The 60948-nt window shown below is 35.8% G+C and overlaps 1 protein-coding gene across 2 annotated transcripts; it reads left to right on the top strand.

The window, feature by feature from the left end:
- Positions 1–1292: 1292 nt before the first annotated feature.
- Positions 1293–46529, top strand: LOC129253924 (neural-cadherin-like). Of its 2 annotated transcripts, XM_064095231.1 has the most exons (33): positions 1293–2797; positions 3410–3650; positions 4410–4620; positions 5520–5631; positions 6670–7062; positions 7631–7833; positions 8521–8791; positions 9255–9433; positions 10379–10716; positions 11392–11611; positions 13255–13408; positions 14218–14358; positions 16055–16335; positions 17596–17896; positions 19181–19375; positions 19893–20146; positions 21239–21495; positions 22136–22269; positions 22956–23198; positions 24460–24672; positions 26869–26892; positions 32785–32888; positions 34168–34578; positions 35235–35500; positions 35875–36232; positions 37108–37223; positions 39668–39960; positions 40755–40930; positions 41426–41693; positions 42359–42539; positions 43419–43666; positions 44536–44784; positions 45217–46529. In XM_064095231.1, the coding sequence occupies exons 1-33, from the start codon at positions 2677–2679 to the stop codon at positions 45447–45449; spliced, it is 7389 nt and encodes a 2462-aa protein (XP_063951301.1). In that variant the 5' UTR covers positions 1293–2676; the 3' UTR covers positions 45450–46529. The 2 variants fall into 2 exon arrangements, with proteins under 2 accessions (XP_063951301.1, XP_054748333.2); XM_054892358.2 differs by lacking the exon at positions 26869–26892.
- The last annotated feature ends 14419 nt before the right edge of the window (positions 46530–60948 follow it).

Below are 60948 nucleotides of genomic sequence, written 5' to 3'. Positions count from 1 at the left end.
ACGTGTATTTCATATTATTGCTACACATATTTCCAACATGCATAATCTATCTTGAATTCTATACTCCTTTTTTATTTTTTATTAAAGAAAATCATACATGTACATTATTTATGATTTATAAAAAAAATGAAAAGGAGAGCAGCGTCAAGGAATATCACAAACTTAAAAATGAAAAATCTTCATTACTCTGTTTGATGGATTTCACCAAATCTGAAACATTTCTTTCATATTTTTACTTTATTTTAAAAACTTTTAAACAGCACGTCAACAAGTCAAGTCTCATAAACATGTCATGTGCACGTACACACACACTTATTTTTCCTTCATCAAATGTTTATCAATGTTTACCCACTATCTGTCTATTGATGAAGAAATTTTATATAGAGAAGGACAAGACATGACTGTATGGACTATAACACAGACAAATATATGTCGAGTACACAAAGGCATTCCATTACCATGACAAAGTTCTCCGTGACTCTTTAAAAATATCTTTTGATGTATAAATTCCTTCTCCCTTTCTATAAATTACCTTCTCCTTTATTCCTTTCACTGACAAGTTGTCCAAGTTGTACATGTATGTGAATGTCTGTCTGGCCATCTTTCACTTTTTTTATTAGTGTTTTTACTTTTTCTTGTTCAATCCCCTCTCCTTTTCTCTTTATTAAATTATGTGTTTTATTAGTTTTACAAAAATAATCATGATGATTTAAAACCTTTGGTTTAAAAACAAAGAAAAATCAAGGTAATAAAAGTAGCAATAATGGTGAAAAAATACAAACAAGGGAAGTGACAAGAAGATAACTCTGAAAAAAAGGAAGATATTTTTAATTACTTCCCCTCATTTTTGTAATGTTATTTACATCAATGTTACTCGTAAGTCGTATACACACTATCAGCGCCGTTTTTATTTCCCCATTTTTCCTACCTCAAATCAGGTGCATAACAAAGAAATCAATAGTCAAATTCTAAATTTATACAATCGTATACACTGTCATGTACAGTCACAGTAAGGACTCAGCAGTGGCTTTTTTCTTTTGTCAAGGATCTCTAATGTTTGAAAGGATTGTTTGTTTGTGTGCACCCAACTATGACTGTCGAAGAAAAAGAAGGTGCGGTGCCATTATGCACACACTCCGGTACAATGTACATGTACGCAATGCTTGTCTGCATTCCCCAAGACTGACTCACCTCTCAACCACACAATGCAGACTTTCACCACAGTGCAGTGCAGAACTGTTCTCTGCTGCTTTTTGTGAAAATAGGTGAACCTGTGGATTGAATGTGTATAGGGTCTTTGTGTGTGGATGTGGGCTTTGGAAGGGGGTGTGTGTGCACGTAGAGTATGCAGCGAACGCAAATGATGCATATTATGTGCAGCTGAGTTTGAATTGCATCCTGGAACCTCTGACTCTTGTGTTTAGTTATTGAAGCAGCAGGGGGTGTATTTGTATTTGAACTTGCCACCTGCTGATGTCTGTATATTAAATGTTCAGTACAGGGAATTTTTTAGAATTTAAGTTTATGAATCAATTTCCCCAATTGTTCGTTGTAATTACTACTGCAATACATGTAAGATAATATCAAATAAAATTGTAATGCGTTTCATGGACCATGGAGGAAAAGATTGCTGTATGAGACTGATATTCTAGAAACATAATTACATGTACCTTTTCCTCCTTTACAACACACACAAAAATAAAAAATTTCTCATTTTGCTATTTTCGCTGTTATGGACCCTTGTACATGTTCATACATTTTTGCCTACAGGCCAATATACGCTTTCATTGTATAAATCATAACAGCAAAATAGGCTATATACATGTATACAACTGAATAAATCAGATTTTGTCATCTTATCATGTATAAATGGACACCAAACACAGCACTGTTAAATATTTCACCTTTGTGATTGTTAGGGGGATAAATGGCCCATGCTTGCTTCCCCACGCCCCCCCTGTGATTCATAATCCCACACACATGTATTAAAGTCTCAGGTGACAATGCAACCTTTATGAGCCTAATCCAAAACCCTTTTGTATTGACAGTCAAAGGGAGTTGGTCATCTGTATACAAACAATTCCCATACACTTCAGGTTGTATTGTTTTACAAAATACAGCTTTGTATGTAGTTGGAAGATATGCTGGTAAAGGTCTTAATCCTAAATAAGTGTGCATGACCTTTATAAGTGTACATGTACTGTACATTGAAATCAAGCAGTAAATCAAAATCTAAATTATTATTAATATTATCTTCCATAAACTGAATAAAAAAAGAGATATCACTGAAGATAAATACCAAATAAAGAGATGCTTGTAGTATTGTGGTTCGGCTTTCAGCATTTCATATTTGCATTTTGAAAGACATTTTTACAACAGACTAATAAAAAAGAGCTTGAACATGTTTCCATGGTAACAACAATGATGATCGAACCATGGCTCGTCACCATATCTGTCTCACAAGGAAATCAGATTGTGCATTGGTTGTACAATAATACCAGTTTCAGCATGTAAGTGTTATTCTATGTGTATTTCAATTATCATTTCCCTAGATTGACCATTCCCTAAATTAATAGTAATTGAATTCTTTCTTTTTCTTCCAAATCTGCAGAAGTAAGTGACACTCTGGTAGTGACCTTCGACATCCAGGATGCCGATGACCTTCCAGTGTGGACCATGCCGGTCTATCCATACATCACTGTGGTGCCTACTGATGCCCCTAATCAGGCTTGTATCTACAGGCTTCAAGCCTCGGACGAAGACCCAGGAAGTGAAATTACATTCTCCTTGGTGGCAGGTAGATTACTACTACTACAATACTACTGTAGTAATAATAATGATAATAATAATGATAATGATGATGATGATGATGGTGATGGTGATGGTGATGGTGATGGTGATGGTGATGGTGATGATGATGATGATGATGATGATGATGATGATGGTGATGGTGATGGTGATGAGGAGGACGAGGAGGAGGAGGATGATGGTGATGATGTTGATGATGTATGTTTTTAGATCCTCAAAATTTACTCCCACCTCCAAACGAAATTCCTTAAAAACTGACAGTTTATATTTGAATTGTTTTGGGGTGTTTTCAATGTTCAGTGAAATAATAAAATCATTCAAGTCTTCATGAGTGTACTATTAAAAAACCAAAATTACTTGCTACTTGAGGCTGCCATCTTTATCGAGCAGAATTTGTTGACAAGCTATAAATCTAAAGCAATGTCGAAAGCTGGCACTATTTCTGTATAGGCATAACAACACTGTCAAAGTCAGGTACATGTATGCTGCATTCATTGTAGAGTGCTCTTTTTAGAGACTTGTGACAGAGAGGTGTTATTTAGCACTATGTCAGCAAGTATACATGTAACTATCATTATTCCGTTGCATACTCTATTCACAGGTGACAGTGGCGCTTTCTCAGTGGGTGAAACGGATGGTTGCATCAACACGGTCGTCAATGCACAGAATCCTAACTACGAGGATGGAAAAGAATACGTCCTCACTGTCAGGGCAACAGGCACAAGTGTTGTTTTCGTTGGAGGAGTTGACGGAACTGTCTTCGTTTTCGGTGGATCCCATCCACCCCAGTTCAGCCAAGAGGAATACTCTGCTTCTGTGCGGGAGGCTCAGAATAATCAGATGTAAGAATATAATTTGAAGTCCACCCAAACAAATAGTTGATATTGAAGAAAAGAGTAGGCCTGAAATTAACCCAGCTAAAAACTAGAAATTCCATCAAAATTGGATGTCAAATAAGAAAGTTATGGCATTTGCTATTTTTTGCTTGATTTTACAAGACTGGTTTTGGATTGTAAATAGGGAATTGATGACATCACCCACTCACTATTTTTTTCATATTTTTTATATGAAATATTTAAGTTTTTTTTCTCCTTATTGTAGGCCTAAAGTGAAGCAAACTTGTTCCTCATTGGAAATGTGTATTTACCATCGTTATAAACTTTTGAAGTTCAAACAAGAGGATCCATATTGTCAAATCTGTAAAAAAAATATAATAGCAAAAGAAATAACGAGCTAGTGACATCATTAACCCTCTCATTTGCATATTAATAGTTGTGCAAACAACTGTTTTGTGAAAAATAAGCAACATTTTAAGATGTCATAACTTATGTATTTTACGTCCGATTTTGATGAAAAATTGTGCTTGTTTGATTTTTCTCTGTTGATTCAAATCAACTTTTTTGGAGGGTGGATGTGACCTATAATTATGCAGAATTTATGACAATTCTATTTCTATTCCAATTAATTTTTTGTAAGGTGTTATCTTTATCAGAAAGTTGAAAATAACTTTAATTTGCTCTCAGTATATTGACAGACATACTTTTTCTATAATTATTTTTATCCAAGCCCTAAACCATCATGAATGTTTGTTTGGTTAATAGGGTTATCCAAGTAGAAGCTTCGTCTTTCTCGCGAAACGTTCCCGTAACCTACTCCATCGTTGGCCCTGAAAACAGGCCTAGCCATACGATCAACGCCGACAGTGGTGTTATCACTCTGACGGAGGCGGTACTGGTAGAGGATATGCAGTCCTACTTCCTGATTGTCAGAGCAACGGAACAGGGAGGCAACCAACTCTCATCAGATGTTCGAGTATGTATCCATCTTTTTCCATGGTAGTCAATGTTCGGTTACACTTGGCCTACTCGCAGATGGTTCATTTCACAGATTGTTTTAAAACCATCATGGCTAATAACCACTTGGTCTAGTATCAGTTTGGCCTAATTGCCTTTTGGTCCAACTAAAACCTGGTCTTTTTTTCACCTAATCAAAGTCTTAAATAACCAGATGATCTAGTTTCCACTCTTTGTACTTAATTTTCATTATTTTTGTATTATTTTGTATTTTGTCAATTAATATTTGGTTCATGAACCAAGTGGATATTAGACAAAATGATGGGCATAGCCTGACTGGAAACCAGTCTAAATGATTAATGGGCCAAATGGCAATTAGACCTAATGGTTAGTAGGAAACTGGTTGTAGTCAATCTAGGATTAGACCATTTGTGATGAGACCAAACAATGTTTCATCCCCCTACTTAATGGTATACATCTACACCCCTGCCAATACTAGACAGGATGGCAATTTACCGTAGTCACTGTTAAAAAAAAGTGAAAAAATGAAGAAGACTCACTAAACAAGCTTGGTTTTGTAGAGGATGCATCTGCAATCTCTACTAGGAAAGTAGATTGATTAGCACTGAGATTGCTTGCAACCTCTGCATGTTTTCATTTTTTCCCCCATGGTAGTCACTGTAAAAGATGAGTTCTCTGTAACAGCAAACATCTCACACTTTTGTTAAGTTGTTAATCAAGCACTTAAATACTTAATGAATATTGGAATGTGGCATCATCATGCATGTTTGTTGCTGACTTGTTTATTATCCTGTGGCGGAGAGCAAGAAATAATTGACCATCATTTTTGGTTTTAATGAAAAATGTTCATGACATGGTTTGGAAGCAATCACTTCGTGTTTTTCTTTTGAACCTCAGGTCAATGTAATGATTGAGGACATTAATAATTGTATCCCTACCTTTGGACAAGAGATTTTGAGTTTCAATGATGTTAGCGAAACAACAGCTATAGGAGATCCTGTTGGGGAAGGTGAGTTTATAATTTCATCATCTACATGTACCTCGATATTTGATGATAATTAATATGCAATATTTATGTTGTGCTCAATACAATGTTTGCAAGCGCTGCATACTATTTTCCTGGCTTTAGCATGACATCCTTGATCAAGTGTTCGAGTATTCAAGGAACTTCTTCATACTAGGTACACATTTACTATATCTGGGTGGAGAGTGGCAAACTTGCCATGGGTTGTGAGAGCTGCGATGGGATTTGAGCCACGGACCTTGTTTAAAGTCCGGAGACCCACAACACCTGTTGACCCAATTCTATTAATTACAGAATAAAAGGAGCTGTGATTTGGCAGAAATGAGAAAGAAATGTATTCAAAATGACGCTCACTTGGTAGAGCGTTCGCCTCACAACCAGGAGGTAGGGAGTTCAAACCCCGGCTGCGTCAGACCAAAAGACGTAAACGGATGGGAGTTGCTGCTACCCTGTTTGGCGTTCAACATTTTCAGGGAAAGAGCATCGTCGATCTGGCGTTGTACAGTGGCTGCCGGACCCATAATTTTCGGAGTATTTCTATTTCGAACAATAAAATATGGATTTTCATTTTTCTAATCATAGTATTTCAATATGCAAATAAAAACAAAAGTTGAAGAGCACAAGTTTTGCCTAAAAATAACCCCACAGATATGAACTGGCAAATTTGGATCTCAGGAATTTATGCCATAATTGATGCAAATTATAAAATATATTTTCCATGAGTAAATAAGTAACAAGCTCAGAGCTGTAATGGTAAATATCCTGATATGTTAAACCAAATTGGTATCATTATTTCTATAGTTAAGATTTGTTGTGGTTTTTGGATGTTGCATACTGCAGTGCCATACTGCCACTGTGCCTTATGCCACATTGATGGGGTGGTTAGATGCAGAATGAATTCAATTAAAACAAGTGTAAAAGCTGCTAATATTTTCACAAGATTTTTATCTCGCATCTGACTTGAATGTATGACATATATATCTGCCTGTACGATAAATCGTCATTGTAACGTTTCATCCTCAGTTACTGCTACTGACTGTGATGTAGGCGTGAATGCAGAATTGACCTACTCAATCACGACACCCAACAGCGGCTTCACCATCGGCCCCAATGACGGGGTCATCTCCCCAGCTGTCATCTTAGACTATGAGGAAGGAGAGCGTTACTACACCTTCGTGGTTGCAGCTTCCGATGGGGGGTCCCCTGCGAATTCTGGCACCGCCACCGTCGTCATCTCCATTGCCAACGCGGAAGAGGCTCCTTACTTCACACCTACCTCTTACTCATTCAGAGTGGATGAAACTGCACAGGTCGGCTATGAAGTGGGGACAGTATATGCGAGTGATGATGATGTGGGCGACAGTTTGACACTTGACATTCCCGATGGAGGTGGCCCCTTTGCCATTGACAATTCTGGTAAAATTTCTCTCCTTGTGTAACCAAGATACAGTGTAGATCTTACTTTAATAGGATTCATTTCATTTTACATCTTGTTTTTTCCTCCTGATTTGACAGAGAATACTCATGTAATGTTAACCTGTTGAGTACTGAAACCTTCAAGTTTTTGCTACTTGGTGGTTTTGGGGTGATTTTTTTTGCGATGAAATTGTTTTGTAATTTGTCACATTAGATAAGTCAAATCATCCGTGTCATTTTGTTATGAACTTGATAACACAAGATGGGCAGAATATGAAAGAAAAGAGGCGTCCAATTATAGTGGGTCTGAGTGGCAATCACTAATTTCGTACGGGAGGGGGGGGGGGTTAATTGCCCCCCGATCAGTTTACAGTTAATGTACCTGTACTAAAAAAAAGACATGTTTTATCATACTCATTTTTTTACTTGTATATTTTCTTGTGAGCAAAGCTAGGTGACATCTGTACTTATTACATGATATAGGCTCATTGAATATCTCCAATGCTAAGCATTTTGTATTAAAATCTCATTGGAATTTTTCTTACCATCTAATCCATTTCTTGTACAGGGGTTATATCCATGAATGCAGCTGCAACAGATTCAAGTTATACATTTGAGGTTGTGGCTACGGATCAGACAGGCAACTCGGCCATGGCTTCTGTTCAAGTTTCTTTCACCGATCTCAATGACAATATCCCAACATTTCCAAATTGTGGAAGTTATTCAGGTACAGTGTCTGAAGATGCTGGCATTGACACATCTATCACAACGGTGAGTATACATATACTATCTGTTTAGACTTATGGTGTCCACAATTGGGGGAAAAAAGAGAAAATTCTCTTCTGTGGAAAGTCATAGAAATTCAGACAGTTTTGGAAATATTACCTTCATTTCTGTATTTGCATTAGAGGCATCAGCACAAGAGATCTCTGGGTAATGCTCTGTAAGCTGTAGTTTGGTTTCCCCTTGCCTTTTTTAGGAATATGACATTGCACTTAACATTTTCATTTGCGAATATCTTCAGTGAGACCTAATTTCTTGCTATACTGAATCATACTATATTCACAGAGAAACAGATTTGAGGATTTCAGTAGCTTTCAACTGTTATTGTAATTTTGTTGTTGTAACAAGTTTTAGGAAGTGGGGCCAAGGTCCACTGCAAAGGGTCGGCCATCAGAAGCCCCTACATTCAACTTATGACGTGAAACAGTTATATGTGTTTGGGTTGAACATTTGACTGAAGGCCCATGTGACCTACTGCAAAGTACATTAAATTTCATGTCATTTCAATTATTCCAAACTCTCTGACCATTCACTAATTCTTTAGTGCATTATAATCAGCACTTACAAATCATTTTTGTGACGGTGTCTCTCCCAGCTCAAGCTCATGACAAGAACATTGGTGTGTTGGATACACCGATGTTGATAATGATATATACGCGCCTTTGTTTCTCACAGGTGTCGGCTTCTGACCTTGATCAAGGATCAAATGCTCAGATCACTTATCAACTTGCTTCTAACAGTGATGCAAACCAGGTTTTCAAAGTAGATCAGGGTGGGCTGATTACCACAAAGAAATTGTTAGATCGCGAGGATACTTCAGCGTTTGTCGTGACCGTTGAAGCGGAGGACGGCGGTAATCCATCTCTCACAGGGTTCTGTACATTCTCCGTGGTGGTGACAGACGTGGATGACAACTACCCCGAATTTCCTTTTACTGATTATAAAGGTACGTGAAATGATGTTATAGTATCGGTGAGTTTGCAGTTACGTTGGATTTATTTTGCATTATGTGATGTTGGTTACCTCTGTGATACCTATAGGTTTTACAGAATGTGAGAACAAAATCATTATGACATGAAATAAGACATGTGTCAGGATATCAAAATGAAATCATATCATTATCATAATGGAATCATTATTTCAACTTGTGGAATCATGATGTCATGAGTTTTGCCTCAAAATGTTGGATCACTTCTAAAGTTTAGCAGATTAGCAAATACAGATACCAGAGAGCATGGGATGGAGTAGAAAATATTAAAAAACAGCATGTGATCTTCAAGATCTATTTCAATTAAGTGTATTCTATGACTTTGCACCCCTGCTGATATCTCACTACATTCTTGCTAGTGTCTCACTACAATGTGTACTATCACCTTACATTTTTGTTAATTTGGATGTTACTAATATAGCTTCAGTATTAAGCGATGCTTCATTGCATTCTGAGGTGGTTTCAGTGCCAGCCGACGATCTTGATTCATCTTCAACCCTGCAATACGATCTTGATCAAAGTGGGGTTGAATGCAGGCGCTACTTCACCATGTCTCCTTCAGATCCAGTCATCATTACAAGAGATTTATTGACGGATATCGTAAGTGACACTTCTTTCATGATGAATAGATGTTTATATTTGCTTGAAAGGGCGATGTGCACATGGAGATGCTCGTGTTCAGTCAAACATCCACTCGGAAATTTTCTGTGATAAGATAGTTAGCTCACCTTAAAGTAATCCATGACCACCAAGGTCGATGTAGATGCCCTGTTGACTGGCATCAATGCCAGTATTATTTGCTTTGAAAATTTTGGAGCCCCTTGTTATTTTATTTTCTGTCCCAGATGTAATGAAGAAATTTGTCCTATGTTAAAGTGTCACACAACCTCCCCCCCCTTCCCCAAACGTGGTCACCGCTCCAGATTGATAGCGCTATCAAACGCCAGTCGTGATATATTGCACATCCGAATGCTTTTTTATTCATGAGCGGTGACGCCGCAACAGAGCTCAGTTCCTACGTAATACATAATGTACAGTGTACTATTATTTTGATTATGTCTGTTATATCACCATAGACAATATGCATTGAGGATCCATCATTGCATCACAACGTTGTCAATGAAGAGCATAAACTGTGCTAATTTGAACATTCTTTAAACGTTTGATATATATACATGCTTAGAAATTGTGAAATCATTTTAATTACCGTTGACTTATTGTTCTTTTAAAAGTTTTATTATGAATGATTTTATCAATCTATCATATGCATTCTCCTGTTATTCATTCATCTTTATCAATAACTTACTGTGCAAATGTATGTGAATAATTTTAATTGTCTCTGTGTTTTTTTACTATGAATTTTTAATTGATACCCTGTAAAGCATGTGTAATTCAGTTTTTACTGCGATACATGTCTATTGAATAAACCATTAAATGAAATGAGATATTGATATGTCTGACGTGTTACCGATCACTGAACACAACAAGAATTGATTAATGGCAGGTCAAACAATTGTATTGCTTCTAACTTATATCTCGTTCCAGTCTGGAAATGATGTCAGCTGCATAGTGACGGCAAGCGATGGTATCCGTGACTCCAGGGTTGATGTAGATATCTTTGTAAGAAGCCCAGATGACACCACCTACCAAGTGCCAACCTTCACCAGTACACCGTATCAAGTCACCATCAATGAAAACACAACGATAGGTGATGTCATCCTTCTTGTATCTGTAGACGGAGCACAGGAGGTTGGTTTTGACATCGTTCGTGGGTCACGTCCTTCTACCAACTCTGATGGAACATTTACCTTGACTACGCGCGATGATAACTTGCAGAGTGACTTGACCCTGGTAGAGAAGCTGGACTTTGAAGCTGTTCAGGAGTGAGTTCTCGGTTTCAGAGATCCTTCTTGTATAAATACAATTTTCTTTTATTCCCAGCTCAATTGACACCTATAGCTGTGTTGGTCTACTTTAGAGCTGATCTAATTTTCCAATTGTCACTTTTCCCTAATAGCATTTTGGAGCTTTCCCTATTAATCTACTGTAATTCCACCAAATTATTAACAATCTATTTCCAGCTTGTCTTACAACTGGTGACCCTCTCTTATGCTAAATGATATATCCCTATGCAACTAACTCAGCACCTATGTTCCAGTCATGAGTAACTTTATGAACCGCTCGATGAAACGCCCAACTGATATTAATTTACTTTCTGATATCAATAATTTGACAATAAGTTAATGTTAGGTGAAGTTTGTATTAGGAAGCATAGCCATTGTGTAGCTGCTAATGTGAACATTTTTTTTTTTGTCTTTCTTTATGGATATTATCTCACAGTTTGGTGTGGTATTACTGTCCCTGTTTTTGTGATACTTTACATTATATCTCAATCCAGGGAATAAAATGATAATGATAATAATAATAATGGTATTTTATTTCAAGATCGTTGTGCAGTATAAGCTGAATTCTACCAGTCTTTTACAGATAAAAGCCATATATCCTTAACCACCAGTTTTGATTTGAATCTTTCAAATTTTGTATTTACATATTTTCAGATATGAATTATTAGTAACGGCCCAGTATGTTGGAGTAGGTCAAGAATTCATAGCACAGACTCCTGTGACCGTCACGATTGAAGACTATAATGACGTGGCACCAAAGTTTCCTGCCGTCACATTTTATGGAAACATTGCCGAAAACCAGCCCGTATCGACTTCGGACCCTATCATCACGCTGCAAGCAACGGATGGAGATGTAACTCCAGAATTCAGCCAGGTTTGTCTTGTTATGCATCTGTTTTGATTAAAGGGCATGTTCACTCACAAATGGTTGATTCATATGAAAAGGGAAAATCAAACAGGCATAAAGCTTAAATTAGATGTGAAATAAAAAAGTTGTGAAATATTAAAATTTCTCTTATATTTTTTCCCACAAAACATTAGTATGCACAACACATTGCTGTGCATATGAGTGGGTCCATGATGTCACTCTCACTACTTCTTTTGTATTGTATTATTTAGATTATACAATATTTCAGATTTGATTATCAGGACTCTTTATTCAATTACAATAGGTTACAACAATGGTAATTCCACATGTAAAGGGAGAAATCAAACTTCATCATCTTTTATCAATTCCATAACTTGTATTATTTCTAGGAATTTCATATTCATTTTATTTGAGTAATTGATATGTGATTAAAAACAAAATAATTTTTATACACTCCTCTTTGAAATCATGGATTCTAAATTTTGCGAAATGATCAGGATAACACCTTTGAATATTGAGTGACAGTGCTTTATTAAATAAATATGATAAATATAATAGATATTTGAATATGGGCATGTAATAAATGGGCGAGAGGAAAGACGGTCCCTGCAAAGATCCTTGCATGCAATGACTTTCAGCAGAATTCCATGTTCATTCCCTGAGTAATCTCTCATTTTCTACCAAAATCATTTGTCACATGATATTTATACAGACAAAAAACTCTTGGGTGGTCATTGTACCCCCTCCAAACCAAGTTCAATTGGGGTATATAGGATTCAGTGTATGGTCGGGTGGTTGGGCAGTCCGTTGCAAATCTTCCTCAGTTTTTAACCAGTTCTCATGAAACTTGGCACACATGTTGGTGTTGGGTTAAAGAAGTGCAAGACAGATTTTTCGTTTGTGTCAGAAATTGTGTTGCCATGGCAATGATATATTATGACAAAATTAAGGTAAGATTTTTGCAGTTCGAATTATTCCTCAGTTTTTAACAAATTCTCATGAAATTTGGCACACACATTGGTCTTGAGGTATAGATGTGTAAGACATATTTTTTGTGTGTCAAAAATCATGTTGCCATGGTAACAACATATGGTGAAAATCTTGCTGTTTGAATTACTTCATTAATTTTCAACCAATTCTCATGAAATTTGGCTCACTCATTGGTTTCAAGGTAAAGATGTGCGAGACACACATTTTGTATGTGTCAGAAATTGAGTTGCAATGGTAACAACATATGTACCCCAAATTAGGTAAAAATTTGCAGTTCGTACTACTTCGTCAGTTTCCAATCAATTCCCATGAAATCTGACTCACACATTGGTCTTGAGTTAAAGATGTGCAGGACATATTTTTCCATGTGTTAGAAATCGTATTGCCATGGTAACAACATATATGTCAAAAATTTGGCAAAAATCTTGCGCTTGTACTACTTCATCTGTTCTTAACCAATTCTCATGGTATTTAGCTCGCACATTGGTCTTGGGGTAAAACTATACAGGACATATTTTTCCATGTTTTGGAAAGTGTTGCCATGGTAATGGCGTACGGGGGGGGGGTATTAATCACTATCAGTGATATTTCTAGTTTTATCGGATTCTGACGGAATACATTGTGTGATTAACAAGAGTGTATTCTGTTCATTATTGCAGATAACGTACAGTTTTGTTAACGCAGAGTCAGAGACAGACTTCCGCATTGATGAGAATACAGGGGAGATCTTTGCTTTAAAGGTTTTTGATCGGGAAGCCGTTGAAGATAGTAGTATTGCCCTCACAGTGCGTGCATCAGATGGTATTAATCAAGGTAAGTCTTCTATTCATCAATCAAAAGCTTCTTGTCAATTTTAATTGCATTAACATACAAATCACATAGGCTACCAGATATTGTTTCTCAACAGATACGATGTTTTTCCCTTCTTCAAATTTGTGGAAATAAAGATAGAATCAGGTAAGAAATCATATGGTGAAATAAATAAGGAAGATGTTGTATGTCAAAAATTTGAGTGAAAATCACTGATCTGATCTAGTCCACCAATTCACCATTGGAATAGATGACGGTTGGGTGAGACACAATCTGGCTATTGCCTAGTTCTTTTCTAATCCATCCTCCTTTCAAACCAAGGCCGGTCATAATACCTTGGGCTTTGTTGCAGAATACCCTGACATTTTGTGCCACATAAGTGGTTTATTCTGTCAGGACAAGTAAAGACTCATGCATACTTTGCTTATGACCACCCATCACCAGTCAGAAGGGCAACATAAATGCCAGGATCCCGTCATACAAAGAGTTGCGATTGATCCGATCAAGTGCAACTATGGAAAGCCAGCAACACCACCATGCTTGTTCAAAATGTTTTCTAGATATGATGTATTCTCATACATTCATCAATGTCTTGACCATTCGGTGAGCACCTATGTGTTTACAAAGGACATTGTGCAAATTTTCTGAAGGAAAAATTACTATACTGATGGATTTCAATAGAGTTGAGGTTGATTGGATCAATCAAAACTCTTTGTAAGACAGGGTCACCTGTGTATGCACCACCTGTCATATCATTATTATCCTCTTTGTAAATTGACCCGATTCTTGTTTTCATCCTTTGCCCCCTCCAGATCTTGCTACAGTCTTCATCACCATAGTAGATGAGAATGACAATGAACCAGAGTTTAACGGAACCTTTAGCTTTGACGTTCTTGAAGATGTAGGGATGGGTCACAATATTGGCACAGTAACAGCCACAGATGATGATATTTGTAAGTACCGGGCTCTATAGCAAAAGGTACAATTAATTGTAGCTGTCAGATTATGATTAAAGCAGATACAAACCAGCAGCCATCTCAAGTCCTTAACTATTAAAATCTGGCCAGGTTTCTGACCCATAATGCAACATTCTGAGTAGTGAAGTCTTGTAATTTAGGCCCATTGGAATGAAAACACACCAATTCACAACTCAGTACATCCATACTGCAGTAATTATGTTACCAAGTAGGTAAACAAGTAATTTTCCTCTCCAAACAATTTAGTTTCTCTATACAATTAAAATTGCAGGCTAATTTATTCTCCTTATTATTGATAGTTATCTCAAAAGGTACAATTTTAAGACTAGCTATGTATAACTCGTAGTGAATGAGAGACCATAAATAGTTCGGTCCACCTTTTAAGTCCCCAATTTTCTGGGATACGGGGAAACTGGGAAACTTTAAACAAATCTAGGAATTTCTGATGTATAATGAACTCAGAGAATTTCACAAAAAACATGATTGTAGTGGCTGGAAAGATACAATTGCCCCCAATATGCACATTGGACAAAAGCAAATACCAATAAAATGAAACTGTGCGTCACTAAAAACACACCGTTGTTGCAGTGTGGTTATGAAGTGATTAAGATGTTTTTGGCAAAAGAAAATTAGTAATTTCAATTAGATTTTTACAATTTGAAATTTCTCTGTCATATCGATTTGAATATGTCACTGAAGAAACAGAATTGAAACACAGAATTTAGATTTTTTTTTAAATGGAGATTACTCGAGCAAACCATGTACAAATAGGTATACATAATTATTGATGTTAATTACCATATATCTCTTAATGTTTCACACCTCTGTGCAGATGACCAATGTTCCAGTTGGGCTTTGGTCACTGACAATATCTTAAAGCCAATATTCCACAGCCTTTTGTAATAGCAGCATCTGAAGCCCTAATCTATAAAAATGACTCGTTGGTTCTTACCCAAAATGCAACAGTTTGATTATGTAGTCTGATGATAATAAGACTGCATTATATTCAAGTACCAAAATGATTGTTCGGGGGGGGGGGGGGTGAACCCTTGTGTCATCTTCCCTCTTGAATAGCATGATGTCATGTATTTACGCCCTTGGATAATAGTAACAGTAATATAGAGTATCTATCAGGCCTGATTACATAGTTGCTTATTCATTGGTACACTATGCATTACCCTGGCTTTCGCTCCAGCTGCCATAGGTGCCTGGTGCATTCAAGGAATCAATCGTGCCAGGTACCCATTCACCTCACCTGGGTTTAGTGCTGCACAATGTTCAGTTCAGTTCAATTTATTTATTTTCTCAGCATAAAAAAATGATATATATACAATATGTACAGGAAATGACAAATAGTATCAGAGAAAATTGGAAACTACAGAAAAGTTTATAAAAACTTGTGAGTAGTAGATGTGGGTACATTTCTTGCACCAAGAAAATATGTCATGGCTTGGGTTCGAACTCGCGACTTTCTGTTCAATAGTTCCGATTCAGAAACACCAGACCGGAATGCTCTGCTTGATATATGTCTACTCGAATCAGAAATAGTTATCCAATACTCTTTCCAACGCTAATACCACAGTACCTTGCTGAATCAAACCTTTTACTGGTACCAGCTAAGTGTGTCAGATTGTCATTAAACCCTGAGTTCATCACTTTTCTTTGCCTGCAGCCGAGGTATTGGAGTATTTTATCAGCGGAGGAAATGAGGGTGGTGCCTTTACAGTGGATGCAGAGGAAGGTACCATCCGCAAGGCGGGTGTTCTGGACTACGAGGCAAGGACATCTTACGAATTGCAGTACAGTGTCAACGATGGTAAAAACGTTGCTACCACTACTGTTACAATCAATGTCCTCAATGTCAATGACGTGGCTCCACAGTTTGATCAGTCTGCCTACTCTGCAAGTGTGATTGAGGAAGATAGCTCTAATCTACCAAGAATCTTGCTGTCGGTGAGTAAGAGGAGGGTTATTGATCATCTTAAAGGGTTTTTTATGGAAACCCCTGATTCCTTCAAAAATTGTTTTGAAAGATCTGTTTAGATATTTAGTCATTTTCTCTTGATCACCGAGCACCGCTGTGCACAATTACAAAGTCTTGTTTTCTGCTACAGCACACTGAAGATAGGTGGAAGAAGATTTCTTGGGGGGGGGGGTGGTCTAACCAAATCTCTCTTAAAAACAGCTTGACCCATAATGTATAAGAGAAATAGATCCAAGTGTATGTGATATTAATAGTAATAAAAATATCAATAGTGGCTACATATATAATGCACAGGTACACGTTAACCCTAACTAGGCTGGGCTTTTTGGGCTGTTCTGTGGCCAGGGGGGGGGACCCCTCCCCCCCCCCCCCCGCCGAGATCTCGGCCACCGATCAGGATGCACGTTGGTAGTGTGCGATGTAATCTACAAGGCTGTATGGTAAAATTGTCCAAAATAATGAGATTTTATTTTATATGAATTAATTATGCTAATTTATGCATAAATCATACTTTTTGCTCTAATTCACTAAATAAAGCTCCTAGAATGTTAATATTTGGTAAAAATATTCTTTGTAGCATTCTTAACAATCGCAATTGAAAATAACTTCCTTTTTTTAAAATCAATTTCTTATGCATTTTATTGTTTTTGAATTTCTTATGTATTTGTTTGTTTTTCAACCTTTTGTTTTTCTTTGTTTTTTTCATCAGATTTATTGCACAACCTTTGTGAAGCATAATTATGCTATAATCAATTTATTTCAGCCATTCAAAGTAAAAATAATCATATCTTTATGAATAACATGAGAAAACTCATTTGCATTGACTTTGTACACAAAATCACGTTTTGGAACAATTTTTGGTCTGACATGCACTTACAAAATGTTGCGTAATTTCAGAACCGCATACCCGGTTGTCGTAAATTTGGTCTCAAAAGATGCGCGAGACTTAAAAGTATAAACTCTGTTAGTGGCGCGGTCAAAAAATTTCGCGCGGCGGAATGATTGCAGAAAATGTTGAGGGGGGGGGGTTGATTCAACCCCCCCCCCCCGGCCATTTTAGGGTTAATATCCTGATTGAAATGATATGCTATCTGGTCAAAGTTCACAGAGCTCATTTATAAAAGAATAGTTTGTCTCGCCTGCATGGTGACTTGAAAGATATGTGTCCCTCCTTGAGAATAGATCGGTAAGTAACCTGGATTGAAATGCTTTTGATAACTTATTTGCAGGTTGCTGCTACCGATGGAGATGCTGATGCAGTAGACGATGCAGTAGTTTATGGTTTGGTAGGGACTGGAGCAGGAACCATATTTACCATCGACAGTCAGACTGGCAATATTACCCTAACTCAAGCACTCGACCGTGAGGAGATTCCCACATACAACCTGGCTGCAGTGGCTACCAATGACAATGGAAACGGACTTACCAGCTACGTCGACGTCACCATCGAAGTCGAAGACATCAATGACAATGCCCCAGTCTTCCCCGATCAGGAATACGTGGGCAGTGTAGAAGAAAACCGCCCGCCAAGTAAGTTGACTTATTTACAATCCAGAATTCTGTTCATTTTTCAGGTTCTAAACAATAGGACATGTCCACACTTGAAGTTAGCCTTACAGCCATGATATAGGCCTAATAAATAATGGTTTAAATGTTACTATGTGAGTTTGACAACATTGAACTCTTCAAATCTTCCCTCAAAACTCACTTATTTCAGCAGATGTGTAGTAATTAGCTGTAATCGGATGAGCCTGCGCCTATGAATGTTTTTAGCAGAAATCTGGCGCAATATAAATGCTTTGGATCATCTAATAAGCTTAAAATTCTAGACAATCGTACAACTGCTCTGACATCACAACATTTCAGGACCGATTCTGCCTTTTAGGGTTTTCTCAATAAGGGAGATAGTAATGTAATGGTTTAAATGTTACTATGTGAGTTTGACTATTCAGGGGGTGTTTCACAAAGATAAAAGGCATCACCACATCGGTCATATCATGCTGAGAGGAAGATTGCGTGTTACATGTCATGTGTGTGACAGCATTTAAGCATGACTCCAGTCACACTAAACTCTTTGTGAAAGACTCTAGTCACACTAAACTCTTTGTAAAACATCCCCCAGGATATCAACAAAATTGTCTAAGACATATAATCATGGCAGTGGGGGTATCCTGGCACAGCATGTCCATTGTCTGTTTGCATGCCATCTGCGAGGGTGTTTCACAAAGATTTAAGTGTGACTTAGAGTCATGCTGACGCGCATATGATATGTAAAATGCAATCTTATAGATTAATACACAGTAGTCCGCGTCTTCTTAGCATACTTGACCAATGCTGTAATGCCTTTTATACCGCACGCAACTTGGAATTTAAGTGTGACTCTAAGTCACACATAACTCTCTCTGAAAAACTACCCTGGAATAGGTACTACAGTAGTATCATGGCTGCTGCATCTCTTGACACGTGTGGGCGTCATGGTCTAGTGGTTATGACTTCTCGTCTTTCAATTTGAGGGACGTGGGTTCGATTCCAAGTCATGGCTCGTTTTCCTTCAGCAAGAAATTTACCCACAGTGTGCTGCACTCAACCCGGATGAGGTGAATGGGAACTCGGTAGGAAGAAATTCCTTGAATACTTGAGCTCCTATTGGTAGCCGAGCTAAATCCTGGGTAATAAAGGTAGCAGGGCCCGCTCGGAGAACAGTTTTCAGAACTGAAGTGGCTACCCTGGGTAAGTTATCATTATTATTATTATTGCTGTTGTTGTTGTTGTCATGACAATGTACTTATTATCACTTTACATTGTATTGAACAGATACCCCTGTAGTTGCTGTGGTTGCGGAGGATCCTGACACAGCAGATGACCTGATATACTCTTTTCCCACTTCGAGTTCCGACTTCAACATCGACAGCCAAACTGGAGAAATCACCACCGCAAGACAGTTTGACAGGGAGACTCCTCCTTCCGAGTATGAAATAGTGGTCCAAGCAACTGATGGCGTTAACACAGGTCAGTATATGATGTTAATACAGACATGAGTTCTATTGTTATGAATGGATTACATCTGAAATGTAGCATGTGACAATAATTTATTATTTGTTTTTTATGGTTAAACTTACGATCAAATTAATGTGGGTTAGTTGTTCATTGTATTGTGAGAAATCCTGAAATACTAGTTTCAATTGCTTTGTCAGGATTTGGTTTCATTTTCTGTTGAACATGTAAACACAAGTACCCGATGATAAGGAAATATTCAAAACAAAATCTGAGTGACTTGACTCAATTATTCATACACGATTTTATCGCAGAGACATGCAAGCATAAGCTTATTTACCACCAGTCTTCTCCAGGGATTAGTTAGTTGTATGAGGGGTTGTTTATACCATTTTTGTTATTGTGAATAAGTAATGTGGCTGTGTCTTTGATTATGGCTGATTGAAATATGAAATATGGTACGAAAATAAATAGTAATAATCAATATTTAGAAGCGTAAATAAGGATATGTAAATGTTTTGCCTGAACACAGCTAGTACAACCGTCACCATCAGCATCGACGATGTGGACGATAACAAGCCATCTTTCTCTGAGGATGTATACCCTGATGCCTCTGTCTTAGAGACGGAACCCATTGGGACAACCATCACAACCGTCCAAGCTATTGATCCTGACATCGACTTCAGAGACGCAGTTGAGTTTTCAATCAACAGTGGAGACACCGGTAACCTATTCAGGATCGTTGCAGATGCTGCCACGCTTCAAGGTCTCATTCAAGTCAATAACGTATGTTGTTCAACGGTTGCTTCATATTCAAGGCATTGGTTATCATTGATCTGACTTTGAAATTGCACTACCAAGTCAATTATTGGGGCTTCTATGAAGTTAGAAATTAAGAGACCGGACATACCAATTTTATTTAAGTTCATATATTACATGTGTTACAATTTGAATCCCTATGAGATAAATTAAATGATGATTTTTGCAGTTGCGGATATCATGAAAGTGTCTGCAAGAATTACATTTTTTGTTTTCTCTTTGGATGTTTTTTTTTTTTCAATCTATATGACAGGGTTCCCAGCCCTTCAGGGAAATCAGGGAAAATTATTTTACTTTTTCCAATCAGGGAAAATGCCTTAAATGAGGGAAAAATCAGGGAATTTTGATCAGCCCAAAAGTCAAAAGCACAGTAGTAAGTCAGACTCTGATATATTGTGTTGCATATCAAAACAACATCAATTGAATGACTGGTTAGGTTGGTACTAATTAGTTTTACATTATTGTGTTTATACTGAAAATACATGTAATTTACTGCAACAACTTAGAAAACATGTGAGACTGGGAATGCGTTTAAATAATTATCAGGGAATTTTTCAACTTCATCAGGGAAAAATCAGGGGATTTTGTTTTCTTGAAAATCCGGGAACCCTGATATAAACAATTTGAAAATACAACACACATCAGATGTCATGATTTGGTAAAATAAGACTTTGAAATGTTAAACTATGTCTTTGAGGAAGGATACGTTTTTACTTAATCCAAAGCTATTATGTGGCATGCTCCAGCATTGTATGGATGTAGGTCCTGTTGCATTAAAGTCACTACTGCAGTAACTTTACCTTCCAGTGGTAACTACCATGGTAACAATGCTCATTGGCCAATCAGAATCAAGGATTTCAGGGAGGTTACCATAGGATGGCACAGTTCTCTTCTTCCCTTACTTTAACCTCACCCTACGTCAAGACTTCAAACATAAACTGCCTCGTGTAAGCAAAAAAAAAAAAATTAAATTCCAGCACTGTCTTTTGATTTCCAAATGGTGTTAGATATTGTTAGAATTATGCCATGCATTTGTTTTTTCTTGATTTTCAACAACAGAAACTAGATTTCGAAACATTGGCTACCAACGAATTCACGTTGACCGTTGCTGTTACGGATTCCCAGGGACCCACGGACTCTGGCCGCCCTGAGACCGCAATCGTCAAGATCATTGTCGAAAATGCCAATGACAATGCTCCAGTATTTGATCCGAATGAATACGATGGAGTCGTGTCAGAAGATGCTGCCGTCAACTCACAAGTAGGAACCTTCACTTTCTCTGCTACCGATGACGATGAACCAGGTGCAACGCTGAAGTAAGAAAAACACGATTTTGATGAGTAACGGCAAATTTGGGCCAAGCATGCATAGATAAGTGATAATGATCTGATTAGTTGTGAGGTCACAGGTCATTATTTACCCGGAGGTATCTCATTCTCGAGTAAGCATATGGGAGCAGCAGTGATCTGATAAGGTGTTGGGGTCATGAGGTCAAAAGTCACAGAGGTCATTATCGACCCAACAATATCTTTTACTCACAATGATTAGAAACCATTTGAGCATTCAACTTTAAACTGGACTCTTGCATGCATTTTCAAATTTTGGCGTGTGACAAAGATCTGATTAGCTTTGGAGGTCATGAGGTCAAAGCTCATACATGAAATGATCTATTTTTCACATTTATTGAAGATCTTTGTGATGAGGGATCAACGTCATCCTCGCTTCATGTATGCATGTGAGTTCCGATGATCTGTGTGGGTCAAAGGTCACATAGTTCATTACTGTATTTGAAATTTTTTTAGTGTTGTTAAAAGTTAGATGTGTAGTAAATTCTTTGTCTGGCAATGGCAGAAGCATAAATATTGATTGCTTGCAGTTGAGAATTCATCAAGTGTTCTTCCCTTGTTACCTACCTTCGTTGTAATATTCTTTCCTGTTTGTTATTTTTTAATCCAGTTATATGATTGACCCCACCACTGATCCAGACGACCAGTTTGCCATCAATGAAAATCAACAGCTCATTGTTGCTTCTCCCCTCGATAGAGAGACGGTAGCCAATTATGAGCTCAAAGTATATGCTGTTGATAATGGTAAGTTCCTGAGGCTCAGCGTGGCATCCTGAAAATGTGCAAATGAGAGATGACATTTTTCTTTTTTAAAAATGCATCTCACCTTAGAAGATCACCTCATTCTGACATGTTAGGAATTTGTTCTCTATAAGGGCAGTCTAGTTACGTAATGTCCGCTTGCCTCTGTAAAAACTTGGTGTGATTTCCAGATGTAGTAAAAACCGTAAAATGAATTTGAAATGAAAAAATTATTGTTCACCTTTTGGTCAGCCCTGGAAAGGTCTGTTGAGTTGGGAAAAAACATTGCAAGAAAAAAAGGAAAGGGAAGAGGAGGAAAAACGATAGCATTCAAAGACGTAAAGACCCCTTATGGAAAGCTGGTAAAGAGAAGGATTATGGGAGAGAAAGAGAGAGAGAGAGGCAGACAGACAGAGGAAGGTGTATTTTTCTTGATATATAGTTAATTCTGGCTCATTGCAGGAATATTTGTGCTCAAACACAACTCAAATGATTGACTTGAAGTCCAAAATGCATACTTCTAGTCGGTTGAAAATCAAATTGCATTTCTAGCTTTGCGGCAGTCCCCTGATGAGGTAAAAATGATGGCAAAATTAAGTGACGAGATGATGAGAGACAACCCAGTATCCCATCTCGGAAAAATCATACTAAGAGATCATTTTCACTCTTTCTGTCCTTTGCTATCCCAGGTGAGCCTCCGATGTCGGGTGCTGCGACCGTTACCGTCACCGTTACGGACGTGAATGACACGCCCCCTCGTTTCGCGCAAGACTACAACCCATCAGTTAAGGAGGGCAAAATTGATCCTAATGTGGAAGTGGTGAGGGTAGAAGCTGTAGATGATGATGACCCACCATCTGGACCACCTTTCCTCTACAACGTGGCAACGCAACCCAATGACTGGAATACCTTCTTTGCTATAGAGGGACTGGGTAAGCACAGCGGCCAACTTATATATATATATTTGCATCATTAGATAAATACGACAGGAGTACGAAAGCATACCCAAAAAGTATGAATTTGGGGCTGTAAAGAGTTCACGTAGCTGTCAATTGGGTCTTTATGCTTCATTTATTAGACTCCTGCGTATGTTTTCACATCGTGCTTCTTCCTCAGTCCTATCTTCAACTGATACGGCCAACAGTTCACTGTATACAACACATGCAATTTGATTTTTTCTTGCAGAAAAATCATAAAGCACCCATATTTGACAGTCCTGTGAACTTTATACAGCTTCAACTGTTGCTTTGCATCGTATCGTGTTCCGAAATAACCATCAGTTCCAACAGAGAACTTAAAAATAAGAAGTAGTAATAAGAAGGTTGAAAAAATCATACATGCCTTCTTCAGGCCCTGTTTAGATCCCAATGCTTATCGTCCAACCCACAACTTTTACAATTTTTTTAGTTATTTCACCTGCACTCATTTGTATACCAAGAGGCATTGCTATTTTCCAGCTATTATTTGTGATCGCTCACACCCCTGAACATTCATGAATCCCTGTAAAGATATGTAACATTATTCCATCTTAAGATTCTTAAGGGATCAGGTTGAAACAAACATGCACATAATGTGCTGATAATAAATTCAATTGTTTTTCATAGGATAATGTTTGTTTGCTACTGAAATGTACAAACTGTTTTAGGGCTTGCCTGGCATGGCGTCACATTTTAGTTGGTTATAATTTATGGTAATTTCAGGCAATGATTTTGAATTTGAAGTTTTGAGAGCACGCTACTCTGACAGCAAAAATGATTTTGCTTGAATAAATTTCTTATTAAAGCAAGACCTAAACGTAATATTAAAGCTAAGAAATTTGTAAACTTTGATGCTACTAATGTGGTAGAGAAACAAGTAACAAATAACTCCAAGTGTTTCTCAATAAGACATTGTAACACAGAGCAGTTAAGAAATTCTTTTTTTTGTGAATACAACGTTGGCCTGGAATCAACTCCCTAACGAAGTTGTCAGCCATACATCACCAGAGGTGTTTAAAACCAAGATCGAAGAAAGCCACCTATGTTTCAACTAAACTCATTTGTGCCCTCTCCTAACCCGGTGCATTATACCTGACGGTCCTGCACTGTATTACATCCAGATCCAGATCGTTTTCGGCTTGAAAGCTTTCGTTTGATGTATTGAACTTGTGTGTTGGAATTTAATTTGTTTTGCAACTTTGACCCACCTATCCAGGAACCCCTACCAGCGGGAGCATCAGAGTAAGCACAACGGGGGTAGAGATCGATCGTGAAACGCATCCATATTTTGATATCGTATTCCTGATCGGAGAAGTGGGCACGCAAGAAGCATTGACCGGTACCCAGACGTTGACCATAATGATCTCTGACGTCAATGACAATCCACATGGAGCGATCACCAAGGATATCCTGGTGTATAGTTATGAAGGTAAGGTACTGCGTTGGATTGCTACTGAGAAAGATACAATAGTATTATTTAGTTTGCTTGATCTATTGTTGTGAAGCGTGATGTTACAATGATGGTGTTGATGGTGGTCTTCATGTAGGAGATTTTGATGATGTTTGTTGTGATGAGGAAGCCATTGATGAAGATGATTCATAACGTATGAGTGGCAAAATAAATTATGAAAATATTTCAATGGGGATTTTCCTCAAAAAAATTTGTAGTTGTCTACATGACATATAAGTTGCAAAGTAAAGTATGAAAATATTTCAATGCGGATCTCCACCAAAACACTTTGCAATTGTCTTGTGGTGAATCTAAGACTTGATCAAAGTTTTGAAATGATCCAGACTGTGAATTTGAGATGATGGAAGGAATTTTGATTGGTGGGAAGCAATAGATGATAATGATTTGTCATTATATCTAATCTCCTTGGTGTTACATAGATGATGATGGTGATGATGATGATGATAATAATGATAACGATGAGTATGATGATGATGATGATGATGATAATGACGATGAAGATGTTGATCATGATACTGACACTGCTGAGAGCAACAACGTTGATGATAAGGATGATGATGATGATGAAAACAGTGATGATGGAGATGATGATTATGATCAAGATTACAGCTGGTATATGATCTTGTAGAAAGTATGACTGACAAGTATACATGGTTGAAAAGAGACTTAGGATCCATTATTACAAATTAATCATTTGTTTCAACTGATTTGATTTGCCAAAACTAAACTGCTGAAATAACCAAATGAAATGAAAAGAGCAATAAAATTTCAGCTTGTTTGTATTGCTATGTGCATGTAAAACAAAAATATATATAAAATATGCAGTCATTATTTTTTAAACCTTTGTTCTAATTTTGTATTTTCTTGATAGACCATTCTCCTCTTCTCCTTATTTTATTCCCTTTCTAAGACTGCTGAAAAGAGAAACTAGACAAAATACCTTTTTATAGACTATATACATATTTTAATGCCCATTATGACTTTAAAAGTAATGATAATGCCCTTTTAGGAATAAGTCTTGTATTTGGGGCATTTTTATTATTTATCAATATCAATAATGTGATTCATGAAACCATCCCATTTCCATTCATTAAGCTTTGCATCAACAGTTGATTACTTTAATTAGAACTGAAGAAAGTATAATCTAAGCTTATTTTTTTTCTATTATTCCATCTAAACCCCATACTACATGAATTACAATGAAAGGCCAAGTCCGCCTCAACAAAAAATGAACCAAATAAATGAGGAAAAATAAAAAAAATAAAATGTAAAATAAGAAATTTATGACATTTTAGTGTTTTGCTTAAATTCACTTGCTTTTCCTTGATATGAAAAAGGAAATTGATGATTTTAACCAATCATTATTTCTTTTCTAATTTATTATATGAAATATTTGTATTTCTTTCTCATTTTTAAATGTGAAACAAGGTTTAGTTCCTCCCTGAACATGGGAATTGCTATTCTATTAAAAAACCTATTGCGATTCAATGCTGGGCTTCTTTAATGTGATAAATTCGGAATGTTCTGATGAATAGGATGTAGGGATTTCATTTGACAACACTGGCTTTCTCATTTCTCACCTGCGTTGTGCATGTGATACTGTTTTGTAAAAATAATATCCAAACGTATTCCGCATGTTTGTTTGATTAATCTATTAAAATCACTTTTTTGTTGGGGTGGACATGACTTTGAGCAGTATCATACTGTGTAACTACTAGTCACTTAATGGATTAATTTTCATTTGTCCAGTGGAAAGTACTTTGTTATTTATTTTGACATCATCTCTTTGTTGCAGAGATAATTTTTTTTAGTCTAACTCTTAAGAGAAAATGTTGCTCATGATATATTGTTTCCCCTTAAAATTGTAAATTTTTCATCGCAGTTTGCTTTTTAAATTTGTCAGTAACTTTTGTATTCCCTGTTAAAAAAAAAACCTCTTAAAACTGCTTCATTCCTTTGCATAGTCATTGTAAACACATCATCATTGGTTATTATTCATTTCAAACTACTGGTACTAAATTCTATTTTAAAGTCCGGTTAATCCACATTCTTGGTGTTTATAATTACCATTTGTTTGTCAGGAGTATCAAACATATTAATAATTACATTTGTTTTTATTGTAATTATCTTGCTATTTAAACGCGCCATTTATAGGTGAAACCCCTGAGGTATCCCTTGGTATGTATTATATCCATTCTATAATCGTCTGTTAATAGTAATTTTGTGAACCCAGCTATCGTGTGAACATGAACCCTACCTTAACATATATTTGGCCAAGCAATAATCCAGCATTACACAAATCATGCCCGAGCCTTTTCTGTAGCCTTTCCTGAGCCTTCGCATAGCAGTAACCCATTCTTAACCTGGCCATAACCCAGCCTTACTCTAGCCTTAACCCATCCTTTAACGTTAACCCAGCCTTACCCTAGCATTAACACATCCCTACCCTTGCCTTTACCCATCCTTACCCTAGCCTGAACTCATTTTTAATCAAACCTTACCCTAGCCGTGACTCAACTCAAACCCAAGCATGCTGGTTGAGGCATGGTTAGTCCATCATAACAATTCTTGACTATTTATATTGACTTATTGGCCCGTGTTCTGAAGTCAGGTTTAACTTAGACCATGGTCTAACTCTGTGCTAAAATTATGGGAAGCCAAAAGTTTCAAAATTTTTATTAAGTTGTATTATTCTTATGTTTGCTGTGCTCTTTCCTGATTCATGGATGGTGAAGACAATTATCTTTTTTATATTTCCTAGACAATTATTAATGATTTGAGAGCCAAATGAGCTGAAATATGATATCTCTACTGTTAGTGATTTATGTAACAATTGGCTATCCATACTTAAACCACAACTTTAAACCTGAGTTTAAGATAAACCCCGACTTCAGAATACGGGCCATTAAGTCTAAACAGTTTGACTCACAGTCTGAAAGAAATCAAAAGAGACATAAAAGAAGGAAATAAAAAATCCTACCCTTTAAATTGTGTGCACCATAAACCAATGGGAGTGTATTATAAAGCTGTTTGTAAATGTAAGTTACGCATGATTTTACATAGCTAATAACCGGTTCTTGAGTGCCAACTGCTAAATCATGTCAAGTCCCATCAGATAAACTTGAAATCTGGGCCATCTTAAAATGAGTTGCGATTGATCCGATCAACCACAACTATGGAAAGCCAGCAATGTCACCATCTAATTTGCATGTTTACAAGTACAAAATATTTTCTAGATATATTCATACATCCATTATCTTAAAAATTTGGTGTGCTTCTCTTTGTTTACAAAGACACTGTGCAAACTTTCTCTTGAAAAAAAAAAAGAACTATGACATTAATAGATTTAATTCAATGGAGGTTGATCAGATCAATCGTAACTGTTTTAAGATGGGGTTCTGAAATAAGTAGATAATAATTCTTGTCATTAAAAATGAAATCTTAATGTATCAAAGATTCTATGAATTTGATAAATACTATTGGGAAGTTAGTCATGAGGGTAACTCTGAAAATTACATTCACAAGTACAGGTTACTAGTTACATGTAAAGTCTTGCATAACTTACCAATAGCTTTATGAAACAATACTTGGTGTTCTTTTTAAAGTAAGGTCATCCGTAAAATGACTGTATAAGAAATGGTGATGAAATAAATGTGATAATCTAGACTTTGGATTGTTTGTATAAACATAATTTTTATTGTAAAATGAGTCTTTTCATTTGGAAGAAGGATGATCAATCATAATATATAAATAATCTTTTAAAGTAGCAAAACCATAATTTTTCCCCTATATCTGACCCTCAACTGTATAGTATCTTCTTTGCTTCATAGTATGTTTTGCATGCAGCACCACAGGTCCGTGTTTTTTTTAAGTCTTTCACAAGTCTGAGTTTGTAGACATGATATTCAAGTGCACTGCTTGTTTGGTGAGAATATCTAAGAAAAGTTGCGATGGGAAAGATTCTGTATATGAAGGAAAAGTCAGACTTATGAAGACTTATCCCTGAATTCTGCTCCTAACCCTACTCATCTGAAGCATATGTTACATTAGTCTTTATGTTTGTGTATAAATCAGCATGCATGAGTGTTGGTGTGTTGTGTTGTGTTGTGTTGTACATGTACATGTTGTCGTAATCTCTTCTTGTGTAATTTGTTGATGTACAATATCTTTTTCATGTGTAGTTTGTTCATATTATAAACCCTGTACATGTACAAACCTAAAGGCTTAATCCATTAATATTCAATTAAACAAATCTGTTTAAGTCTATAGCATACTGTACTATTTAATAAAAGTTAAAATCAATGAAAAATACAAATTATTTGCATTTATGTTACATGGTTTGTAATAGAGTATGCTTCTACATTTTTAATATTTTTTTCTTTCTTTCAGATTAATTGTAATTATTTATTTTTCTAGGTTTCATTTGAGTGCATTATATTTTCAGAAGAATTACTCCTAAATACAATAAGATTTTGATGAAAAGTCTCAAATGTAAAGTTCATAAGTTATTTTCACAATTGTGAAAGAAGATGTCATTGATGCCACCAATCTTATGGCATCATCATCATATCAAATATTTCATATCTAGATTGACTAAACTTTTCAATTTCATGTCTGTAATAAATATCCTTTAAGAGTATGATTCTAAAAGTTTGAATGAATACCATGATTTCTATTAGTCACCATTATTAATTCAGCTTGACAGACAAATCCTTTTCACTAATGTCTTTAATACTCTATAACAATGTTTGTCAACTTTGTAATTGTCTCAACAGTGTCATGACACTTTTGTCTGTCCATTCTTGTTTTAGTTTTTATTTTGTTGTTTTTCCCCTCTGTGTTCTGAATTTATTCAATGATTAAAATACTTGTAAATTGTATGGTTTTCTAGTTTAGTTTGATGTAGTTTTAAGTAGCACAAATCAAGTTGCCAGACCTAGCTCCAACACTGAATAAAACAATACAAGTTAGATTTTATAAAGCTCAACACCAAGTCATGATATCAGTCCTTACACAAGACTCCATTCAGGTTTGGTGCTGTGTCTGGTGTTAAATGGTACACTAACCCCAACACCAGGCATCAGCACTGAAATTCAAATCACCGATGTATTGTGAATTGTATAAATAGCAAGCTGACAGTGTGCTGTCCTCTCCTTGCCACACAAAAATCAAGCTCAGAATGAATATGAAATTATAGCTAAGGATTCTTGAGCTCATTTAGTTTAAGTTGTGAACCTTGTTATTTCTCATATTACTCTTTACTTTTGATTCAATTTTATTTTCTCTTTGATATTACATCTTTATAATATCAAAATTTAATGTAATTTTGTTCAGATATTGTTAACAAATTCACAAAGACATGCATGGAAAAAAGGAAGAGAATAAACTTATATATTTAATAAATTTGTTAACCCTTTCATACTCTGACATTTTACTTATAAGTCTCATGCAACGCTTGAGACCAACTTTGCAACACCCTGATCAAAATTGTGTAACATTATGTACATGCATGTCAGACCAAAAATTGCTCAAAAAAAGATCTCATTTACAAAGTCAACAAAAATGTGTTTTCAGCTAATTCTTTTTTAATCATAAAAGATCACAATATTTACAAAGGAAGTACTTGATTAAAAACATAAAATCATAGAACACAAAAGCCCAAATTAACAAAGGTGGTTTTGAAAACCCACGATTGAGTCCATGGTTAAAGCAGATTTCTTGTATAAATTATGCTTGTTTTACCGCATATATTAAAAAATGTCCAATGCTGATGCACGCTTTTGTCACAGAGCGCCAAATTGACGCCTGTTACCATGGTTAGATACGCTATTTTATTCATGAGTCCACTGTTAAGCATTGGAATTTTTAAACACGCATCCGATACGCGCTAAATTAAGCATAATTTATACAGGAAATCTGCATAAACCATGGATTCAACCATGGTTTTTCAAAACTACCCTTGTGAATTTGGGCCAAAAAGAATTGAAAAAAGGGCAGATTATATTTAAACAATTGAAATGTATAACTGTATTTATTTTTACTGTTATTAACAGCAGTCATTCAATTTGGTGCTATTTATGGCTGAATTAATGCTCCAGGCAAATTATATATAAAAGCAATAAAAATATAAAGAAAGATAATTTAAAAACAATAATCCAATAAAGACTTTGTATGAAAAAAAGTACTTGAATCTATTTTGATACCAGATTTTTTTTTTAATTTACAATTATTAGGAATGCTATAAAGAACATTTGCACTGAAAATGAGCATTATAGGAGCTTTTATTTAATAAATTAGAGCAAATAGTATGATTATAAAATAAATTTAACATAATTAATTCATTTAAAATAAAATATGTTTTAGTGAAATTCTCCTATGCAACAAATGATTGCGCCCAGTCTCTACCATCCTGCAAAGTTTGGTCATGATTGCACGATCCGCGGCTGAGATCTGTAGGGGGCCATACTGGTCCCTCCCCATTCGAGTGACAAGAATCAAAATACCCCGTGCATGGGTGTCGATCGGTATTCTTGGTTGGGGGGGATGATTGACACAAACGTTCTTGTGGATGGGGATCTTTCAACATTACCCCCACTAAAATCACAAGTTAGGACATTCGGGAGTGGTTGATATGCATGGTGTTCTTGCAGTGGCGTACCGCGAGTCACGGCATGGGGGGGGGGGTACCAGCAAATTTTTTTAGTCACTTAGTGAGCGCGCGAAGTTGCCAGGTATACTGACCTAATAGGGACATTTTAAGGACAGTGCCATTAAACGGATATGTATCTCACTGCTCAAATAATGCGAGCGCGAAGCGCGAGCTGAAAATTTTTGATATGCAGACCAAAAAAGGACATTATAAGCAAATTTTTGTAATCATGATACATACCTGTCTCGCTAAACGAACAATGCGAGCGCGAAGCGCGAGCTGAAATTTTTGTAAATATTTACCCCAAACAAGGACATGTTAAGGACTATATTTTAGGAATCCATTAAGAGTATACATATCTCACCATAGTCATCTAATGCGAGTGCAAAGCGCTTGCTGATTTTGCTACATCTAAACACATGAAGCACTTTTTGTAGTCATTGTAATCATGATAATACGCATCTCACTCATCAAATATTGCGAGCGCGAAGCGCGAGCTGAAAATTTAGGATATTCAGACCTGAAGAGAGGCATTCTAAGGCCTGTTGTAAGAATTCACTAAGACCATACGATACGTATTTCACTAAACAAATGATGCGATCGAAATTTTTTGATATTCAGATCAGAAAAAGGGACATTTTAAGGACTGATTTTTAGGAATTCATGAAGAGCAGTCATATCTCACCAATCTACTAGTGCGAACGTAAGCACGGACAGGAAATGTTTTATATTAACACCTTAAAATGGGGCAATCACTTAAAGTAGTCATGAAAAAGAACCATATGTTACTACATAAAACAATAATAAGTCGAAGTGCGAGGAAATATATTTGGTGTATATTGACTTAAAAACGTTAAACAGACAATGCGAGTACCGGGAACAATGAAGAAATCTAGGCCTGAGCAAAATAAAGTTATGAAAAAAATGTTTCTTATGTATTATATCATAACATTATTATAATATAACATTATAATGAACAATAATTTCTTCATTCCCACTACGTTTCTCTTCCTTTCTCCTCTTCCAAGTTTTTTTTTTGGCCAGCCGATTGGGGGGGAACCTCCACCCTTCTGTTTAAAAGTCCTGGAAAAGAATGTTTTTATTTAATAACAATTATACACAAATTGCGAGGGAAACAAACTGATTGATGGCATACTATAATCATCATGATCAAACCTTTACATTTTTTCATCATCATTATTATAAATTTTCTACCCTAAATTATTGGGGGGGATGATAATACAGGCCATCCCCCCACTTGAAATATTGGGGGGGATATATCCCCCCCATCCCCCCCGTGATCGACACCCATGACCCGGTGACTAGTAAAGGTTAAATGTTGAGGCAATCCTAAAAGATTGATCTATAATATTCCAATGTAATATTCAAGATTTGCTTCTTTCATTTTGTTTGATGATCAGGTAACATTCCAACGACAGAGGTTGGAAAGGTTGGGGTAGATGACCCCGATATTTTAGAGGACAAGACTTATGAAGCGGTGGGAGAATTACCAGATTTCTTTCAAGTAAGTCAACTTTCTAATGCTTTAGCTTATATCCAAATCATGCTGAGATGATGTAAACCTATGCTTGGTTAAGATTTTACTTTAATATGGTATGTAATGTACGTATGAAAGTAATGCGAATTACTCAGGATTTTGCACAAATTTTAGCATGTGTCTTTTTCAAAGGTTGTACTCCAGGCTGAATTATATTTTAATAAATTATAAAATAGAGTAAAATTCGTTCAGCCAAACGCTGAAAATATCATCAAAATATAACAAATAACAAAGTTTATTAATAGTACATTTTAAAATTTAGCAATATTTTGTGGAAACAGCTATATGAACATCATGAATATTTATCAGATGGCTAATGATGTCATTTCACCACTGTCCCTTTTCTTATGTTATTACATGAAATTAAATTCATTTCATATTTTCATACATGTATGTATAATTTGTCTCCCTTGTAACAAATTAAGATGCAACAATGAATATCCTACACATAAAATCAGCTGTGAATTCATTTTGGGTGGCAAATTTTGAATGAATATGATTTCATATAATAAAGTAAAAAGAATATATTGGGATATGACATCATCAGCTTGCTCATTGAATATTAGTGGAGACTGGCATAGAACTGTTTTACCAAAATAATGCAAAACTTTGAAATGCTATAACTTTATCATTTTTTCTTCCAATTCCAATGATATTTTCAATATTTAACTTTATATGTTCGAATAATATCATTTTCATCTCAGAGTACCACTTTAAAGATAAATACCAGTTGTGGTAATGATCTCAAAATGAGTTCGAACAGATTCCAATGAAATTACTACCAAAGTGTTTGTATGGATAAATAAAAAATGTGCCAAATATCTCTGGAAGAAAATGCGTAATTGCTTAGAAATGAGCAAAATAAGCATGGAATTCCATCAAATGTTGGGTATTTTTCGAACCAATATTAATACACTGTCCCACATATGCCATTCTGTGTTAGTAATCATCAGAATTGTCGATTTTGAGCTAAGATTTCATAATTTTACAAAGACAAGTTTACATTAATGTACCAGATCTAGATGTATGATACTATTTTGACAATTAACCTTGATTTTAAAGACTTTCTCATGGAATAATTTGCTAAACTACTGTCTTTTGACTTTAACAAAGTGTTCATCCATGTGTCTATGGAACACATGATGTAGTTGAGAGTGGTCTCCTCCACTGATTGGGTTGAAATTGATTAGGTGGGAAATAAGACTTTCAAACATCTGAAAAGAAATTTTGCTTTGATCCTTTGCAGCTGGATTCAGACACTGGTGATATCACCATGGCGGAAGGCACCCCAGCTGGGGTCTATGAAATGGATATCCTTGTAAGTGATGGTGGCACATTTCCATCTGTGGTCTCAACAGTTATAGTGACCGTCAAGGATATCCCACAGGAGGCTGTCTTCAGTTCAGGGTCCATCCGCTTCTCTGGTACTACTGCGGAGGAGTTGATAACTCCTAACTCGGAAGGTGTCAGCAAACTTGACAGCCTCAAAGTCATCCTTGCCAATGCCGTTGGAGCTCAACTGGCCAACTTTGATATCTTCAGCGTGTTGAATGTGGTCGGTATGGAAAGGACTGTTGATATCCGCTATGCCGCTCATGGATCACCCTACTATCCTGCAGACCAACTTGATCTGGCTGCTCTGTCTGTATCTGATGAGGTATGATTCATCAAAAGTAACTTGCATGTTGTCAAGTATGAAGTAGTGACTTTGTAGTCAACCTACATTGCTACAGTGGACACCTGTTTTTTTTTTTTTGTGTGTGTGAAGCCTTACCTGACGAGCTTTTATACTTGAATATTTGTAGTTTTCATTCATTGCTACTTTTTAAAAATCAGGTCACCAAACAATATATATGTAGATATCAATAAAATTTGTCTTTACATGCCATAAATTTTGATTGGAAAACATTGATTTTGGCATGTCATTGTGTGGCCAATTTAGGGAGTTCAGTAATGATATTCATTATAATTTGTTTTCAGCATTGAATTGAAGATGGCACAGTGTGTGCAAAATTTCTTCTAACTTGTTTTTAAGATATTAAGGGCACTACATCAAAAGTTATTGGCCAAAACATACAAACATAGTCACTTTGTATGAATGACGTTTTGACTACTGTGGAATATGAAGGGTAGATACATAATGACAAAATGCCTTGGATTAGTCTTGAATATTGCCAGGAATTGTGTAAAACTTGTGGCAATTTGTATTTCTCAACAAAAAAGGCTGAGTTTAGGTGATTTTGGCCACTGTGATGGATTGCACTAGGACTACCAATAGAATGAATTTTCTCCATGGATTTGTCCTATGTACAGATTGAAGCTTTAGGCTTAAGCATTGCCCAGATCCCTGTTGACCTGTGCGTGAAGGAGAACGTCTGTGAGTCGTCCTGCACAAATGTTCTGGTAGTGGACCCTACACCAACTGTGGTGGACTCTGGCACGGCCTCACTTGTAGCGATTACATCGGTACTGGAAGCGCAGTGTATATGCGGTGCAAGGACAGTTGCTCCTGGAAACTGTGATTCTGATCCCTGTCTTAATGGAGGCACATGTGAGGATGTCCATGGTGGCACATACAGGTAAGTCTCATGCAATGTGTATACACGTTATCAGGGGGCCATTTCATAAAGCTGTTCGTAAATTAAGAGTAACTTTAAGAACAACTGGTGAATCTTTCTTACGTGATAAACCATCACCAATGGACATCTTGGGGTATACCATTTACCACAAGAAAGGATCATCAGTCGTTCTGAAAGTCGCTCTTAACTTACGAACAGCTTTATAAAACAGCCCCTGCCTGTGATTCTAATCCCTGACATTATGGAGGCACATGAGAGGATGTCCACGATGGCTAGGAATTTTAAGTGTAACTGTTACTGCTGATGTCCATGAGTCATCAATTAAGTATGGCTGGTGATGATTATTGTTATTGAAATTCGTGACTTATCTTTAGATGCACGTGTCCTTACCTGTTTGATGGGCCTAACTGCCAGCAGACCAAGCGTAGCTTTGAGAATGGCTATGCATCCTTCTCCACCTTGCGACAATGTGAAGAGACCAGCCTCTCCATTGAGTTCATCACTGAGGTTTCCAGTGGCACCCTGCTCTACAACGGTCCCATTTTTACCCCAACGGGTGACGATCCAATCGATATGATCCTTCTGGAGCTGATAGGTGGCAAGGCCAGGCTCACTATCAACCTCGGATCAACTGATTCTACTGATGATAACTTGGTATTAGAGGCTCCCACGGATGATACCCAGCTGAATGACAACGAGTGGCACCGAATCGATGTATACCGTAATGGAAGGGTAAGAATGGCCTCTATAGAACTGTTGCAATGATCACAATATAACATTTGAATTCAATCAAACAAGATAAACACTGATTATGTGTTTAACGATTCTGGTAGAAAGGGGATAATTGCTCAGTAGTTAGCATTATTTCTACCCATATGGCCTAATAATGATAAAACACATGCCTACCTGTGATTATCAGTGTTTGGCAATTTTCAGCCCACTCTGTTTTCAGCCTAGATATCATTATTTAGTTATAAACATTTATATTTGGTAAACTATGTAAAAATTAGTATTTGTAAGCAACGCCTAATAAAGAAGTAGGTATCATGACGTCCTCACAGAAAATTAGTAGGATAATCACTTTAATGGGGATTGAACTGTACACTGTGTATGGGCTATTTATTTTAGATTACTAGTCTTCAAATATACCTTTTGTGGTTAATATAAATGATTCTCAGAAAAAAAATTAGCCAATTATTTGAGAGGAAAAGTACTTGTTTTGCTGCTTGGTAAAAGGATTATTATAGAATCACTATAGTATGAATTTGTATGAGTAGAAATGGGACTATATTCCAAGACTATACTGCTCAGATTGTTGAGTAATTGGTTAGGAACCTGGCCAGATTTTAGTAGTAGTATAGTTCAGTGGTGCTAGACAAGAATGTTGGTTGTATTTATGGTTTGGGAGATGCATGGATCTTATATCATGAAAAGTTTGAATTGATGTATGACAATGGAGAAGATAAAAAAATCATATGTATCAAAAAGTTGTACATCATAGATCATAAACATATCAAACAAACTCCACTCTTGAATTATCAGACCATAGATTAAAAAGCAACAAGCAATCCGATAATGTGATGCTTCCTTTTTCATCTTCTATTCAGTTTGTTGAGATGACAGTAGACAGATGTATGGGTGTGTCCTTTGCTGAAACCTCATCCTCATCAACATTGGATACCTCTAGCTGTCGAGTCAATGGAACAACGCCAGGCGAAAACAAGTAAGTTTCTCATTCAAGCTAGACACTGAGATGGCGGGGAATCCGGGGATGGAATCTGTGACATTTCTTCTAGGGTCCTTTTTTAATTTGTTCTAAAAGCTCTTCTCATTCATGGGACCAGATGAAGATTTCCTGATACAATATCTGTTTGCATATCACCCTTGGCTAAACTTGATGGCAATGTCTATTTGGACAATATGATGAGTCAGTATTATTTAAGGAAATAACTGCATTCATATAGAGAATGCATGTATCTTTGATGTTATGTAGATAGAAAAATAATAAATCTGTTGATGATTCCCCCCCCCCCCTCCCACACGATCATTAGTCAGTTTCCTTTAAGAAAAAATAATTTGTTTGAACGCATCTTTTGTCTTTCTTTTTTTTTTTGCTGTTTTTTTTCAAGTACAAGGTTAGTTTTGCTGTTTTTCGCTTGCTGTTTTTCGTTGTTGGCCTGGTATTGTTATTAATAATAGCTGCATTTATGTGATTAACCACAGTCCAGCTATTATCCGTTTTACCAGCTATGTAAAAGTATAAATGTGTTGTGTAATGGTTCAGGGTATTTTAAAATGTATATGATGTACTTTAATTTCCAGTAAACATTCTATGTTATCTATATTTTTATAGACTTTTTAGCAATGCAATAAAACCATATATTTCGGTCTGCATGATTTACCTGTGCAGTATGAGAGCATATTGCACGGAGCGCGGACATCTGACGAACATTCCATGGGCTGCTGTACAAAACTTGCTGTAAAGTATGGTACCATATTGCACAGTTGAATGCGCATGTGCGATTAAATTTCAAATATACAAACACGCACAACAAATCATTGCGATGCAGTGCACAGCATACCACACAAAAGAAGCTTAAAACACAATTAAAAATGGGATTTATTTTTAAGCAGCTATTTTTTTTTTTCATTCAAATAATGTTATTTTTACAGAAAGAAATTAGCGTATCCATTACAGGAACAATAAGAATACAAGTAGAATCTGTCATACAGAATGATGCAGATTTCCTTGTGTATTCATGCATAAAAGCGTGTATGCAGCATGTTGCAAATATGTACAAGAACTCTTCATATCATACACAAATACTATTTACTAAAGTGTTGGGGGATGGTTGTATATTAAATGTGTATTTATATTTATTCCCATTCAGTATTGTATATTTTACATCAACAAGATTGTTTTATACTCTGAAATATCATAATAATCATATTGGGAGTCATCCACATTTCACTCATAGACTGGGTATTTTACATAACCACAGTCTTGCCCATTTTTGTAACCTTGAACTCATTTGTGCAGATTAATACATCACGTTTATTTGCTTTAATGAAAATAATCTCCAAGATCTTGAAATTGGCATTGTGAGTGATGAACTCAAAATTCCTGTTTTCACAAGCAAATTTGCAAAGCGTTTATTTGGGAAGACATTCTTCATCAATCTGTTTAAATTTCTCATTCACAAAATGTAGCAATAAAAAGTTAAAATTATTGCCAATTTGAAAAAAAAATCAAATAACCCTACAAAAAAATTACTGTCCTGTTTTGATTTGCACCCAGCGTGTAAAAAATAAGAGAAATTACAAATATAAATGAAGCTAAAAATCACTGTTCCAAGTTAAGCATTTACAAATTTGTTTGTTAAAAAGGGAATTATGACTGAGGCTATAACTCACAGTGACATCTTAAGGATTTTAGGGATTGTTTTTCATTGTTCTCATGAAAATATCAACTATACCATTGAAACATAAATGATAAATGCATTTAAAATGGACCCAGTAGGAATAAAGATTTTTTTTGCTACAATCTTGAAACGTGCTTAGACTGTGTGTTAACAAAGTTCATGTATTCAAACTGTTTCGTGATTGGGGATGGTCTGATTTAGTCATAATGATAACCAATCTCTCTAAGGTAGTTATAACTACATTGCATAGGGACCTGCGGTCTGACTGTCTAGAACTTTGAACCTTCTGAAAAATGTCCTACAGTATGATACAGTGAGAACTACTGGTTAACACATTGCAACTGACCGGTAACAGACTTTGAACCAGCTGACTTCTGAAGTTTCTTATATCCATAGGCTTGTTCAAGGGCCACCTAGTTTCAAAACTTTACAGGTTAAGATCTGTTCTTGATGTCTAATTTGTGGTAAACTCATAGACAAAGGGGAGTTATTAAAGACTATTATGAATGAACTCGGATTACGTTGGGTGCCAAAACAATCAAAATTGTTTACTAACTACAAACCTGTAAATGAACAGTTAGGAACATAGTGAGGATTGGTTTGGTGAAATCACCACTTTGGAAAGTGAAGCACATACTAACTCCTTGATCCCCAGGTTCATTTGTGAACCTGTGATTACCTCTCATTGATGTCAAGTGTTATCTGAAACTCTTGCTGACCAGATGTACTTTTTTTCTTTCTCCAGGTTCTTAAATGTGCATACGCCTCTTTTCTTGGGAGGTATGAGTTCGGACTATGACGTGACCGTCCCGAGCGGATTTGATGGCTGCATCAAGAATCTGGTCACGGACGGTTTCCTGTACGACCTCGGCACCCCTGGAACGTCTTCCAAGAGTGAGGCAGGATGCCCTCGTACTGATGGCCAGTGCACAGATGATAATGGTATGCCTGTTTGTAACAATGGCACCTGTGAAGCTGATATCAACTCTTTCATCTGTATTTGTTACCCTGGATTCAACGGACTAACATGTGATGTTGGTGAGTTGATCCTGAAGCTCCGAATTTACCTGAATTTAATCTGCCACCTTCTCTCACCTTTTTCAAAGATGTTCCCATTTGAAGTTTAGTAAGCAGTGTGTATTGGGGATGGTTTTTCAATGACTCACATGTCAAGAATCATTGGGACCATAGCTTTTTTTGCATCACTTTTGGCAGAAGTTTGAATACGTAAATTAGATAAAGGTAAAAATGTGTTTGGCTACAAAATACGTAGTGCAAAATACTGGAATTCTTTTATGAAATATCTATTGAATTAGACAATCATTTGGTCTGTCAGAAAATCATGCACAATCTTGCACTCAGCTAATAATCAACAAGACCTTACAGTGTTTTAAGTATATTTTTTTCTTAGTGTATTTTAGTATAGAGGTTCTGACTCTCATTTTTTCATTCAGAGGTTCATTGGATTTAAATCAGAGCCATGGCTTTATTTTCCTATGCGTGAATAATTTGTAATAACCAGATTCCTAGCTGGAATATCTGTTCCTTAAAATGATTGTACTCCGGGATGGCCTCAAGGCTAAAAAATGACATCAAATGCCTCTATAAAGTACTTAAAAGAAACTTTGCAGTAATATAAATTTTTGTTCTACAGTTTAAACAATTTGCTTGTCTTGCATAAATAGATTGAGTCCTGGCTGTTTCTATCCACTCCTTGTTCAATAATCCGTATCCTGTGTTGAATTATCATTGTCCGGGCAAATAACTGACAATTATGTATCACTCATATGGTTTACTCTTGCAAAAACGTTCCATTTTCCTTTCGTGTTCAGAGTTGACGCCATATGACTTTGCAACCGAAAGTTACATCACCTACGAGCTCTTGGACAGTTCTTTGTATGACGATGCACGATCCTCCAACTACCAGATCATGATGAGGTCAAGACAAGAGAATGGACTCATCTGGTCAATTTCCAGTGCTAACACATACGAATACATCAGAATGGAGGTAAGATTCTTTCTGTTGATACTGCTATTAGCATTATACTTGTCAGTTAATTAGGGACAGTCCTATTTTGGGAAAAGAAAATCAATTTTCACCTCTTATGTCCCCCATGTACCTTCATTTGTGAAAGTTTGTCCATACGGTTGTGTAGAAAGGTTCTCGTTGTCCATATTTCTCAGTTTTTGCAGCCTTTTATGGACCTCTCAATGGACTTGTAGTATTGGCAGATATGTATCATTTTTGTTGTCATTGTTCAAAATAGTAGCAGTAGTAGTAATTTTAGACACTATTATTTTTTGTTAAAATTGTTATTATTATGATGATAAGTGTACATCTCAGAGACAGCATCTTACATGCAGGAAGCAACTTCTATTTCTTCAATGCTTTGAATTGCTATAACTCCCAATGGTTAAACAGATGTATTCATTGTTTTCATTACAATGAAAAGAGCTAAAAATATTATCACCCCCCCCCCCCATCCATCATGCCAAATTTTAGATGGTTCAAGGAGAACTCAAAGCTGACTGGCATCTTGGAGATAAGCCTGTATCTGTCACTATGGTCAACTTCAGCATCAATGATGGAGCGTGGCATGCCATCAACTTTGATCGTTATGACTCTGTGGTCACAATCAAGATCGATGGAGGAGGTGGGGTCAAGGAGATACAGAACAGAGAAAGTCAGTACTCTGGATTGGACGTAGATGAAAACTCATTGGTTATTGGAGCATTTGTGGATGTTAATACGGTGACAGATGACTTCATGGGTAAGACTTAGCTTCCTCCATCCTCTGCTACTAGTATTAGATTAAAAACCCTTTATAACCCTTTGTTCTCTATTTTCAAAATATTTCCAAATAAATTTGAGGAAAGACATAATATTAGAGATTATTTCTGCATAGGCATAATTTTATTCACTTTTTTCTGCTACTTGTTTGCCTCTTTTTAGCTGCCGTACTCTCATCAGCACCCACCTTACCAGGGAATTTTGCTTTACAAATTTGAATAGCATTTTTGGTCAAAAGAGAAAAACTCGCAACTAAGTAATGTACAGTCCTATGTAAAAATATGGTATACAAAAGACTTTATGCATAGCAGTCTTTAAAAAATGTGGAGCGAATTGCTATGCTATACCAGGAAAATTATTCCCTGCATACTGTTTGACATTGATATATATCTCCCGCTTTGTACTTTCAAGAATCATCAAGTGTCATAAGCATGTTCCTCGCCTTATCTCCCACATGTTTTTTAATCTTTTCTTTATTAAGGGAGATGACCTCTTAGATTTTGTCCTTTGAGTGATTGGGATTTCCTTCATCTCAGTCTTATAGTGTTCTTGTTGGATTATTTTTGTTTAATAAGAGCTAGTGAAGGTTGTCATCATGTGCTTACCTAGATCTGTGACATGTGTATTGCTTTTTCTTTTTGTCAGGTTGTATGAATGACCCCAGGATAAACCATAACTTCCTGGGAATGGAAGGCACTAATGACTATGCCGTAGCTACCAAATCTGCAGGAGTGACGGAAGGCTGTCCCTCTGATGTCTGTGATAGCAACCCTTGTCCTGGTGGCGTCCTTGTCTGCACAGATTACTGGAGATTCTATGAATGCTTGTAAGTTTGTCTGAGTATCCCACCGCTGCCACTAAAAGTTTCGGAGACCCAAACCCTCCTCCACTATTTCAATAGAAAGGGGATCATATTGGTCAGGGAATTCCGAAATATTTCTATTATGTTTTGTGTGTTTGTGTGTGAAGAATGTAAACCACTTATTTGAACACTCATGAATGTATATAGACTCGTATAATCTCAGTCATAATCTTATTTCCTTCCGCAAAAATGGATCCACATGTGTAATTGCTGAGAAATTGAGAAATAAGCATGGGATTTCATCCATTGTTGAATATTTTCCCAAGCAATATTAATACATTATCCCACATACTTTTCTGTGTTAGTGATCATAAGTGTTGTCAGTTTTCAGCTAAGATTTCTTGATTTCACAAAGATAACTTTATGTTAATGCACCAGACCTAAGTCTATGATAATAGGGTGCCAAATAACCTTGATTTTAAAGACTTTCTCATGAAATGTTTGCTGAAACTACATTCTTTTACTTCTTCAAAATTCTGCAGGTTTCATGACTTATTTTCTCTAAATTGTATTATAAACATGTCTAGTTGACAAAGTGGAGAATAATTTTTTACGCCCAAAATCAATTTTTCCTTCATCCCTCAAAATACTGCAATTTTTTTACGGTGTTGGCATCCCAGCAAGACGTATTCTAAATAATACAAAGTGTTAAATATGAATATGGCAGTTAGATAATGAGATAATGACTTTACCGTAAGAGGTGATGTGTGGAATATATAGTACATTACAAAACATTTTTCATTGATATATCTGGATAGATAATCCCCTAAATGGTATGAAATTTTCCACGAAAGCTGATAATAGATAACAAAGCCTTCCTCAAACTGATATTTGATCCATCAGATGCCCCGTAGGCCAGGAGGAAGTGGAAGATGATCCAGACACCTGTATGGCCATCATTGACTGCGTACCCAACCCTTGCGCCAATGGAGGAACTTGCGTGGAGGGCGATCCAACAGGTTACACCTGTGACTGTCCCAGCGGTTACTATGGAGACAGATGTGAAGCTTCGTTCGGTGAACAAGGAGCTAGTCTTGGTATTACTCCTCTAGGCATTATCCTCATGATCCTCTGCATCCTGCTTATTATCAGTAAGTCACAAGCCTTGATGATTTGTTATGATGAATGATTAGAATCTCTTCTTCATTGGCTCATATTTGTGAATTTGGCAACAGTCTGCATCATACTGTTATTGCTATATTTTTTTTGGTGTTAAATTTGTGTATCAGAATTTTTTTTCCATTCATTTTGATTTATTTGGAAAAACATCTTTATTGAAACTGTCAGAAGACTGATGTAATCAAAGACTACCAACAAAGAAAAGGATTTGCCTCATCAAGGAATTTGGAATAATAAAAATTTCTATTGGCTACCTTATGGGTTTAATCTGTGCGGTCAAAAGCAGTCTGTTGGCTCAGTTGGTAGAGCGTCCGTCTCACAACCAGGAGGTTAGGAGTTCAAGCCACGTCAGACCAAAAGACATTAATAGGTGGGAGTTGTTGCTACCCTGTATGGTGTTCAACGATTTAAGGGATAGAGCAATGTTGAGGAATAGAGGAATTTGGAATATTAAAAATTTCTATTGGCTAACTTTGGGGATTAATCTGTGCGGTCAAAAGCAGTCTGTTGGCTCAGTTGGTAGAGCTTCCGTCTCACAACCAGGAGGTTAGGAGTTCAAGCCACGTCAGTCCAAAAGACATTAACAGGTGGGAGTCGTTGCTACCCTGTTTGGCGTTCAATGATTTAAGGTATAGAGCAATGTTGATCTGACGCTGCACAGTGGCTGCGGGGGCCACGATCATATGGGCAAAATTAATTTTGGGAGTATTTCCATTTCAGATTTCTATTTCGAACAATAACATTTTTTTTTAGATGCTTTATAAAAAGCTTGTAACATTCATCTTTATTTTACTATTAAGTAGCTATGCATATTTAACTCACAATCCATTTCCCATTTCAGTCCTCCTCCTTGGCTTGGTGCTCTACACTCAAAGACGGGATCGCAAGTCTGCCCTTGCTTTTGCCATTGATCCGGAGGACGACATCAGAGAGAACTTTATCAATTACGATGAGGAAGGCGGAGGAGAGGAAGATAATGATGCCTATGACCTCAGCACGTTGCGTAAGCCTGTGGATGCTATCAGTGCAGGTAGCATAGAGAAGAAGCCAGTTGCCCCTGTTTCAGAGGTGCCTGTCGGCAGACCTTCGGGTAAGACATTCTTAACAGTCTTCACTATGTCTGTGCACAATTATAATCATGCCATAGATTCAGGCAATTCCATAAATCATCAATCTAGCTGTATGTCCAACCCCCATTTTTCTCCATTCTTACTTTACCACATGAACTTCCCAAGCCATGATCATTTGAAGGCATTACAAGTTTTAAAAAGAACAAAAACAGAGACAAATATTATCAGGAAGGTACCAATTATAGTAAGTCAGATGTACCTTTTTATAAAATTGCCAGTATACACTTGCTAGGTTTGCCAACTTGTGTCAGTTCATTTGTATATTGTTTGTTTGTTACATTGCAATTTATTGTTTGATTTTTATATTTGACAAGGAAAACCACAATCGAACTTGACAAAAAAAAAATTGCAAGATTTCTGATATCCTCTGTCTCCTTTATTCTTTTCACCAGGTGTTGACCCCAATGTCGGTGATTTCATCAACGATCGTCTTAAAGGAGCGAATGATGATCCCGAAGGGCCACCTTACGATGAGCCGCACATCTATGACTACGAGGGTGACGGCTCCACGGCAGGTTCTCTCAGCTCCCTCAACAGCAGTAGCACAGACTCAGAGCAGAACTACGACTACCTGAACGACTGGGGTCCACAGTTCAGGAAACTTGCTGATATGTATGGCAGCTAGAAAGTGTTCTGCAGCAGCATTTGATAGTACTTGATGTTTTAAACTCTCTCTGTGTAATAAATGGATGATGTTGTGAACCCTTTAGTACCTACACTAAATGAGTAGATTATTATTTATAAGAATGAATCGTGACAGTAAATTTATTAATTCATGAAAGTGAGTTTCTTCTGTAACTTAATGAAAATGAATTAGTACTGGAATTCATGTAAGTAAATATCTATAATTTTTTTTTGGGGGGGGGGATTTCTGCCTAAATTTTTTAAAGAGACAGTTTGCTACAATTTGTGCTTATGTAAAATCTGTTACTGCTTTACATTGGGTGCAGAGAATGTGATTTTAAGGTACTAAAGGGTTTGTCTTGCAGGCAATCTCATGTTTATTACTGTTAAATTAATGATTGTATACACAGTTATTACATCCATGTGCATTTTAGAGAGGGTCTTATTGTTGAAAAGATCTTTGTGTTGCCATCCTTTGTTGAGAATGAATGTTGGTGATAATTGTTATTTGTTTGTTGATTGTAATTGAGCGTTGATATTGTTATTTAATGATTGAGGAAAAATTAAGTAGATTTATTGAGTGTACATAAAGATTTGAAAACATTCAGAATATTAAACTGGCAACATTTCTCAGTGTGTGTGAAATGAATGTCTCATTTTTAATCATTTTTTCCCCTCTCCACGATACAGAATTCCCCTATTCATGCAAATAACAATCTATTTCCGTGATGAAATAGAAGTAAAAATTCTGACAAGCATTAAGTATAATTCCACAAGGAATAGTCAAATAGCTTTCATGAGGCATTTCCAGTTTTTGAAGAACTACAAAAACTTGAATTCTACTCATTCAACTGTATAATAAAACAGCAAAGTCAGATAGAAGGTACCATTTTTTTTTTAATGACAGAACAAGAATGATTGTTTTTTATCCTTTTTTTTAAGATTCAAGATTCATTTTATAAGACATGGAGGTTAATTGGATGTATATAGTTTTATTTCAGTACTGATATTCTAAAGTATGTATAGTTGCTTAGAGAAAAAGAAATGAAGAAGCAATCTGTCAACTTAATGTTTTTTTTTTTAGAAATGCATGTGTGGAATTTTAATATTTTGTCTGCATGTGCCGTGCATGCCAATGTGTGTAATTTGGACTATATAGTACTATAGGAGATTGAAGGGGGTCACAGTACCCCTACATTTTACTGTGAGATTTAAATCCACTAAATCATTGTAAAAGATGCACATAGTATGTTGTTTTGTTCCATCATGCACTGCGATGTATTGTACGCTTCATGGAACTTGGAGTCAAGTTTCTGCAAAACAATCTATGAGTAGGAGATTGATCATCAAGTTACATTCTCGTGAAATTTGGCTTAGATTACATCAACCAGCATGAATCAGAATTTTTTTGATAATCAAACCTCACTTTTATTCTGAGTTATCATCTTGTAGGTGCTGAAGTAGTCATATGGAACATATTAGTTTGTCAGAAATGTTCAGGTCATAAAAAATCATGAATATCCATGTTAGTTTTGATAGAAATCCAATGATACTATTAATAAATGTGTAATTAAACTATTCTTGATCACGCTTTTATTGTCATGTAAATTTAACTTCTGAATATCTCAAGTAACTTGATGATGTTTTCAAAGTGTATTTCATGGCTTCATTTACACATAAGGCCATGCAACTCATCATTTTGTATTCATTTCTTCATATTTAATTAGCTATATTTTTATTTATTATTTGTTTATTCCTTTATTTTATTTTGTTTTTTCATTTCTTTATTTTATTATATTTTTTTCTCATTTATAATTATTTGTTTTCATTGTTTTTTTAAATATAGGAGCAGAAATTAATTATTTCAAAACAGTAAACGTATGGCACAATTTCAATTGCTATATGTAGGGAATAATTAAATTTGATTTGATCCTTTTCTCAAAGAATGAGTTCATGAGTGCAGTGCCTTTTTAAAGCTTTTAATTTGCATGATTACTAAAATGTTAAAAATAAAACCAAATATAGGTTTGCACTTATGCTAAGGTACACATGGCTATTATTGTATTCAAGACATGTTCACAAAAAACACTCTGTATTCAAGATATCTTCTTTCATTCAGCCAAAGGTAAAATCGTTTTCACTTATTTTATATTGACTTTTTTTGTAAATTCATGATTGAAGGAAATAAAAGTACTTACATTTAATATAGTTCAAATGATTTTGCATGGATGTGATAAATCATATTATTCACTTTTTTCACCCTTTGTAATGACATTTATGATGTTGTTATCATTTGCAACCAGGCTTTTTTTAATGTTTATGACTGTATTGAATAATTTTATTTTCATCTGCACATAAAAGGACTTGTCATCAAAATTGATCCAAGAACATAAAAATAGATATTGTGAAAGTTTCTGGAAATACTGATAACAAAGGTACATGTATGTATCTATGTTTGCCTATGAGAAAGGTAGTGCTTCATTTTATATTTTGATAAAAGCCCGCATTAAAAGAATAACAGTATTTACCCTGATTATGTGGATATTTGGAAAAAAATGATAGAGCATTTTCTGGGATTTTTTCAAGTACTTTTATTTATTATTGTTCTCAAGGGAGGGGGAGGGGGGGTGAGAAGTATAATTTTGGTGACCGGTCCTTTTTTTCCTCCAGATATTGAGATGATTTTCTGATTATCTATTTAAGTTTTATGTATATATTTTGTATATGATATTATTCAACCACCAAAGCAAGTTTGATAAGAAAGGATGTATACCATATCAATCATTATGTGTTTCATATTTCTTTCCGCGTATCAGCCAGTTTGACCATCATAGTTAAAAAAAAAAAAGAGAGTCACATTCTAGTTCTTCCTGTAGCATCAGTATTCTTGGCCCCAGTAACACACAGCTTAGCGTTTGATTGTAGGCCTGATTTTTACAATTGATTGTGTGGATCATCATGTACAATCAATCGTACCAATCTACTGTAAGATCAATCACTGAGCCTTGTGTTTCAAGCCACTGGTAAAAAAAATCATAGAAATATTTTGCATAAGTTTGATCGTGTAAATAACACTAGTTTTATGATGTTTGTTAATTGTAAAATCTTGTACAAGAAATTCAACAGGTGTGATGCTTTATGTGTTGTAGGACTACAGCCTTGTTTTTTTCTTTCCTTTTATCTTTTAAAATGCTTCAGAACTGTTTAAACTAGTATTTGTATTATAAATTCACAATTTATGTCACCGTTGCAACCAGTAAGCTATGATAAATCAGATCTCGCCAAGAAAATACTTCCTTTGAAATGCAGTTGGTCAGCAACACTTGTATTTTAAAATAAGTGTGAAATTTAATAAAGAACTTTACCCCCCCCCCTCCACCCCTCAAGATGGAAAAAAATCCTGCTGCGTATCATGAAAAACAACTAAGCATTTTGCAAAATATGGTTGCTTCACATTTAATATGTTCTGAAAATTTTTATATTGCTGATACTTCATGAACCAAAATAGAAAGATACAAATCTTTAATAACTAGTTATACTTATTTGGCATACCTCCAAGGAAAAATGAATTAAAAAAATTAGGAAAAATTATTAATAAAGAAATAATGTAGTTTTAGGAGAGGAGTGGTAAAGTGTTACAGAGTTGTAAAAGGAAATAAAAAACTTGAGTATAATTTATTTGATTAACTATTAATGAGCTGTACATTAAGTAACATGTACTAATACTGGTGTAGTTTGACATTTTTAAAGTCTTCATGCGATTCTTAAAGTTGCATAAATTGTTGAGGTATTTTAAACAAATATTATTAAGATCTTTATATACCAGCACTATGTATTGAATTTATTTATTGATGCCCTTATGGCTTTTTTTAAAAGATGATATCAGTACTTCTTCCGAGTCTGTAATTACGAACCATCTACAGAAAAGATCTTAATGTAAATTTCTAGACAATTATCAGTGTTTTGTTTTTGATAAGTTACTTTTATTATTTTCTGTCAATGTCATAAATTGGGCTTTTCTGCTAGTGCACAGCATCTAAATGGCGTAGTTGTAGAAAGTAAATTTGCTGCTTGTTTTTACATTTTTCATGCAGGTTTGAAATAAATCCATTAGAAAAAAATTGTTGAGTTCAGTGTTAGTTATCTTGACGGGCTTATGGGTTTGGAGCGAACTTATTAATACAAAAAATATGAGGAGGAGAAAAGGAGAGGAGACAGCAACCAGAGGATTAAATAAATGAAAGAAAGCAAAGGGATGAAGGAAAGAGAAGAATGGAAATAAGAGGGAGATAAAGATGAGACAGTGTGAAAGGAAGGAAAGGGGAGAGAGGAATGAAAGGAACGGTAAGAGAAAGAAGGTGATAAAGAAGAGGGAAGGAAGGGGAGTGACAGGGAGAGGGAAAAAAGGAAAGAAAAGGTGAGAGAAAGAAGGGTATGAAGAAGAGAATGAAGAAATGGAAGGTGAGTTTTTAGGGAGAGGGGATTGAAAAATATGTTGAGAGGAGGAAGGAGGTAAAGAAGAAGGGGAAGGAAAGGAAAGGAAGTAAAGAGAGAGGGAGAGGGGCTCGAAAGATGAAAAACTAGCATAAAATTTAGGCATAAGTCAGAGTATGAAACGCAATTCATATTTGGCTAAAAGGGGGCATTGTAATATCATTTTATGTCAAAATCTATTTCAAAATTAGATTTCATTCTAAAAAAATAAAAAATGTCCCCCCCCCTCGGGACTCTCCTATAATCTTGCCCCATATACCTTGTCGTGCCACCCCTCCCCCCAAAAAAAAAAAAAAAAAGAATGTTGAGACAGTGTGTTCGGAGTTGCCTTAAAATTCAGACAGAAGAACAAATCAACGTGTAATATGAACTGAACAAGAATTATGCATTGCATTGATGATGATGATGATGATGATGATGATGATGACGACGACGATGATGATGACGATTTTGATGATGATAATGATGATGATGATGATGTTGAATAGGCCGAAATTAATATGATTTGAACACTTAAAGAAAAATCAGACAAACAAAACGTTGAAAATTTGAAACAAAACGTTGAAAATTTGATCAAAATCAGACAAGGAATAACAAAGTTATGACATTTTAAAGGACAAGTCCATCCCAATAAAAAGTTCATTTGAATAAAAAGAGAAAATTCCAACAAGCATAACACTGAAAATTTTATCAAAATCGGATGTAGAATAAGAAATTTATGACATTTTAAAGTTTCGCTTATTTTTCTTAAAATAGTTATATGCACAATTTAGTCAAAAGCAAGTGAAAGAATCGATGATGTCCGTCACTCACTATTTCTTTTTTTTTTTTTTTTTGTTTGAATTATTATAATATTTCAATGTTAAAGATTTGACAATAAGGACCAACTTGACTGAACCATATAATGTTAAACAATGGTAATTCCTCATGTTCAGGGAGCAATAAAACTTTGTTTTACAGGACAATGAGGAGAAAATTAGAATATTTCATACGATAAAATACAAAAGAAAAAGTGAGTGAGCGATGTCATCAGTTCTCTCATTTGCATACAGACCAGGATGTGCATATTACAATTATGTGAAATTAAGCGAAAATTAAAAATGTCATAGCTTTCTTATTTCACATCTGATTTTGATGAAGTTTTCAGTGTTATGCTCGTTGGATTTTTCTCTTTTTATTCAAATCAACTTTTTGTTGGGGTGGACTTGTTTTTTAAAGATTTGCATTATTTTGGTAAAACAGTTCTGTGCATGTCTTTGTGAATATCCAATGAACGAAGTGACGATGTCATATCCCCACTAGTTCTTTTGTATTTTATTATGTAGAATTATGTTTATTCAATTTTCCCCCAAGAACTAACAAAGTTGGATTGACAACTGATTTAATGCATTATAGATATTCATGGCTGCGACTTATTTTACATGTATCATAAGGGGGACATAATCATTCACACTTCAGTGCAAAAAGGGAAATGATTATGATTTCATGTAATAACATATGACAAAGGAAAGTGGTGATGTGACATCATCAGCCAACCTAATAAATATTCATGACGACAGGTTTATAACCATTTTCACAAAATTTTGCTTAACTTTAAAAATTCGATAACTTTGTTAATTGTGAGGAGATTTTGATGAACTTTATTTATTTAGATAAAACTATTTTCAGCCCGGAGTACCTATGATCTTGAATATAATTAACGGTATTTATACAGTATATCGTCATTAAAAAAAAAACAATCAAAGGGATGGTTTGTTAACCGAAATATGATTCCATCATTCACACCATGATGTCCATGTGCATAGCAGCTATACAAAATATTATCGACAAGTGTCACTGTCTTCACAATAGAAAGGAAGAAGGTGTGATCGATGATCGATAGTGAATAGGCGAAGCAGAGAATCCGCCGAGCTCATAGAAACATACAAATAAAACAACATAGGTGTGATATAAAAGAAGGGTCCACCAACAAGATGACAAGCCTTATGAACATGCAGTCTTTCACAGATTGATAAGCAAGATGTCTCTCTCGGACTTCATTGAGTCCCTGCAATCCTTGTGGATAATTAACAGCCATTTGAGCCTTAAAATTAAATTTAACTGAATACAAAATATTTATTTTAAAATCTTACATGAATTAAATTTCAATCAAGAGCTCGACTGGGCATGGGGACGCGCCAGGATAATTATGATTGAGGGGGACTAACTTAAGGTGAAGACTAACTGAAGGTGGTGTCATATTTTTTTTTGCTCAATGGAATTATAGATATATTTCCAAAGGGCAGATAGCTCTGGGGAACCTTGATTTGAAGCTACGCCTCTCGCATCTCGTTCATGATTACATTTAAGTGCTGAATACCCCCCACCCAAATAAAAAAAAAAGAAAGAAAGAAAGCAAAAATGCAGTACGCGCTACCTGCTCGCGTCATTTTGTTGAGATCTTCTTGAACTTCTATAAATCCCTATAAGTAGTCCTTGAAATGTCTTTATTTTGTATATCAAATATTTTTAGCTCATGCTTTAAACTAGCGTTAACTGTTTAGTAAAATAGGCTTTCCTGATTACAGAAAGTGCTTAGAATGTCCCGTTTTAAGGTATAATAGCGCCACCACCCCAAAAACAGCTCTCGCTTCATGCGCGTATCATTTTAGTGAGATTTATTATACTCTTCAGAATTTTCATAAAAGTTAAACAGTGCTTAAAAGTTTCATTTCGGGTTAGTTTATCAAAAATTCAGCTCGAATTTGTTACATAGAATGTTCTTCATTTAAAAACGTGCTAAATAATATTAAAGTCTGAATTTCAGGTCGCCAAAATATCAACAAATGCGCTCACGCGCTAGATATCTACGCTGTTCATGGTAAATAATTATTTAGAATATAGAACTGCTCACAACGTTCAAATTTCAGGTCTAATGAAAAATAGAAATAATGATGATGATGATAATAATAATGATAATAATAACAACAACAACAACAACAATGAATAATAATAATAATAATAATAATATTAATAATAATAATAATAATGATAATGATGATGATGATAATAATAATAATAATATTAACATCAACAACACAAGGAAGAGAGAGATGGGGAAGAGAAACGAAGTATATTGGCTATATGAATAGATGCATCTGTAACGTTTTAGTACATGAAATATTAAAAATAAATGAGCTCGTGCTTCGCACTCACATTCATTTAGGACTACCCTCTAAAAAACCAACAGAGATCTGCTTTTATCAGCCGATCGGAAAATGTGGATTCCTGCCCACCCCCCAGTATACCGGGGTCACTTTACAGCCAGGGTAACCCGACTGTCATTTGACTAAAACAAAGATTGTTTGTTTCCCCTCATTTTTTAATGTGTTATAAAGAAGTGAAATATGTCCATATATTTCATTTGAATTTGGGGGCATATTGAGGTCACCAACTCATTATTGTCACTGTTCTTTCAGAGAGGACACTTTTTGATAGAAATTGAGTTGACAACATCGGGGGAGCCTTTCATGAAAGGAATTGTCAGACGTTTTATCCGACAAGTAATATTTTATCCGACAGATACTATGGTAACAGTGCCTCTCAGCCAATCATAATCAAGGAAAGTTGTCAGACCTGACAATTTAACGGACGAAAATGTTGATGAAACGGTCCCCAGAAGCCGGTAGGCCAAAATAAAGTGGACGTGGGCAAAGATGAATATACTAAGTTTGAAGTTTGTTGCAGTAAAAAAAACATTATGAATCAAGTCATGTCTATATACATGTATGCGTAAATTACCTTATTCTGAAAGTATATTTCTTTGAAATAATAATAACACCCCATTTCCGGCCAATATACCCGTATAAAATCATATTGTCAGTAGCTTTTGGACGTAAAACAATGTACACTCTTAAAAAGGTTGGGCAAAAAAACCCAATTTTTTAACCATCACTGGGCAAATACTCTCCACACAACTATTGGTTAAAATCTGTCCAAATTGGGTTATAAATACTAATAATTGGGTAATAAATTTGCTCAATCGGATAATAATTGCCCAATATATATTTTTTTTACCAACATACATTACCCAACACAGTGGACACTGGACAGTAGGACCTATCTTGCCCAACATTTATAAGTGTGTATTATGCTTATGCACGGACTCGAAATTGAAAAGCAAAACATGCAGTAGGCCTAATTTATACCAGATATGTGCAATTTTGCTAAGTTACCATGTATTCAATTTTTTTAATCTCTTGCAGGTTGCTCTAATAGGATTGAATATAGCTTAATTGAGATTACAGTAGACCGACATATTCATTTTGTATCCGAAAGAAAACATTTTTTGGATACCGCCCTGATTGTAAAACTACCCCAATGATGATAGGCCTAGCTAACTGTTTAGCCAAAATCATAAAGTTTGTTAGGCCTCTTCCTCTTCCGATTTAGATGAAAAAATTGAGTGTTATTGATTTTTCTGATTTACTCTATATTTTTTTAAATAAATATATCATTTCCAAGCTGGAGTAGCCCTACCTTAAAAGGCTTATATAAGTTAACTTGTAACCTTCGAAGTTATTTTGCTGTAGTTAATAGTTTGGGTAGCTATTAGTTACTTAAATTTTAAAAGCACTTCGATGTTTTTGCAATAGGCGTTATATAAATATTGAAATATTATAAAGATAAGAGCGAAACAACAAATATTATTTTGTGCGGATCAGTCGAGCCTCAACAGGAGTCAACTTCGTAGAGTATAGTAGAGTATGACACGACATTCAGCGGGTGGCGCAGTTCACATTAAGAAAACCTACTCTCGATCGATATCGACTGAATGACGTGGCTATGCAACTGGCTTCTTTCATCCAACATGGCGGCTCACCTACGTGTCAAACAGGCAGCATGTGTTGCTATTTTAATATGTTTTCAAGTCACATTTGTCCTTGGAGTTGGACGACGTGATGAAGGTTTCATAAAGGATACAGGTAAACTGAGCAAAAATGATTTTAATAAGGTAAGAGACAGGTTAAGAAGGGAGGGTGATGTCGGAGCTGGGCGGTTCGATGGAACCGGACGCCGACGGGACGGGAGGCAGGCCGCTGGAGGCCTGGGAGCCGATGCTCGGGTCCCCGCTGGAGCAGGTGTAAACTTTCAGCAGCAACAATTTCAAGATCAAGCTCAGTTGCGAGGCAGGCCTTTACCGAACCAGTTACAGGTGCAAATGAATGAGAGGAATCAACAACTTGCAGCTAATAATAATGCTTTTCAACCACAGCAGCCGGCTGCCAATTTGAACAAATTTAGGGATCAACAACAACAAGGCCAGCTTCAACAACAAGGCCAGTTCCAACAACAGCAAGGCCAAGGAGCACAACTACAAGGACAAGGTGACTTGGGTCAAGCTGCAGCTTATAAAAATCCTTTGAAGAAAGCGATCAAATCTAAAGTTGTTCCTTTAAAGCCAGTGAGGATAGCTGACCATCCAGCCTGCATTGCTGATGTTCAACATATTTGCCCAAGAAAAGGAAATAATTTTGCAGTTCTTGACTGTTTGCAAATGGTGAGTTTCGCTGAACCAATCTTTTCTTTTTTATTAACTTAATAACAGCCTGAGCAAGTTAAGGCTTTGTGATGTCTTTGAATACCGGTATATTACAAAGCCAGTATGTCATGCTTAGGCTTAGGGACAATGGTGAAATTTGAACAGTGTTTTTATGCAATTTTTTGTTTCTGTAAACCTATAATTTCATTTTAAACTTGATCTGAATTTTCTAAAATAGAAATTCTGATGCACATCAAAATTTTGCCCATTGACTGTGTGACACAAACGGCCAAGCTCCGCACAGCTTACGGCAGCGATTCGGAGACTCTGACTGATCCATGCATTGCTGCTGGATCTATTAAATTGTGAGAAAAACCATTAGGTCTAACGTCACGCAAGACTGTGATCTCACTTTCATAGACAGAGCGCCGTAAACTGGGGTGGCTTTGGACAAATTTTAACTATTTATATCAATATCTTCATTATGAACAGAGGAATTCTAGGGGTAATGTGGGGGTTAGCAAAGTGTAAAGAGGACGTCATGTTATATAGAATTCTCAACAGTTGATTTTATTTCATGATTTTTTTTTCAAAGTTGTCCAAAGTAATCCCGGAGTTTAGGTTGACTTTTGACAACCATAAATATCCTATTGCATAATCACCTGTATAGCTAACCTCCTTATGGGGGAACTTTGGAATCAGAACAACTCCAATCTGTTTATTTTTTCAACAGCCACCAAATAATGACTTACAAGTACAACTTGTACATATTTTTTGTGACAGTTTATCTACAACATTTTGCTAACAATGAAGAAATTTCATTTAACAGGGGCATTAACAGACAATTGGTTGCACACTTTTTTCTCCAGATTTTGTAATTCAAATGTAATATTTTGATTTCTTATAAGCCTAAATATTCAAAATTGTAAATGAACAAATTTGAAAAAGTGTAGTTAAACAGGGCACTGCATGAATTTTCTGTGGACATGTTACTTGCAATATTAGCAAGGTTAGTAGTTGACCAACTGGGTAAGTAAAGTATTGTACCATCATTTAGTTGTTTAATTGTGCAAATATTAACTAGCCACAATACTTTGAAGTTGTTCATGAAACACTTTAATGCTAAATGTTTTTAAGCATACTTTCAGGTTGTATGCCAGGAAATAAAAGTGCATACTAGTTGGCCAGATTAAATTACACTAGTTTCACGAAATAGTTGCCTAAATTCCTTTTAATGAAGGTTATTGCAAAGGTCAGATTTTCACATTTGCAAAATATCAAGATGATATTGGCAGGGCCTTCTAAATGACAGATTAAATGCCCCTTTAAAATTGCATGAAAGAGAACAAAGTTCTTTCAGCCTAAAAAAACACTGCCTACTGGAAACAAAAACACTCCGTCCTTGGCCCTCTGTGTCATTAATCAATATTGTAAATGGCTAATTACATGTAGGTCTGTTTCAAATTTGACCATGCCTCTCATGATATTTTCTGGCTGTAGCAGCTTCTTTACCACTTGATCCAAGTCAATAGAGGAGAGAGATCTCTCAGCTGGCCAACAAAAAATGTTCCTTACTGTAACTTGTTTTCCTAAGAAAGTCTACTTCAAAGTCACCAGTAAGACTAGGATCTGCCCGACAAAATATTTCACAGACTTTTTTCTTGTAAACTTCACAAGAAGCCAGTTGCTTGTTCAATATCTTTCTTTCGAATAGGCAGTTCTTTCTCTTCACTCTCACCTCTAGATTCACTTTCTATCTCACTTTCCTCTGATTCACTTTCAAACTCATTTTCATCTGATTCATTTTCACCTTCACTTTCCTCAGAATTGCTTTCAACTTCACCTTCCTTTGATTTCTTTCCATGAACTGTTTTTTTCTTGGTCACCCTACTAGATGAACTATCTGCCAAAGTCCCCCTTTCAACATTTGACCTCTGCAGCAGAAACACTATTTCCAGAAGCTATATGTACCCTTGATTTGACCTACACTCATTTTCAACAGCCACCAAATAATGACTACAGCCTTTTCAAAAGATTCTTCAGAATAGTTCTTGTAAATTCTGGTTCAATATCTTCTTTTATGTTTTCCCATTGTTTAGATTCTACCTTTTCTAATTATCTTATCCTTACTATCCTAACTATACTTGCTACTCTGAAAAAAAGAAAAATAGTTATATAGCTGTCGAACATTGGTACTCCTTTGATGTCCAAAGTCACCTCATACATGAAGACAAATCATGGGGTGAAATTGGACATGGCCTATTTTCAGATTTGCAAGGGTGGTCATCAGGTAATCATGACTATACATGTGGTTTCATGATCTCTTTATGCTCACTATCCAACCAATAGACTTGAGCTTTCGTTCTTCTATGTTCCTCGAGTACTAAAAGTTCGACGGCCATAAAAATCAAGCATTTTATGGACCCTACAAAGAAAAGTACAAACAATATGTAAGGCAATGCAATATACATTTACAAGAGAACTATAGCCATTTATAATATTCACATATTCCCCTAAAATAACATACAGAATAAAAAACACTGGCAAAGCAAAAGGAAAAAATGTAAAATGAGACAATGCTTTTTTTTCTGTTGTGTCCAAAGTCACCCTAGTTTACGGTGCTAGGTATTATCTTCCTGAAATAATGTACCAAAGAATTAATTGTTCTTGATGTTGTTTTGGGTTTTTAGGCGCGTACCATTCAGATGTGAATAAAATTAATTTTTCATATTCTTATGATACTTAAATAATACATGAATTGTTTTTCTGTACTGCTAAATGTGCAATTTGTAGAAGATTATGAGAGGCTGCTCATCACATTTGTTTGAACAGTACTTTTGAACAGGTTTTACAATTGGAGTTAATCACATTATCTCTTCTTTCTGAAATTCCTTGTTATTTCACATCTAAATTAATTTTTAGGGAAGGGCCAATGTTTTCACTGCAGAATTAAAGTGATTGGCAATCCATATAAAAAGAGATGTCTACATACACAATGTAGTGTACAGTCCACCCCAGAAAAATCTTGATGTGAATAAATAGATTTTCATCAAAATCGGATGTCAAATAAGAAAGTTATGACATTTTAAATTTTCGCTTATTTTTCACGAAACAGTTATGCACAACTCAATGACACGCAAATGATATGGTGGATGATGTCCCTCACTCTATTTCTTTTGTATTTTATTGTTTGAATTTTTCATTTTTTTACAGATTTGACAATAAGGACCAACTTGACTGGACAAATAGTATTGAAACAATACTAATTCCATTGTTCAGGGAGGAATTAATCTTTGTTTATCTTGAAAATTAGGAGAAATTTAGAATGTTTCATATTTCATACATTGTATAATAGAATACAAAAGAAATAGTGAGAGGATGATGTCATCAGTCTCCTCATCTGCACACCGACCAGGATGTGCATAGAACTGTTTTGTGAAATTAATCGGAACTTTAAAATGTCATAACTTTCTTATTTTACATCTGATTTTGATGAAGTTGTTAGTGTTAAGCTTGTTAGATTTTTCTCTTTTTATTCAAATCAACTTTTTGTTGGGGTGGACTTGTCCTTTAATAGTCGATTCTATGATGAGTACATACAGTACCACATATAGTCTGCAATCTATGTTTTGAGGCACCTGAAATGAGCGAGATGCTAATGATGTTATAGATACATGTATCACCCGCACCCTTTCATAGATGATATTTTACAAGCTGTTACCCTCATTAATCAATTCCAGATTGGGCTGTCAAGAGATGGAGATGTTGATGAGGCAGGTAAAGAATGTATGACTCCTGTACAACTAGACCCTGAAATGATTTACAACCCTCTTTAGACGAGTGTTTTTAACATGTGGTGTTCAGGCTCCTTTACATGAGTGTTTTTGGTAAAATTCATGTACTATTATCAAGAAGATGAGATCTTAATAGTCAAGTGCCTTTGGCATTACATGTAAGTCAGTTGCTGGAAGATATTAAGCATTACTTAAGTTAATAGACAAGTGTATATCTTTAGGTGGTTTCAGACCGCCTCGAAGTTCGTCAGTTCCAGGTATTTTCTGATCGGGAAATTTACCCCGATCAGAAAATACCAGGTAATATTGGCAATGTGAAAGCAAATTACTCGTAATCTCCCCGAAAGAAAATATCTACTAAATAGTAGGTACATGTCATAATTACGAGAAATTTCGCAGGGATTTTTCCAAGGTGGCAAGAATTTTGGCAATGTGAAAGTAATTTACGGGAACTTTTAGCCCAGCGTGCAGTTGGGCGCGGGCGCCGTGGATGGCTGCTGAGCTAGTGATTTTGAATCTCGCGCCTTGCCCGCTTATCAGACCATACTGCGCATGCTCGTAACTTCAGGAACTTATCCCAAAGGGTATGTTTCGGGGCGATGTGAATGCAGGAATAATTAATGGGTATTTTTTAGCCTTAAAAAGTTCTTGTAATTTAACGGGGATTCTTATGATCAAGGCGGTTTGAAACCACCTTTTGACAAGATTTTGATACTTTAAAGGAGAATGAAACCTTTGGAACAAGATAGCTTGTGTGAAAACAGAGAAATCAAAGAAAGTTTGAGAAAAATCGGACAAATAATGAGAAAGTTATGAGCATTTGAATATTGCGATCACTAATGCTATGGAGATCCTCATATTGGCAATGCGACAAAGATGTGTGATGTCACTTGTGAACAACTCTCCTCATTACTTCAAGTATATATTTCACTTAAACTGCCTCTTTTATCACATCTATCAGTAGATCTTGAGTTCTTTCTATAGGAGAGCATGTAATACAGATTTTTAAAGAATATATCATGGATAAAGAGTTTGTATCACCCTAAGAAAAAGCAAAAATAGACACTTTCAGGGTATTTTATAGTCCATCAAAGGGAAATTTGTTCACATGTGACATCACGCATCCTTGTCGCATTGCCAATAGGAGGATCTCCATAGCATTAGTGATTGCAATATTCAAATGCTCATAACTTTCTCATTATTTGTCCGATTTTTCTCAAACTTTCTTTGTTCTTATTCTTTGATTTTTCTGTTTCGACACACGTCTACTTGTTCCAAAGGTTTCATTCCCCTTTAAGTTTTCAGCAAATGATGTTTTTAATATGTGGTTTTCAAATGAGGAGCGGCATGGCGCAGTGGAGTTAGTTGTCTCCTATTTTTTAAATAGAGGGGTCGTGGGTTTGTATCCTTAGCCATGGTGTACATGTAATTTCCTTCAGAAAGAAATTGATCCACATGGTGCTGCACTTAGTTACCCATGTGAGGTATACTGTATTTTTTGGGTACTTGGCAGGAATTTATTCCTTGAAATTCTGAAATGATTTCTGGGCTAAAGCCACATTAATAATGGCCCAAGTCTCATTAGAAGCATAGAGACATTAAATGCTGTTTGATACATGTATGTGTGATACAAGAAATTGACTCGTACTGTCCAGGTGCATTTACCATTGACTGAGAACTGAAAAGTTGTT

Source organism: Lytechinus pictus, chromosome 2, assembly GCF_037042905.1.
Source record: "Lytechinus pictus isolate F3 Inbred chromosome 2, Lp3.0, whole genome shotgun sequence".
NCBI lineage: Eukaryota > Metazoa > Echinodermata > Echinoidea > Temnopleuroida > Toxopneustidae > Lytechinus > Lytechinus pictus.
This window is presented reverse-complemented; position numbering and strand designations above follow the sequence as displayed.

Excerpts from the sequence above, each read along its gene's own strand:
- LOC129253924 (XM_064095231.1), top strand. The coding sequence starts at position 2,677 with ATGCCGGTCTATCCATACATCACTGTGGTGCCTACTGATGCCCCTAAT. Across the intron at positions 13,409-14,217 it reads ATCAGATGGTATTAATCAAG|ATCTTGCTACAGTCTTCATC; the intron begins GTAAGTCTTCTA and ends TGCCCCCTCCAG. Across the intron at positions 20,147-21,238 it reads GTCTCATTCAAGTCAATAAC|AAACTAGATTTCGAAACATT; the intron begins GTATGTTGTTCA and ends TTTCAACAACAG.